This window comes from Arachis ipaensis, chromosome B6 (assembly GCF_059453495.1).
Source record: "Arachis ipaensis isolate K30076 ecotype BB chromosome B6, ASM5945349v1, whole genome shotgun sequence".
Lineage (NCBI taxonomy): Eukaryota > Viridiplantae > Streptophyta > Magnoliopsida > Fabales > Fabaceae > Arachis > Arachis ipaensis.
In genome coordinates, this window is record NC_142441.1 from 26,054,656 (window position 1) to 26,126,744 (window position 72,089).

Below are 72,089 nucleotides of genomic sequence, written 5' to 3' on the forward strand. Positions count from 1 at the left end.
AAACCTCCTCAATCCTAGTAGAACACACAATTAATACAATGAAAGTAAAACACAAGTATAAGCATATATGTCAAGTAATTCAAATAGGCAATTAGGCAAGTTATACAATTAGGCAAACAATACAAGTCGGCAAAACAAGCAAATAGATAAAAGATGTACATGATGAATGCCTGTCCTATTGGCTGTGATATCACATTGTCAGTTCAACTGCCAACCCGACACATCTCCATGGAGATGTTGCCCTTCGGTCTCATAATGAGAACCCCCGAGATATGGTGCCCGGAACACCGTCCAGGATGTCAGTTCCTGCACACTCTAGTGATTCCGAAGGGAGGCGAGCGGGATACTCTTGCCATAGACCTCACATTTCAGCGTAAGCGGGATAAACCTACCGTCTTTACGCTGCCGCCGCGACCTCGACAGGTGGGATTAACCTACCGTCCGTGCCTGGTGCATAACATCTCAACAATTCTCAGTATATAATAGCAATCCAGTGGTTTTCAAAAAATCATTTTTCAGTATATCAATAATTCATCATTGCATTCCCAGTCCCAGACTCATCTCAACCACTGTCAATTCATAATTTCCATTCCGAACCCATTAGTTCACAACTTTCACAATTCATTCAGAACTCTTCAGTTCACCACTTTCACAATTCATTATCAATAATCACCAATACCATACGCCGCCTTTTCACTCAACTAAAATCATCCTTAGTACTCCAGAAACCTAAGCCTCCGTTTTCTAAATTTTTACCAGAAATACCGAGTTAGATCGCCTAGAACCTTTTCTACATTTTGACATCCAAAAACAAGCCAAAGAGTCTTATATAAGTGTCATGGAAGTTTACAAGCTTGCCGGAAAGGTGAAACTATTGAAAACAATGTTTTTATTGAAAACAGGGCAGTGTGCGTACGCATAGGGTTGTGCGTATGCATAGGGTTGTGCGTACGCACGCCCAGAAAGATTTTTAAGAAGTGTGCGTACGTACAGGAAGTAAAAATTTCCATTCAGCTCATACGCACGATGCGTGCGAATGTCCTCAACAGAATGCACCTTCCATCGTGTGCGTACGCACAAGGCTGTACGTGCGCACAGCTTGTAAAACTTCATTGGTTGTGTGTGTGCACAGAGCATGCTAGCACTCCCAACAGCAGCCATATCCCCGTGTGTGCGTGCGCATGTGTTCAAAAATACACGGGGTGTGCGTGCGCACACAAACCAAAAAACACAAATTTTGCAACATTCACAGAATTCAGATTTCAGACACCAACTTGCAACGATCATATCTTTCTCTACAAAATTTATATTTCTGCAAAATTGATACCATTTTAAAGCTCTTTAAATTATCTTGAATTTGATATAAAATTCATTCCATTTTACAAACTGTAGCTAAAGATATGATCCGTTGAAGTTCATCAAAAATCTATTTTTTCAAAAGTTCACCAATTTCTCAATTTACCAAAATTTTCAACCAAAACCACTCCAAACTCCAACATACCTCATAACTCATAACGTACCTTTTTTTTGTGCCACAAATCACCATTTACACCAATTTCTATTCACATTATACATTCCTCAGCCTTAATTTATCAATTATTTCACACTAAAATATTTTTCACCCAACACAATCACCCATCATCATTATATCACCACTAATAATGAGAAATCAAATTCAATTTCAACATCCAACACCATTTATCAACATCAATACCAACTTCTATCAAAATAACCCAAAGTCATCAAATCATCATACATCATTATTCAACAAATTCAACAACCAATTTAATCCAATCCTATCCTATGGGTCACTAGCCTAAGTGTCCAGAAATATTATATATTACATAGAGAAAATCGAACATACATTGGATGATTCTCAATATGCACTAAATCACCAAATAGAGTCCAACTCAAGCCTTCAATCACCAACAATCAATCCAAAGCTCCAAATAAGTGCCAACAATCACAACATCAAGCTATATACACATAATTCATAACCAATCAATCTATGGTTCATCTTAATCATAATTTCACAAGGGTTCAAGACACTCTTACCTTACCCAATAGTTTTGGAAATAAAACCCAATAGACTCCTCAAGTTAGATTGATCCTAGATACATCAAAACATGAAAATCTCAAAAACCCCAAACACTTGATTTTCGAATTTTTTAAGGAAAGGATGAGAAGGGATTTGTGATTTTCTTACCAGTTCCTTGGATGAGTTTTATTTGTAGAGCTCTTCATGATGATCGCGTGGCCGCAAACGGTGCGACGATTGGAGCTCCGTAGCTCAAGTTATGAGCTTGGGAAGTTGATGATGAATAGTGAAAATGGAAACCCTCACTCTCCTCTCACTTGCAGCTGCGTTGTTGTGTTTATGAGGGTGAAGTGGCTGAATGGGGGTTCATTAATTGGGTTATATGTGTTGGGCATGGGCCCAACTTGGGCCCGGTCTAACCCGTTAGTGTTTTTGGCCCGTTTGGCCCAATTTCGGGCCAAATCTTTAAAATTAACGTCCGGTTTTTTACTTTAAATATTTTCCTAAGGTTTTCTACTGTTTTTAATTATTCGCACAGTACCGGATAGACTTAAACCGGTTCTGCCAGTTCAACTTTTTATGCGGTTTTTTGCAGAAAATTACATTTTCTGACTTAGAAAAATCTACTGAGTTCAAAAATCATTTAAATTTTCTAATTCACATTCTAAATTTTCGGATCCTATTTTGGGCAATATTAATTATTTAATTAAATGGTTAATTAGCCGTGATTCTTACAGTTTAGGTAGAATTAAAACTGGCGCTGAAGTCAACTTTTGTTTCAAAGTCTGAAAATTGCCCTCACACTCCGATGTCCACACAAACGGTACCTCCTTCCGGGTTAACTTAGTCATCGGTAGTGTAATTTGAGAAAATCCCTCGATGAATCGTCGGTAATATCCGGCCAAACCCAAGAAACTCCTAACCTCAGTTACCGTAGTCGGTCTCTCCCATTCCATCACTGCCTCCACTTTCGAAGGATCCACCACTATTCTGTCCTTACTCACCACGTGACCCAAGAACTTCACTTCTTCTTTCCAAAACTCATACTTTGACAACTTGGCATACAATTTCCGCTCCTTTAGGATTCACGACACAATCCTCAGGTGCTCTTCATGTTCTTCTGCCGTCTTTGAGTAAACTAAAATGTTGTCTATGAAAACCACCACGAATTTATCCAAGAAGGGACGAAATACTCTATTCATGTAATCCATGAACACAGCAGGTGCATTCGTCAACCCAAAGAACATCACCGCAAACTCGTAGTGTCCATAGCGCGTCCTAAACGCAGTTTTTGGAATGTCATCCTCCTTCACCCTTATTTGATGGTAACCGGATCTTAAATCAATCTTTGAAAACACCCAACTCCTTGCAGTTGATCCATTAAGTCGTCGATTCTAGGCAACGGATACTTGTTCTTCATGATCACTTTGTTTAACTGTCGGTAATCTACGCAAAGTCGCATTCCTCCATCTTTCTTCTTTGATAATAAACTGGCGCTCCCCAAAGAAATACACTCGGTCGGATGAATCTCTTGTTTAAAAGCTCTTCTAACTGAGTCTTAAGTTCAGCCAGCTCTACCGGAGCCATTCGATACGGTGCAATCGACACTGGTCCGGCTCACAGCACCAAGTCAATCACAAATTCAATTTTCCTTTGAGGTGAGAATTCATATATATCTTCCGGGAACACTTCTGGAAAGTCTCTAACTATCAAAATTTGATCTAGCCTCTGATCATCACCTAACGCATTTGCAGCCAACAATATATAATACTGGCACTCTTCTCCACTATAGTTCACCATTGTAGAGTTCAGGTAATAACCCTCAACTATCATTGCTCCTTCTTCACCTTCCGGCATGAACCAAATAGATCACTCAAAGCAATCCAACAAAACCCGATTCTTGGACATCTAATTAAACCTCAAAATCATTTTCAACCCAACCATTGGCAAACAAATTAAGTCATGGACAAATTTCCTATCCTCAAGCTTGAAAGATACTTGCCTACAACCTAACTTTGTCACAAACCGTCTGATACGGAGTATGCACATGCAAATTGAAAGCTAATTCTGACATTTTCAACCCTAGTTCCTCAACCCTATCAAATGCAATGAAAGAATGCGAAGCCCCAGTATCATACAATGCAACCAATATTTTATCACCAAATAAACAGTTACCTCTCATCAAAGGATCCGCCTTAGTAGCATCATTGGCGTTCACAGCAAATACTCGCCCTTGGTGCTGATTCCGACCCGTATTCAGGTTCCTCCCATGAGTACAATCCTTCGCCATGTGACTAGGCAAACTGCAATTGAAGCAACCACCTATATCCAACTTTCACGAGTCATTCAGATGAAAACGTCCACAACGATCACAAGTTAAATCCGGAAAAGCCTTACTCTGATTACCTCTCCCTCTCGCCGGGTGGTACTGACCATGGTTGCCCTTCCTAAATCCCCTTGACCTTGAGGTGCATGTCCTCCTCTCTTGAAGTTTTGAGCTTTTGGTTAGAAGTATTTTCCTTGCCCACGGTTGTTGTTTTCCCCACGAGTATCTCTTGAGGAAGCCATTTTCTTCGCATACTCCTCCACAACTCTTGCCTTGTTCACAAGCTCGGAAAAGATCCGAATCTCGAAAGGAGCTACAGCAGTCATAATGTTGTCCCTCAAGTCCCCTTGGTACTTAATACATTTCCAACTCTAATAGGACTCCGAGGCACTTTGACATACCCTAGAGAACCACCAGAATTCCCTCGCTTCCCTTACAAATTCAGAAAAATATTTCTTGTAGAAAGTCATCTGGAATACATCCCAAAGAATGTCGGCATTTTGAAGCTGTAGTAATCGACATTCTCCTTGCCACCAATGTTGCGCCTCTCCTAACAATTGATAGGCTGCGAACTCTACATATTGGTTAGCCGGGACATGCTGAGCTTGTAGTGCGTGCTTCAGAGCTTGGAACCAATTGTCCGCCTCAGTTGAGTTGTTTGAGCCTCTAAAAGTCAATGGGTGAACTTTCAAAAATGAAGCCAAAGTCATCGGAGCACCTCCCAAGTCATTACCGTTTTCGTCTCCATTTCCATTTCCATCCCCATTTTTGTTTCCTACTGGTTGACCCAATCTCTGTATAGCTTGCAAAGTCGTAGCAGCATTCGCCTCCATGGTGTTAGCCAAGTTGGCCATTGCTGCCATAAACTCGGCATGGTTATCGGCCGGTCGGTCATTCTCATTTTCTCCCCGTGTACGAGTACGACCTCATCCGCGAGTAGCCATTAGGGTTCCTGTCTACACCAAACAGTTGATATCAAGGTGATCAGTCTCAATATCAAAAGCCTAGTGCTTCAATTATCCCAAAAAGGCACTCACAAACAAGCATGCTATGCAATATCAAGCAGATAACCTAAATAGCATCAAAGAAAAAGACACAGAGTATGCAATGAAGCACAATCAATCCATCCCTCAGGTTCAGGAAGACGAACCGCTCTGATACCACAAAATATAAGACCCTAATTACCGTAAGCCTTACCTCATGCCGTAAAGTAAAGGTTAATCAGAGGTCACGATAATTCTAAATCTTATACATAAATATATATAAAAAGAAGTAATTATTCTAGAAGCCCGATGAAGAAATAAGCTCAAAAATAGAGTTTCAAAAAGCGCAACCGTTCACACAAAGCTAAAGGCATAAGATACCAGGTATAGATACAAGAGAATATAACATATATAGATATAAGAGTATAATAGTCATAAGGAACTAGCCGCAGCCCGCAGAGTTTAAGCCGACTAGTATATACAGACATATAGAGTTTTGAAAGTAAAACAGCTTATACAACATCTCTCTCAAAGCAAGCCACTAGGGAAAATATAAATACAAAAGTGAGAGAACAATTCAAAATAACCAAAATGAAAACAAAATGGAATAAGGTCCTTTGCTCTATTACCATCCAGCAACTCACCGAGGTGGATTGCGACCTGCATCTGAAAAACAACAACAAAGTATGGATGAGAATCGGAGGTTCTCAGTATGGTAACAGTGCCCAGTAATATAAGATATAAGACCCCGGGACGCCAGAGGCAATCCTTGAGCTTCATATCAATCATAAGATTCAACTTAAAGCATATCTAAAATTAAAACCATAACTTTAACACCTTTATGAAATGGGATAAACTATCATAAGAAATTTCTAACTATCAATTCACTGCTGTCCCACAGCCTTCACCAGCCTAACCGCCATGCGATCCCATCGCCACCACCTTCCGAACCTCCTCAATCCCAGTAGAAAACACAAATAATAACAATGCAAGTAAAGCACAAATATAGCATGTATATCAAGAAATTCAAGAAGTAATTAATAATGTTATTCAATTAGACAAGCAATTCAAGTTGGAAAAGCAAACAAACAGATAAAAGATGCACATGATGAATGCCTGTCCTATTTGGCTGTGATATCTCATCGTCGGTTCAACTGCCAACCCGACACATTCCCATGGAAACGTCGCCTTTCGATCTCAAAATGGAAAACCCCAAAATATCGTGCCCGGAACACGGTCCAGGATATAGTGCCTGCACACTCTTGTGATTTTGAAAGGATGCAAGCAGAATACTCTTGCCACGGACCTCACATCTCAACGTAAGTAGGATAAACCAACCGTCCTTACGCTGTCGCCGCGACCTCGACAAGCGGGATTAACCAACCGTCCTTTCCAGGCGCATAGCGTCTCAACAATCTTATTATAAAATAATACCTCAATGGTTTTAGAAATCATTTTTCAGTACTCAGAATTCCACAATTTCCACAACTCATGTCATTAATAATCAATATAGTACTTCGCCATCTCACTCAACTAATCCGTCCTCAGTACTCCAGAAACCTATAGCTCCGTCTTTTAAATTCATGTAAAATTTACCTATTTAAGTCACTAATTCTCCTCTATTAGTCTTTAGGCCTAACTACAAGATATTACTCTTAGACTGCAATTTAAGGAAGTTTGGAAAGTAGAAGAACCCTTGGAAACGAAAAAAATCACTTTTCAGTAAAATAGGGGTCTCGCGTACACATGCTATTGAAAACAAGGGGTGGTCACGTATGCAACCCCCTACTCGCGTACGCGAGATACCCAACCCAAATGAGTTGCTCGCGTCGCGTCTAAAAGTTTGCGTACGCAAGGGTTCATTTTTGAATAGCTCGCGTACGCAAGCGGTGTCCGCGTACACGAGATGCCCAACCCGAATGGTTTGGTCGCCTCGCGTGCACTGTGTCGCGTACGAAAGGGTTGAAAGTCTGCTAGCTCGCGTACACATATAGTGCCTCGTGTATGCGAGATGCCCAACCCGAATGGATTGGTTGCGTTGTGTGCACCATGTTGCATACGCAACTCTCACCAGACTCAGAAAAATTTCAAAGTTACAGAATTCAGTTTTTGGTACCAAAATTTAAATAGTCATAACTTCCTCTACAAAAATCCATTTTGATCAAAATTTATATCAATGTAAAGATCAATGAACTTTTATTTAAGATAAATTTCAACAAATTTTGAAAACTAAGGCTCAAGTTATGATCTGTCAAAGTTCACCAAAAACGGGTTTTACCAAAAGTTAACAAGGTTCTCAACTTCCAAAATTCACAACCAAAACCAAATATCCTACACCTAAAACAGTTCTAATAGGCCTAAATGATGTCTATATACCTTTTAATTTATTCCACAACCTATTGACATGAAATTCTACCAATTTCATCCAAAAATTTCCACTTACCTTCCTCAAATTCTCAATGATTACCCTCAAAGCATCATTCCTTCATTTCCAACATTTATCAATATCAATAAGCTCATGATTCATTATCAACACTCAAAATCATCATTTTCTACCTCTATTTCAATATTCAACAACAACATTAAAGTTCAACATCATAAGTCATCAAAACCAACAATGGCATCATACATTATCAAATTCAATAATTTCCAACAATCAATTCAATTCTATCCTAAAGTCCACTAGCCTATGTGTCCAGAAATATTATATATTACATAGAGAAAACTGAAACCATATCTTGACCGATTCTAAATATGCACAATACCCAAATTGAATCCACACCAAGCTTCCACAAGCTTTCCAAACTCAAACAAGCCACCAATCAACTCCAACAAGTATCAACAACCAATTTTTCCAAGCTATACACATTAATTACCACAAATCAATACCTAAGGTTCCTAAATACACAAATGCACAAGAAATAACAGCAAGCTTACCTTACCCAATAGTTTTGGGAGCAAAACCCAATAGCAACCAAGTGCTAGAGTGTACCTAAACACCCAAAACACAAAAATTCACTCAAAACCCAAGCCTAAAATTTCGAATTTCTTGGGGCAGAGGAAAGGAGAGGAAATTTCGAGTTCTTACCTACACAAGTTAGATAGAAATATCGAACTTGACGAGAACTTCACGTAGCCACAAACGGCACGCGAATCGGAGCACTGTAGCTCGAGTTATGGCCACCGGAAGTGGAGGATGAATAATGTTTTCTCTTCTCCTCTCTTCTTACTTACAGCTGCTGTTGGATTTATGTTGAGGTAAGAAGTGGCTGAAATGAGTTCATTTATGTGTATTTATATGTTGGGCTTGGGCCCAACTTGGGCCGGTCCAACTCGTTAGCGTTTTTTGCCCAATTATCGGCCAAATCTTTGAAATTAGGGCCCGATTTTCAATTCTAAAAGTTTTCTTCAGTTTTTCTACTATTTTTATTATTCTCACATAGTACCGGATAAATTTAAGCCGGTACTGCCGATTAATTTACTGGTTCGTATTTTTACGCAAATTTTCTGAAGAAAATTATATTTTCCAACTCAGAAAAATTTACTGAGTCCAATTATCATATTTAAATTTTCTAATTAACATTCTAAAGTTTTGGAACCTATTTTGGGCAAATTAATTATTTAATTAACCGATTAATTAATCACGGTTCTTACAAGCCACTGTGGTTCAGGGGTGGCAACAGGGTGGGTAGGGGTGTGTTTTTGCTCTACCCGACCCCGCCCCGCCCTACAATAACCCGCATAGAACCCGCCCCGATCCTACCTGCGGGTAGTAAAAAGTTGAACCCTAACCCGTCCCGCCCCTACCAGCCCTTATAATTATTAAAATTCAATAAATAAAATTAAATTTTAAAATTTATATAATCATTATCACATACATAACATAAATTAAAGTAAAATTTAAATATCATACAATATAATTAATCATTTTACTAACTATTTTAATTTTACATATATTACACATATTATACATTAAAATTATATATACTAGGACGGGTATTACCTAAACCCGACCCCGCCACGTCCCGCCCCGCTGATAAACCACTATTTTATGGTTTATTTTATCTTGAATTGAGTGGATTTTATCTATTATTCTCACACTTATTCATATAATTTGCATGTTTTACATTTTCTTTCCTAATTTTGTGCTATGATTGAAAGCATGCTTCTTTGGCCTTAAATTCGCTAATCTTAATCTTCTCTTATTACCATTCGATGCCGTGATATGTTTGCTAAGTGTTTTCAGGGTTTATAGGGTAAGAATGGCTTAGAGGATGAAAATGAAGCATTATTTCAGAAACTGGTAGCGACGCACACGCATAGACGACGCGTACGCGTGACTTGTGCATTCTCCAAATGATGCGCACGCGTGGCTGACGCCTATGCGTGGCCAGTGAAAAGTCCATCGATGCGTACGCATGGCAGATGCGTATGCGTGACAGAGCGTCACATGCTGCATTAAACAGAAGACGCTGGGGGCAATTTCTGGGCTGCTTTTGGCCTAGTTTCAAGCCCCAAAGTGAAGATTAGAGGCTGCAGAGTGGAGCTAGAAGGGGGGAATCATTCACTTCTCATTCATTCACAATTTTAGGTTTTAGATGTAGTTTTCTAGAGAGAGTGGCTCTCTGATAAACCACTATTTCATGGTTTATCTTGTGCTCAATTGAGTGGTTTTTATCAACTCTTTACCCACTTATTCATACTATTTGCATGTTTTACATTTGCCTTCCTAATTATGTGCTTTGATTGAAAACATGCTTCTTTGGCCTTAAGTTCCCTATGTTTAATCCTCTCTTATTTCCATTAGATGCCTTGATATGTGTGTTAAGTGATTTCAGAGATTACAGGGCAGGAATGGTTCAGAGGATGGAAAGGAAGCATGCAAAAGTGGAAGGAATACAAGAAGTTGGAGAAATTGCTAAGTTGTCCAGCCTGACCTCTTCGCACTCAAACGGCTATAACTTTAGCTACAGAGGTCCAAACGACGCGGTTCCAGTTGCATTGGAAAGCTAACATCCGTGGCTTCGATTTGATATATAATATCCCATAGTTTCCCTGACGCTAAGTGATGCGGTCGCGTGATCCACGCGGACGCATCGCAGTGGCGAAAAACCAGCGTGGCAGATTTCTTCTCCAGCGATTTCTGGGCTGTTTCTGACCCAGTTTGCGGCCCAGAAAACACAGATTAGAGGCTATAAAGTGGAAGAATGCATCCATTCATAAACAAGCTCACAATTCATAATTTTAGGATTTAGATATAGTTTTTAGAGAGAGAGGTTCTCTCCTCTCTCTTAGGATTAGGATTTAGGATTTTTCTTAGTTTTAGGAGTGACTCTCAATCCCAGGTTCAATGTTCTTTTTATTTATTTTCTTAATTTAATTTATGAATATCCATGTCAGGTTTAAGTTCTTTTGTGAATGCAATTCGAGATATTTTCAGATTTAATTTTGCTTTGCTTTATTTATATGAATGCTTTTAATTTAATTTAGATATTTCCACTTTGGCTTTGGTTAAATCATTGGAGACACTTGAGTTATCAAACTCATTGTTGATTGAAAATTGGAATTCTTCAAGAATTAATTTGAGTTCCAATAACTCTAACTTTTCTCAAGGAAAGGCTAGGATCTGAGGAATAAAAATTAATTCATCCACTTAACTTACCTTCATAGTTAAAGCTTAACGAAGTGGGAGAAAAATCCAATTCTCATCACAATTGATAAGGATAACCGGGATAGGACTTCCAGTACTTCATACCTTGCCAATAAATTTTATTATTGTTAATTTATTTTACTTGTCATTTAAATATACCTGTGCCCATTGCCCAAACTCCAAAACCCCAATTTACAAACTCATAATCAATAATAAGAACATACCTCCCTGCAATTCCTTGAGAAGACGACCCGATGTTTAAATACTCGGTTATCAATTTTAAAGGGGTTTGTTACTTGTGACAACCAAAACGTTTGTATGAAAGGACTTTTGAAGGTTTAGAAACTATACTTGCAACGATGATTTATCTGTAAATTTCTAGACCACGCAAAAGTTCTCTCATCACTCTCTCCTCTCTCTAGGTTTAGGGTTTCTTCTTTCAAATTCTCTTTAGGTTCAGGTTCAATCTTCCTTTAATTTAGTTTTTGTCTTACTTTTATTTGTTTAAGCACTTTAGTTCATCTTCATCTCTTGTTAATTTTCTTTTTTCGTCATTTTTATGTTTATGAGCTCTTGTTACATTTGATTTCTTTTAATGTAATTTATGTTTTCCATGTTTATTGTTACTCTCTTTAATTGTTAGTCATTGATGCTTGCAATTGGTTGTTTAGATTTAATATTCCTTGTTAATTTTTCATGCTTTTATTTTGTGCCTACCAAGTGTTTGATAAAATGCTTGGTAGGATTTTAAATTAGATTTTTGTATTCTTAGCTTGGATTGAGTAATTTGGAGACTCTTGAATTGTCAAAGTTTCTTGTTGGTTGGTGATTGAAAGTTGCTAGTTGGCTTGAGCGTCACTAACTCTAGTCTTTGATTAGGACTTGTGAACTCAAGTTGATTTGCTCACTTGACTTACCTTCAATTTTTAGAAGTTAACTAAGTGAGAGCAGTTTGCAATTCCCATCACAATTGACAATGGTAATGAGGATAGGAATTCCGCTTCTCATCCCTTGCTAGGACTTTTCTTAGTTATTAATTTATTTTCTCGCCATTTTACTTGCTTGTTTCTTTTTTTTTTTTTTTACCAAAGATAGGAGACTCAAACCCGCAACCTCTTAATTGAGTATGGAGGGATTATGCCATTTGAGCTATTACTCATTGGCTGCTTGTTTCTTATTACAAAACCCAAAAAGATACAATTTCATAACCAATAATAAATACACTTCCCTGCAATTCCTTGAGAGACGACCCGATGTTTAATACTTCGGTTAATTTTATTAGGTTTGCTTAAGTGACAAACAATTTAAACATTGATTGAGGTTTAATTGTCGGTTTAGAACTATACTTGCAACGCGATAATTTTTGTGAAAATCTTTACCGACATTTTTCCTCCGTCAAGTTTTTGGTGTCGTTGCCAGGGAATCGCAAATTTGTGCCTTATTATTGGTTATTGTGAGTATTGTGAATATGTTTGCCTTTTGTTTCTTTGTTAGTTGTTTCTAGTTTTAGGAGTTTATTTTCATTAATTCTTATTATTTTTTTTCTCTTGTTACTATGAATTCTCACCCCTTTGGCTATGAGTTTGGTTCAAATTATATTGTAGGAAATGGAAGCTACAATGAGAACATGCATCAAGGATGGGACAATCAAAGGTGGGAGGAGCCTCAAGCTTATGGACAACCCTCTTGGCAACAATCTCTACCAACATACTATGAGGAACAACCATTCCATGATGTATACCAAGACAATGATTTTGGTGGACCTTTTCGTGACAATCAACAACCACCACCATATACCTATGAACCCCCTCTTCAACATAGCTTTGAACCACCATACTCACAAGCCCTCTACAATCAAACACTTTCATATGATCCTAACCCTTATCCACCATACCAACCACCATATGAATAATACATAGAGCCACCCCAATTTCAACCCAATTACTCCCAAGAACCACCACCTCAATATACACCACCTCTAATGTGTGCGAGCTTTCAACCACAATATGATCCTAATTATGTTAGCCAAGCAGAACAAGAGCCACAGGATCATTTTAAGGAAGCAATGGATCGACTTCAAGCAACTATCCATCAAATAGAGCGAGAGAAAAGCCGAAAAGCACACGAAGATCTCATGCCTAACAAATCTCAACTTGAGAACAAGGGACTGGAGTGTGTTGTACAACAAGTGGAAAAGATAAAAAGTGTTGAACCGCCACATCCATATCATGATGAACTACCCTCCTATCATGAACCCTTCCTCCCAAGTAATGAACCCTCATATCCACTCCAATCTCCAATGGATGACACTCTTGGTGTTCTTCTTTAAGAGCAAAGAGAGATGCAGCAGGCGACACTAGAGTTCATAGCTACCTTGACCGAGGTAGTAGATAATTTAGCTTCACTGCACTTCAGCACTCAAAGTACCCCCATGGGCGCATGTGGAGAATCAATAGAAGAGTGTAGCATGAAGGAGAGACTAGAAACTCCGGTGAAAAGTGAGAAATGTGGCTTTGTATTAGAACAATTGGAGGAAGCCGTAATTGATGAAGAGGAAGAAGTGGTTGAAGACTTAGGAGATGCTGAACCTCCATGGGAATCTAGAGTTGCAGAGTATTCCTCCAAGAAGCTTGAAATTGATATTGAGGAGGGTAGTGCACAACCTCCAAAGCATATTCCTTATGAAGAATTGGATGGAATAGATAAAGAAACAAGTTCCCTTGGTGGTGATGATCATGAATTAAGCCATCCTAGTAATAAAGTTGCATCCACAAGTGAAATCCGTGAGTTTGAAGAACCTTCTCCCGATGAAATTGAAAGCAACGTTAAGGTAGATTTCTCTCAACCTCATATTTATGACTTGAGTGACAGAGAAGAGTTGGATGAACTCGGTGAGAAAGAGCTTGAAAGTGAAGAATCTTTTCAAAAGGTGGAAGTCCTTCGAAAAAGTTGGACGGGAGTTGAATATCCTTTGTCAAGATCATTTGAGACTTCTCTACCTAGGCTGCTGTCTACTCCTTCATTTGAGTGGGTAAAACTTATCTCTATTAGCTTTACTTTTCCACTTGAGTATGGCATTCTTGAAACAGATGGCCAACTTAGGAGGCTTTGTGAAATGAAGCGTAAGAGAATGATGTTTAGTGGTTGGAGTTGCAAAGCAAGATTCATCAAGGTTGAGACTTCAAGAGCTAAATGCAAGGGTTGGACTATTGATCAATTGATTGGATCTAAGAGAAGAGTTTGGTACTTCATTGAGAATTCGGATTACTTGCCACCCGGTTGGAACAATGATGATCAACTTAAAGACGGGTGTAGAAACAAGATTTGGGATCCCGGCATACAAGAGGATCAACTTTGGGAGCTCAAAGCTTGTGCAGAACTTCATCAAGGCTTGGTGAATTCACTTGGGAATGTTGGAGTTTATTGGAAGTCTAAATGTGGCGGAATTTCAAGATGAGTTAAAGCACAAGCCACCATGACAAGGAGCTCACCAAATGTCCAACTTAAGGACTTTAACTAAAAGTGCTACATGGAAGACACCCCACCATGGTAAATTCTTCCTATTTTATCTTTTATTTATATTGGTAATAAGTTGCATTTTTATTTTTAGTTAGGATTATTTTGTTTAAGCTATGGTTTCACTTATTTAATAATGTTTGACATTACTTTGGTAGCCTGTTAATTTAAAAAAAAAAGGGCTGTCATGCGTGCGCGTGACCGACGCGTACGCGTCGACGCCCAAACTTGGTTCGTGCCCAAACCATGCTAGAACGACGTGACAGCGCGGTCTAGACAGAGAGTTGTGCCAGGACCACACTAGTGGGGTGCTAGATGCATAGCCAACCCCACGCGTGCGCGTCACTGACGCGTACGCGTCATTTGCGTTTTTTACCATCCACGCGTGCGCGTCGACTCAAAATTTTGATTGTCCAATACTACAAACAGAGAGTTGGGCTGAAACTGTGCGGGTGTTGTGCGCGGAGCACAATTCACTTCCACGCGTACGCATGACTGACGCGTACGCGTCACTTCCTTATCCTGCAACCCACGCGTACGCGTGGGCGACACTTACGCATCGTGTCCTGTTTTCCATTCTTCCTCTTTCTTCTCTCCTTTCTTATTCTTTCCTCTTTCCTTTCTTCTTCCTTTTCTTCTTCCCTTCTTACTTTATTCTTCTTCATTTCTTTAACTTCTCATCCTTATTCTCTTTTATTCTATTTTGTTTATTGTATTTGCATACTTTCATTCATTGCATTTTAATTTTGTACTTGTTTTCATGTCTTTTTCTAAATTTCCTATTTTTCCATTGGTGTTGAATTTTCTTACTTAATTCTTGACTATTTCTTGCATTGTTTTGGGTGCTTCTTGACTTGTCTGCTATTTACTTAAAATGCCCTTCGCTTCTATTGTTTCCCCACTCACATGTTGTAGCTACCATGTAGTTGAGAACCTCATTATTACTACGCATTAGCACACCCATATTTTATCTGTTTGCGTATCTTTGTTTGTGAGTTATTCTTCTTCCCTTTTCTCTTCTTTCAGGATGGCCACCAAGAAGGAAAAGGAAGAGCTTCTAAATGGGGCAACAAATAAGTCCATCTACACAATCTGTTGAAGAAACTCATCAGTTGTAGCGACTCGTCCACCTGCACATCTTTGCATGCACCGAGGACGGTGCAATATTTAAGTGTGGGGAGGTCGATACCGACTTCCGTAGGTTAGTTACTTTCTTTTCAACACCAATTCTTAATTTTCTTTGTTAGTTAATTGTTGCATTGTATAATAGATTGCATGTGTAGTTAATTGCGTGCATTTATGTACTACTTGATTGAAGTAATGATTTTCTTTTCAAGAAACTATTTTATAGCATTTCACTAATTTGAATTAAAATTTTTGTTGAACTTGCTTGAAGAAATTTATTTTGGAACATGGTTTAGAGCTCGAACACACAAAATCAGTGAGATTTTGAACCTATTTAATTGTTTGCATTTTATCAACTAATACTTTGTTTTGGTGTGTATTGTTCTCTCTAAAATTGTGATCTTTGTCTTGCTTGATTCTATATTTCCATTGTTTGATGTATGCATGCACTTATGTGATTGAGGCATTTGTTTCACTATAGTTTACATACCCATGTGGCCTTAACCTTTTCATTATCCTTTGCAAACCAATGTTGAGCCATTTTACTCCGTTTATTCTTTATTTTAGCACATCATTAACTCTAAGCGAAAAATAATGAATGACCTTAATTTGAATCATTGGTTAGCTTAGACTAGTGAAAGTACTCATGATTTAAGTGTGGAAAAGTTGGGTTTGGCAATATTTGGTTTGGAAATTGAGTATGTTAGACCCTTTTGTGAAAATGTGAAAAGAATGTTGAGGACATGTTCATGCATTCAATACCTTAATCGTATGCATTGAGAAAAACAAAAAAAAAACCAAAAAGAAAAAGAAAAAAAAGAGAGAAAAAGAGAAGAAAAAAGAGCAAATAAATAAAAGGGGACAAAATGCCCCAAAGTAAGTGGTGACAGCAATGCATATGAGTTGTATTCAAATTTGGGATGCATGAAAATGTGGCAAAATATAGTTAATGGGTAGTTAGATTTTATATTCTGATTACATGGATTGTCTTAAGTTAGGTAGAGAGTTTAGGTTAATCAAGGATTCAGATTTTAGTCCACTTAACCAAATACATTCCTACCTTGGCCCTAATCCCATTACAATCCTTAAAAGACCTCTTAATATGTGTATTTGTACATTAAATTTTTGTTGATTGGTAGAAGAAGAGCAAGCCTTAGAAAGCAAGGTTAGTAGAGAAGTGAGATAATTGAACCTTAAACACTTAAGTGATTAGAGTGTATACACTTCCGGTGAGGGTTCGATGCTCGATTCTTTGTTCCCGACTTTTACAAGCTTTCTTCTTGCAAGTCTATGTGTACTTCATTTTATGATTTGAATTAGTGGAATCCAGTTCATATTTGTTCTTGGAGAAATTGATTTACTTTTAACCAAGTAGAAAAAATAATTTTTCATTTAGTTGCATTCATATAGATAGGTTGCATTTCATAAATTTCACCATTCCTCTTCACCTCCTTTATAGCTTCTCTTGAGCTTAGCATGAGGACATGCTAATGTTTAAGTGTGGGGAGATTGATAAACCACTATTTTATGGTTTATTTTGTCTTGAATTGAGTGGATTTTATCTATTATTCTCACACTTATTCATATAATTCGCATGTTTTTTATTTTCCTTCCTAATTTTGTGCTATGATTGAAAACATGTTTCTTTGGCCTTAAATTCGCTAATCCTAATCTTCTCTTATTACCATTCGATGCCGTGATATGTTTGCTAAGTGTTTTCAGGGTTTATAGGGTAGGAATGACTTAGAGGATGAAAAGAAAGCATGCAAAAGTGGAAGGAACACAAGAAATGAATTATTTTAGAAACTGGTAGCGACGTGCACGCATGGACGACGCGTACGCGTGACTTGTGCATTCTTCAGATGACGCGCACGCGTGGCTAGTGAAAAGTCCATCAACGCATATGTGTGGCTGACGCGTACGCATGACAGAGCGTCACGTGCTGCATTAAACAGAAGACGTTGGAGACCATTTCTGGGCTGCTTTTGGCCCAGTTTCAAGCCCGAAAGTGAAGATTAGAGGCTGCAAAGTGGAGCTGGAAGGGGGGAATTATTCACTTCTCATTCATTCACAATTTTAGGTTTTAGATGTAGTTTTCTAGGTTTATGGTTTCTTCTTTCAAATTCTCTTTAGGTTCAGGTTCAATCTTCCTTTAATTTAGTTTTTGTCTTACTTTTATTTGTTTAAGCACTTTAGTTCATCTTCTTCTCTTGTTAATTTTTCTTTTTCGTCATTTTTATGTTTATGAGCTCTTGTTACATTTGATTTCTTTTAATACAATTTATGTTTTTCATGTTTATTGTTACTCTCTTTAATTGTTAGTCATTGATGCTTGCAATTGGTTGTTTAGATTTAATATTCTTTGTTAATTTTTCATGCTTTTATTTTGTGCCTACCAAGTGTTTGATAAAATATTTGGTAGGATTTTAAATTAGATTTTTGTATTCTTAGTTTGGATTGAGTAATTTGGAGACTCTTGAATTGTCAGTCTCTTGTTGGTTGGTAATTGAAAGTTGCTAGTTGGCTTGAGTTTCACTAACTTTAGTCTTTGATTAGGACTTGTGAACTCAAGTTGATTTGCTCACTTGACTTACCTTCAATTGTTAGAGGTTAACTAAGTGAGAGCAATTTGCAATTCCCATCACAATTCACAATGGAAATGAGGATAGGAATTCCGCTTCTCAACCATTGTTAGGACTTTTCTTAGTTATTAATTTATTTTCTCGCCATTTTATTTGCTTGTTTCTTATTACAAAACCCAAAAAGATACAATTTCATAACCAATAATAAATACAATTCTCTACAATTCCTTGAAAGACGACCCGAGGTTTAATACTTTGGTTAATTTTATTGGGTTTGCTTAAGTGACAAACAATTTAAACATTGATTGAGGTTTAATTGTCGGTTTAGAACTATACTTGCAACGCGATAGTTTTTGTGAAAATCTTTACCGATATTTTTCCTCCGTCACCCGTCCCGACTAAGAACCTGCCCCGGTGCGGGCGGGTAATTACCCACCCTGAGCGGAGTAAGGGCGGGGTGGGTACCAACGGGTTCGGGCGGTGTTGCCACCCCTACTGTGGTTATGCCCAAGTTGTTTGCCATTGGACCTTTGCTGCAAGCTGTTAAGCTTGATTCTTGAGACCTTGGCTTTTGATACCAATTGAAGATTCATTAAGGCTTAGAGAAGGAGGGTTGAATCTATGAACTTCTTTTACTTTGATTAAATAAGACTTAAACCCAAAAATAAAACTTAGCTTCTGTTTAGTCTGCGCAGCGGATTATGCAAAAGACAATTTTTTTTTTGTCTCATAAAACCAGAAAAATAAAACTAAAGCAAAGAGGAAGAAGATAACACCACCATATATCCTGGTTCATTTACCATGTGCAATGCAACCTACATCCAGTCTCCACCACGTTGGTGGAATTTTCACTATCCTTTTTAAGTATTACAAACACCAATTTTCTAGGACTCAATGTAATCCTATCTAAGACACATCAAGCTTCAACATAAACTTGATTTGGTAATGTAAGTACCTAAACTAGACACACTAAGTGCTTATTCAAATTAGCAAGGGATACCTCACAGGTACTTGATACCACACAGAAAATACAACCAAAAAAAACTGAAACTAAGTCTTGGCTCTTCTCAAGTGTTTCACTTAGCCTTTTTTACTCTATTGCTTTACCAATGCCTCTCTTTCATGTCTTTTTCCTCTCAAACAAAACAAAGAAAGATATACATTGAAACAAAAACACAATCAGTAAACAATGAAGGAGACGATGATTCACAGCCTTTGTGCTATAAGTTAAATCGGATTCAGCTATCTCTGATGAAGCTCTCCATCTTGGCAGAATATTTCTTTGATGTAGAAATACTATCCAAAACATTGAACTCTCTTAGGAAAGCTCTCAAACAAACTCATATTTTGGTTCTCTCTCCTTGACTCAATTTTAGAATTAATTTTCTTTTTGTATGTTGTTCACTATCACGGCTGGGTTCTTCTAAAGTCAAACCCTTGATTCTTGAACCACATGTCATTATCTACTTTATCTTCAATCAACCCCAAAATTAGGAATTTTGATTCTGATTTTTGGCTTAACCGAGAAAGGCGGAGCAGTAAGATTTTTGTTCTTACAGTGACAATCCCAAATCCAAACCCTTGAAAATGTGTTTTGGCTCCAAATAACAACTTTAGCCGTTGATTCACAATAGAGATAATCAACCACTATTTTCTTCATTTTTTTCTTTAAGTGGTGTTGCAGAGAGTAGGAGAAGAAGTGAAGAAATCAACTTACATGCAAAAGAAAATTATTTACCTTTAACCTCTAACTTAGTATAACGTGCTTTTGATTTGTTTGACTAGACTCTTACTTTCTTGATGAACTTTCTCTTTCTTTCTTCTCTGGTGTATTTGAGCTTAAAGGTGAAGCACTCTCTCTCTCTCTCTCTCTCAAGTGTTTACCTTATTTGAAGAATGCTAAAACTTAGTTTTATTGAAAGTTTTTCTTTGTTTCAATTTGCATTGGGCTTGGTTATGGATTTAATATCCATTCAACACATTTGATTGTTTTGTTTTATTGGTTTGGACTGCTACTCAATTATTTCGGCCTCCATCACTTAAATAAAACAGTCAAATCTAATTGGGTATTTAATCCAATAAATTAATATTTGTCATCATTATTAAATTAATTTGCATTCTTAACTCAACAGTTATTATTATGTACTTATTCTCATTAATTACAAAGTTATAATTTTTTCGTATATTATTAATTTTTTATAGTGAATTTTTTTAAAAATTTATAAATTTTAATAATATTATTGCAAAAACAATAATTCAATAATTAGATTAATTTATTTTATTTTAGTTTATTAAATAAATAAAATTATAATGAAAATCAAAATTTGTCTCTTCTATTAGAGATCAGAAAAAAGAGATTCGTTTAGTTTTTATTTACTGTTTATAATACAAAAATTTATATAGAGTTATTTTATTTATCATAAAAAAGATTGAATAAAGTTCCACATTAAAAATATTCTTAAGAGTTAAGACACATGATAGACAAAATCTTTTATTATTAATGACGATTACCATTAATACACTACTACTAATACTAAAAAAAAAAGTCACCAAAAAATATCTAACCATCACAATCTGACTTCCATTGAATTTGTTAGCGTCGTTGGAAGTTAAACATCTTAATGGCAATGGCAAAGACCAATGCAAAAGTAACTGCAAACCCTATAATTACAACTCCAACCACTCCTAAAAAATCGTGCTTGAAACCAAAATAATTTCTCAAGAAGTCTTCTACTGTTGTAGGTTTGCCATTGAACGCTATCGTGTCTTGCATGTCTCCAAATTGCGATGCCACCAATCCATACAAAGTCCAAGCTACTGGATTTCCCCAATAATACCATCTCCACCACACAGGAATTCTCTGTTACCAAAAGCCAAAAGCCAAAATAAATTAAAAAAAAAACTACTAATAATGTAGTGCATTTGTATGCCTAGGAAAAGAATCATCAATTAATATGCACCACACATCTAACTAAATCATGACTAAGAAATAATTCAATACTTGACATTAGTATGCATTGTGTTTTCTTCGATAACAAATGGTATTGTAGTAAATTAGTAGTGAGTTATCTTTTAGGAATAAAATAACAAACATGTTAAAATCATGATATATACGCAAAAAAAAATTAATTATCAAATTATTTATTTATATAAAATATATGTTAGAATATATGAAACAACTCATGTAAATATATAATTGATTTAGTTGTTGATTTTTATGTGTACATAATATTTTTTAAAATTAATTATTCTTTTCTAAAATTCAATTTTGTTCAAAAAATTTGTTAATTCAAAAAAATTAGGTAGCATTAGTTAACTTTTTCTTTTAGTAACTCTATTAAATGAAAGAGAGAATAAGCAGATTGAAAAAGTATACAAATAAAATAACTAGTCAATATAATTCTCACTTAAATTGATCTAAAATTAAATTATTTTAATCATTTTCATAACTAATATGCATAATTATTTCAGACTGAAAGGATCAAAGGAGTATACAATTAAAATGTCATTCGATAAATTTGTAAAGCATAATCCAGTTTTGTGCTCTATAACCGGTTAATAATGAGTTATGTTTATGTTCAAGGTTTTGCTAACAAGTAGGACATTTGTTAAAAGTGCAAAAAATAGAAAGATTGGATAGAAAATATATAAACCTTTGAAGTTTTCAATGATATTAAGGCCAGTTTGGATAACCAACTTAATTAAGCTCCTTTTAATAAAATAACTTAAACAATAAATGACTCTGTTAAAAGTAACTTATAAATAAGTTATTTTGTATTTGGATTTTTAGGATCCATTTGGAAAACTCTAGAATTAGCTTTTTTTTACTTTTGACTTATGAAAAGTAATAGTATTAATGTCTGGTGCAATTTTCAAAATCAAATTGCAACTTTCTAAGAAGCTATTTTGGAGCTTATAGAGAAGTTAAAAAAAATAACTTCTCTCATAATACTTCTACTTTTCATTACATTTCTATAAAATAAGCACTTTTAGAAATATACAAAAAATCAACTTTTTTATAAAGTTTTTTTTTTTGGTTTTTATATTCTTAAAGATACTTGTGAACAGAACCGTTATATTTATATATGTACATATTCAATAATTAGTTAATGGTCAAATTTGTTCTTGAAAATTATTTTTTCTTCGGAAAGATTTTTTTTAATCAAATTCGTCTATCTTAAATTAATCACATTAGTCATTCCGTCATTTTCATTGCTCATGGTGTCAAAGTTTGGCATGTTAAGTGACGTCACAATGGATCTGACAGACCTAATTTTATGCTAACATGATAAATTTATGAAATTAGATCAAATCAATTTCAAATTGAGAAATTTTAATACCTCAAAGTCCCTCAATTTAGGGTTGCTTTTATCTAATTGCAAAAACTTATTATGTTAACAGTCAACTCTAACTGTCAAAGGTGGACTGTAATTAGTGTGGTGTCACTTAACATGTTACATCACGCCGTTAATAATGGAAGTGATAGAAGAACTAACATGACTAACTTAAAATCTTTGAAAGATAAATTTGATTAAAAAAGTTTTTTAGGTACCAATTTAAAAAATGAGTGATCTTTCACGACGAATTTGACCATTTATAACTAGACACAATATTTTACACTATATATATCACCAACATTTTTCCTCCATAATTATCCTAATAACTTACTGGTCGTGGAATTGCGAATCCTGAGAAAAGATTCCACACTTGATAGAATCCAGATGAAAGTATAACAGCAATTGGTGGAGTTGGGGTCATTGCTGCAGCCATCATGCCATAATAGGTGAAGTACAAGAAAGTGAAGTACATAAAGAATAAGTACCAGAAAATCTTAGTGACTGTCCACTCAAAACCAATCATTGCATAAACTATAATGCCATACACCACAGCTTGTAAAAGGACATAAGGGAGTTCAATCACAACCTGTAAGAAAATATTAACAGCTAATTAAATTATATATTAACACAAGCAAAATAAACACCTTTTTCATACATACTACTCGAATTATAGGAAGTTAAAATTACAAATTTAAATTAGGGTAAAAAACGGCATTAAGCCATTAGAGAAACATTTCACGCAAATCAACCAAAATCAATTTTGATACGCCATTCAACCAAAGCAAAATTTTATATAATTCGAATCTATACGTTTCGAATTATACTTGTATGTAGTTCGAATTGATTAAACTCGAATTACATGCATGCATGAAGTCCAAGTAGTTCGAAACAACTTGTCTCAAATTACTAACAAACAATATTCGAATGTAGTTCGAATCAATTTGCTTCGAATTTCATATGCATGGTTCGAATTATATTAATTCGAATTACTTAGAGCACGTGGCGCAGGGGAGTTCGAATCCAATTGATTCGAATTACGTGTATTGTGGCTGGGCTTGGTAATTCGAATCGAGTTGATTCGAATTACAAGGGTTTCGACTATATAAAGAGTTCGAACCAAGTTCATTCGAATCACTTATTCACTCTCTTACCCCACCAAATCCCAGAGAAAACGACCAAGAGTCGGACCGACAAAGACCGGAGTGGCATATTCAGGCGATGGGGGATGATCCGGGGAGGCCTTATCGTTTGGATGGTGTTGCTCATATCGCCGGGGTGATCAACGACGAGGTTAGTGGTTTTTGATATTGCGCTGTTGATAGTGTTTGTTGTTAGTGGTTAATGGTAGTGGTTGATGATAGCGGTTTATGATAGTGGTATTTGTTAGTGCTTTAGGATAGTGGTTTTTGTCGGCGGTTTAGGATAGTAGTCTAGCCTAGTGGTTTCTGTTAATGATTTTTGATAGTGGTTTATGTTATTGTTAGTGGTTTAGGATAGTGGTTTAGGGTAGTGGTTTCTGTTAATGGTTTTTGGGAGTAGTTTATGTTATTGTAAGTGGTTTAGGATAGTGGTCTAGGGTAGTGATTTTTGTTAATGGTTTTTGATAGTGGTTTATGTTATTGTAAGTGGTTTAGGATAGTGGTTTAGGATAGTGGTATAGGCTAGTGGTTTCTGATAATGTTTTTTGATAGTGGTTTATGTTAGTGTTAGCGGTTTTTGTTAATGGTTTTTGCATGTGGATTATGTTAGCGGTTTTGCTTTTCTATGTGGTTTGTATAATCGGTGTATGTCTGCGGTTTATGTATTAAATTGTTGATCGCTGCTTTAATATATCTTCTATTGCATGATTACTTTTTTGGTTCTTTATGACGTCAATTGTATATGTTAGTTGTATTTTAATATGTTCTAATTATGCGGTTCATCTACTGCGCAGCCCCGGTGTTGCATATCTAGCGTGTGGCAGCAGCAGGGGATGCGTCTTGATGAGAGGTACGTTCCGTACTTGCAGATGGCCGGATTATACCATCTTGCGAGACTGAACGACAGATGGTTCCGAATAGACGAGCCCCTTGTAAGTGCATTCGTCGAGAGGTGGCGGCCTGAGACGCACACCTTCCACATGCCGTTCGGAGAGTGCACCATCACGCTTCAGGACGTCGCGTACCAGCTAGGGTTGCCAGTGGACGGACATTACGTTAGTGGTTGCCTGACAGACTTCCACCTATACATTGAGGGTGGCCGGCCAGCTTGGTAGTGGTTCCATGATTTGCTCGGTGTTTTATCTCCTGAAAACCAAATTCAAAAATTCGCAGTGAACTGCACCTGGTTCCAGGAGACTTTTGGAGAGTGCTCCGATGGGGCCGATGAGGAGACAGTTAGGCGCTTTGCCCGTGCCTATATCATGATGTTGCTGGGCACCCAGCTGTTTGCCGACAAGTCCGGCAATCGTATACACATCAGATGGCTACCCTTCGTTACTAGGCTTGAGGAGATGGGTGGCTACAGTTGGGGATCGGCGGCACTAGCATGGTTGTACCGGTGCATGTGCCGAGTGGCCAACAGACATGTCGTGAAGTTAGCTGGGCCGCTTCAGTTACTTCAGTCTTGGATCTTTTGGCGGTTTCCTGGTTTTAGGCCTCCTGAGTATGATGCGTTTAGCTGGCCCCTTACCTCGAGGTACCACTATTGTTTTGTCCTATGTATCCTTAATGTATTTATTTTCAATTTTGCAAGCAATTACATGGCTTTTAGATTCATTCATGAATGTAGTTCCATGTTTAACTTCTGACGCAGGTGGGCAGGTTACAATCCTGGGATTAGCAACAAGGAACCTCGGGTGCAGAATGCTCGACTTAGGATCGACTTGTTACAGCCTTGGGATGTAAGTACGCTAAGCTCATATGTATATTTACTGGTTGGTTCAGTTTATATGGTTTAACAACTTCGTCAAATGGATTTTATTTGCTTTTTTCAGTTTATATGGATGCCCTATAGCGCACTGGATGTCATTCAGGTTGTCCATCCGGAGGTCTTGGAGCCTAGGCATACGATGTTATGGCGGTGTGTGACGTCGCTGATTTATTTTGCGGTGGTTGAGTGGCATCAGGTTGATAGAGTGTTACCGCAGTTCGGCGGCGTACAGCCCCCACCGCATCCCGCCCTGAACATCGACTTCTTGATGTCGAAGGACGGGAGAGGAGGTGACTGTTGGTTCCCGTCCCACTTGCAGTACTGGCATCTTCACTGGGAGACTCGTGCGGAGCACATTTTACAGTTTGACATCGTGGCCGACCCGGGTCCCTCGCATGAGTTCTTGGGATGGTGGCATCAGCACAGAAAGAGGTTCCTGTCACCAGAGATGTACTTGGGGATCCTAGAGGTATTCCTATTCCGGATGAGGCGACGCAGAGGGGTGCCGGCCGAGTTCCTGATATGGATCGAGTCGACGACGTCCCTGACAGGCGTCGGGTTGAGAGGAGAGCTCGAGTCGGGACACGTCGTAGCCAGCGTGAGTGGCAGTGGCTGGATCATGCTATGGAGGAGGGTGATGAGGCAGGTAAGGGGGCGGGAGACGACGTGGGCGTGGAGGCAGGAGGAGGGAGGCTGCTGCTAGAGACGATGTCCCTGATCGTGGTCGGGGTGCTACCGGAGGAGGTGCTGCAGTTGGGGTTGCTAGGCCCGATCAGGGAGGGCATGATGGTGAGTGGTATGGATCTGGTATGGGAGATCCCTCGAGTCACACTGACGCTGAGCTTGGGGGAGGACCGCTCAGAGATTACTTTGTCGGTGTTCCCGGTGACGATCACACACTTCAGGAGAGTACGCCATGGGTGAGTCCGGGATCCATGTTTCCAGACTTCCTTGCCGGTGATGGGATTGTCGCCGAGTTCGGTGGACCACATTTCCTTGATGATATACGGACCATCATGCAGGAGGATGACGCTGCCCGAGGACGGGGTCAGACGACAGGGACACAGGCACCGTTAGATGTAGATTTGAACGAGCCTCCCACGGTGCCTCCTGTGCAGACTTTTGCCCTGGGTGGGACACCAGCATCCGCACATACTCTTGGATCACATTCAGTTGCTGGGCCGTCATCATCCAGGCCCGTGCATGTCCCGCCCAGGACACCCACACATCCTGCTCCGGATGACGACAAGGACGAGATTGAGGATGAGGAGCCGCTTATACGGAGAGGTCACAGGACACGGGTTCCACGCCGTTGTTTCACTGGCTCGCACCTCTTTAGATGATTGGGGGATCGTGGTGTATGTCGTCGTCTTATGTTTCTATTATTTTTTTTCTGTCATCGGTGTTATGTCTGATTTCATTAGGTCATTACTTCATGGAGCAGTTACTTTGATGTTATTGTATTTTGTATTAGTCACTTCGACAGAATGTGTATTTTGCCAATGTAACTTAATTCCTTACTTAGAAAGACATTCAACATACATATGTGGTACGAAATACAACTTTCATCACTAAAAAATAACAACTGAACATACCAATAACATCGCTTTCTAACAAAAGTAAAATACAACTGACGAAAGTAAATCATCTGACGAAACTAATACAAATACAAACACACAACAACACGTTCCTATTCATTCCCCCCTGTGTGGGTGGCCCGTCCGCCCTGCGGACAACTCCGACGAGTGTGTCCTGGTTGCTTGCAGAAGCCACATCTCTTTGGTCGGTTCGGATCTGCCTAATCTATGTTGGTACGTATGCGGGTGGACCTCGGACGACCCTCCCTCGCACGCCTCATGTTCGGATCCGGTATAACGGTAGGCCCGTTATATGGTGGCCAGAAACCTTCCGGAATGGGAGGTGTAAATCCCATCCGATAGACACCGAAAACGGAACTAAGGCGATAGACCTCGTGGACGTATGGCTGCCAAGTTACACGTGAGTAGGCACAGCATGTCAGTGCGTGCGGACACGGGAAATGAAGTGCTTGGAAGTATCCACAATCACAAGTCTGAGAACCTAGTGAGACCCTGTAGCTACCCAGTGAGAACGAACCAGTCGGAGTCGTTTCTGCCACGGTGTACTCCGAGTTATCCCTGTCGTAAACAGTCACCGTGAAGCACCTAGCCGTCTTCAGGTTGGCCTCGATACACTTTACTAGGTATTGAATGAATTGTTGTCCGGTGCCCAGCTGCGCCTCGGCCTCCCTCCCCTTACGGACAAATAGCTCCGCCAACCTTCCGTATGTGGCCTTCACCAGTGAGCACACAGGGAGGTTCCTTACCCCTTTCAGGATTGAATTCACACACTCAGAGGTATTGGTCGTCATGTGCCCGAATCTCCGACCCTCATCACAATACTGTGTCCACAACGAATACTCAATCCGGTTTGCCCAGTCACACATTTCCGGATTCTCAGAACGCAGAATGTCAAACCAGTAGTCGAACTCCACTTCGGTCTTCGCATATGCGGCGTTCACAAGAAGCCTCCGGGCGGCTTTGCCCTTGAAGGTGAGAGCGAAATTCGCTGCTACGTGTCGAATGCAGAATGCCCGGTATGCAGTCGGAGGTAGCCATCCCCCATCAGGAGCCTCGAGCGCTGCCTTGATGCCGTTATGCCTATCTGAAATAACTAACAGACCTAGCTGATGTGTCACGTGCTGACGGAGGTGGGAGAGAAAAAAAGACCATGACTCAGCATTCTCACCCTCAACTAGTGCAAATGCCACGGGAAGTATGTTGGAGTTCCCGTCCTGTGCAATCGCGACAAGCAACGTTCCCCCATACTTGCCATATAGATGGGTGCCGTCAATACTCACCAATGGCTTGCAATGACGAAATGCCTCGATACAAAGGGGGAACGTCCAGAACAACCTCTGAAAATAAGCCTGAGACTCATCCACATGTCCCCCAACTCGAACAGGGCAAGTCCTGAGGACTGCTACAGTACCAGGCATCGTCAACTGAACTCCTAACACCCACCTAGGGAGCTTGTTGTACGACTCATCCCAGTCCCTATAGACGACGGCGACGGCCTTCTGCTTCGCCATCCAGACCCTCCTATACGTGGGCCTGAACCCAAAGTGTGCGGCTGTGGCATTTAGAAGCACCTTGATATTGACGGATGCATCAGCCCTCACCATTGGCATAATGAACGTCGCTATCACATGGTAGTCCAAACTCCTATGGTCGCTGGAGATGGAGGTGGCGAGACAGGTATGCGGTCCGTTGTACCGTTTGACTTCCCAGATGCCCTTGCGCTGCCGGAGACTCAACCGAATCAACCATGTGCACCCATTCCCAAACTCAGAACACTTTCACACATACCTGCGATAGTCAGACTCAACTACCTTGTACTGTACCCCTCGGCGAATGCTGTAAGTCTTCACACTCAACAGCGCCTCGTCTTTATCCTGAAATTGTTGACCAACCTGGAACTCTGTCATACCGGCAGATCCTTCCGTATCTCTGGCGCCAAATCCAGCAACCTGTCCAGGATATTCATCCTGCCTCATGGCATCCAGGTCCAACGATGAAAAATGGGGTGGGTACTGCTGTGTGCCAGAACTAGATCCACCTGTAGCCCCTCTCGGATCACTCGCTCCAAGATCATCGCCACTGTCGTCAGCGATCATATCCGGCTCGACATCATCATCATCTGGATCATCAAACAACCCTTCTCCAACACCGGCCGGTGTAGGACACTGTACTTCGGTCGGAAGATGTACCCCATGTCGAACCTCATCGCCAACATTGCTGCTGAGATCAACAGCGAACGAAGGGGAGGCGACACGCTGGATCGGTGGCTCATACACAGGGACGAAGGATGAAGCAATCGCAGGTCTCGAGCTTGAACTGGCCACCGTCGCTATAGTGTTGGTATTCCGATTCGAACCACCCGAGCTGGATACCACGTCAACCAACTTTGCCAACAGCTCTGGTGTCCTCACCTCGGGAAACTGCCTGCGACAATGAAACATGACCTGCAAGTCCTCATCACTCCCGATCGTGAAACAATCATACTTCACGGTATCATAGAGCACCGTGGTTGAAATGCGATAGAAAAACTTCTTAACCCTTTTCACTCCTTCCAGACCAAGCTTCACCAGCACAGAGCTAACGAGGGCATCGTAGCTCGTCGTAGGCCTCACGATAATACATAGAGGATCCTTATCGGTAAACTTCACACCGGACCAAGTTTTTCTCTTAATCGATCCTCTGTGGTGTACCAGCACTAGAAAACTATCCTCACTAGCCATCTCACCTCTCTGTTGAGAGCAACTCACGTTTACAGCATATATATAGAGCTCTGCTTCATAGTAATTCGAATCAACTTGATTCGCACTATATATATATAATTGGAATCAACTAATTTCGAATTATCAAACCTTAGTAATTCGAATTAATATGATTCGAACTACATGTAACGTCACTCTTTCTTAGTAATTCGAATTGATTTGATTCGAATTTTTCTTGTGTAATTCGAGACAAGTTGTTTCGAACTACTTGGACTTCATGCATGCATGTAATTCGAGTTTAATCAATTCGAACTACATACAAGTATAATTCGAAACGTATAGATTCGAATTATATAAAATTTTGCTTTGGTTGAATGGCGTATCAAAATTGATTTTGGCTGAATTGTGTAAAATGTTTCCTCCAATGGCTTAATGCCGTTTTTTACCCTTTAAATTACTTACCTGAGAAAAAGCATATGCAAAAGCTGAGTACATGCCAGCAGCTTTTTCCCTATAGAACACTGTTCTTTCCACGAACACCAATGGTTGTGCTGAACTAGAATTCCTAATACCAAGAAGAAGAACAGCAGCATACATGGATCCCATAGCATTGAAAAGATCTTGTCGTTTTTCACTGCAATATAATGATTATGGAATATAATGTTATACATGAACATGAAAACAAATATATAAAGAGCTTTATAAATTAGATTTTGTTAGTTTTCCAATTTTGTCTGTCTTACATTTTGGAGCCAAGGTTCCAAAAGACGGTTCCAAACAACAGGGCAACAGCGATGGTGTAGAGAAATCTTATAGCAGTGTATGGAGGATTGCGCCAATAAGACCAATGTTGCTTCCATAAGCAAGCCATGCATTGTGTGAAAAAGGACCTCGAATACTTGGAAGGAAAATAAAGGTCCTTAGAACCTTGAACTGGGATACTTAATTCATTAATAAGTTCTTTGTTTCTCCTGAAACAAATGACATGGGCCAGTTTAGATAAATAACCATTTGAATATTTATACAAAAGAGAAAAATACCTATATAGCGATGAATTTTTGTACTCCTGAGCAAAATCAATTCCCAATTCCATTTCTTTTGCTAAAGAAGTTACTTCCAACATCCATGTAGCTGGATTATAACCATCTTTAATCTTGCTGACACCTTGTATTTCCTTTAAGAGAAGAAGTGTTAACATGAGTGAATACTTTAGCAAGATAAAACTACAACGTTCCTAAATTTTTAAGTGCTACCTCAAAGTAATTGATTAAATGAGAACAATGGTATCCAAGTGGCCCCACATATATTTCTTGTCCTCCTACTTTCATTAGGAAAAGCTGCACTTGTGAAAATTAAATATTAGAAACAAATTAATGAAAGAGAACAAAAATTAAATTTGCTAGTTCCCACAACATTTTACTCTGTCTACTGGACCTCATCAAAAGATTCAAATATATCACTGCAAGGTTGATGAATGGTGCAAACTACTGTTCTTCCGGTATCTGCTATGTTCCTAACTGCTCTCATAACAATGATAGCAGCCCTTGCATCAAGCCCAGAAATTGGTTCATCCATGAATATTATAGAAGGATTAGCCACCAACTCAACTGCAATAGTCAACCTTTTGCGCTGCTCCATTGAGAGACCGTTAACACCTGGCAATCCAACTATTGCATTCCTTATTAGATTCAGCTCCACAAGTTCCATGACTTCTTCAATGAACATCTGCAAGAATTAGTCATTTCCAAACTTAGTAAAGTGATAAACGAGATCAACTTTTTTTTTTTGTCTCTTTTGCATGGAGTCGAGATTTGTGGTTAACCTTCCTGGTTTCAGCATTGATTTCGGCAGACAATCTAAGCCATGCTGAGTAGACCAATGATTCATATACAGTGACGTTTGGCGAGTGGATATCATTTTGTTCACAGTATCCAGAAATTCTTGCAAAGGTTTCTTGATTCTTTGGATAACCAGAAACCGTGATGCTTCCGCCGATATATCCACCAGTTTTTCTACCAGAGAGTACATCCATCAAAGTTGTTTTGCCAGCACCAGTAACACCCATTAGAGCAGTAAGAACCCCGGGCCGAAAAGTGCCGTTGATACCCTTTAAAAGGCATAATCTGTCCTCAAGAACACCATGGATCCTCATTTCCTATAATTCAGTGCAAGAATTCAGTAAAATTATAGTTTCAAAATAACTAAGAACTATGATCAAAGTGCTTTTCCACACCTGTGGCATATCAACAGAATAAGTTATTTCATCAAATGTAACGGCACATGGTTCAAAAGGAAGAATAATTCCTGTCTTTCTGTTATGATTGTTCTCCACTCCACCTTCTTTTTGAGCATTGTTACCTCCATGATTCTGCTCATTGCTTTTCGATTGCTCTGACTTAACACCATGTTGTTGCACAATTGCTGCATGATCAATTTGTAACATTAGTCCACCTACTATATAAGAGCTTGATTGCTGTGAAAAATGGTGCGAAGGAACTCACGACTCAAGAAAGCAAGAGCAAGGATGTAACCAATGTTGAACACTATTGTATATCCAATCAATGCCCCAACACCTATCCAATACCAATTTGACTGTGTGAAGAATCCGCGGGACTTCAAAACTTCAATTCCTAGTGGTTTTGTGGAGTTAGGCAGAACCTTGCATCAGAAAATATATCCAAATATTATATGGTTTGTATCATTTTGTGAAAACACAATTTCATTGGTGAAGAGATGGAATGACTTGATCTAAATTAGACTTACGTGTCTCCATTTCTTGCCTAGAAACTCATTATTTACAATGGCATTCTGTCCATACATCATAGGCGATGCCCAAAATCCCCATAACCACCATTTTTTCATATTATCTGTGTTCATCAAGTAAAGAAAATAAGCAAACAAAATTAAGTTAATGTAGAACAATAAGATATTTGGTTATGGAGATATAGACAAAAATAGGGACAGAAAATTCTTGAAATCGTTTGTAACTTTGTATCTCTATCTCTAGATCTTGGCATTTTTCTCTTATAAACAAAATCTAAAGGTAAGCAATAAGTGAAGAAAGAAACATTGATGTTTCTCAAATAAAAATAACTTTTGGTATGTATTATACCTTTTGACAAGATGAAACCACTCACTATAACAAGGATGCTCAATGTAAATGAGCCAATTGTGAAAGCCACTTTACTACCAAGTGCTGCAATAAATCGGAATACGGCAGTAGCCATCTGGTTAACAAGTACAAGAAGAAGGAATTGCCTAAAGAATCTGCACAAAGTAGAGAAATATATGCAACCATGTAAGCAACTTAGAATTGAAATTGGGTATTGCATGTAAAGATTTGAAAATAGAGCTGTTTTACCTTCCAACATCTGGATCAAAACCAATTACATAGTAAGTAAGAAATACCCAAATTCCCACTTCTGTGAAAGTTATGGGAAGCTTTAGGATCCACTCAGGGAGAACATATACCCATGAAGGGAAGAAGAGAAGGTTTCTTTGCTTGTAAAACATAGGAAGCTTAGAAATTGTCACAGTAAGATCAGCAAATCCATTTAGCACAATCAGAAGAATGCAATAGTACATTGCACCAACATATATACCACCATCAACCACAGAATCTCGATGCATATTAGTACGGAAGAAAATCGTCATTACAATGAAGGCCACTACAACAATCTAAAGCATGTTGTATAAAGTTAGGAATGGACTAACTGAAAAAGAACATGATCTTGCAATGGCAAAACAAAACTTACTTGGCAAAGCTTGAAGATGTGAATGAATGAATTGCGCTTCATTAGTAAGTATTCTCTAGAGAAGCATGCTTTTAAGAGTTCCCATTTTCCTATGCCATAAAGTTTGGTTGCCAAAGCAGCTGGGTGGCTTTTAGACTTGTCAAAGTGTGTAGCAAGTTCATTATCAATGCTTATCCCAACATGGAATGAATGCAGTGCTTCAGCAAACTCTTTTGGTGTCACAAATTCATAAGGTTGATCTTTGTGTACCCAATATTGTTCCTGATCTTTCCTTGATGTCACCTATTATAACATATCATAATAAATTTGTGTAGATCAAATTAAATAATGCAGATTATGGATACAGAAACACATTATTCAAATTTATTACTTCTTGCAAAAAGTCTGCAACTCCTTTCCTCTCAGGACATTTAAAGCCCATGAAGGCGAAAAATTCGAGAACATGTTCACGGGGACCTTGATATACAATGTGGCCATCAGAGAGTAGAATAATGTCATCAAAAAGATTGTAAGTCTCTGGTGCTGGTTGAAGGAGTGAGACAACGGCAGTTCCTTTAAGAGAGTGGATGAGATGCTTCACTGAGTTCACAACTCGAAAAGTTGTTGAGCTATCTAAACCAGTAGATATTTCATCCATGAAAAGAGCTCTAGCTGATCCAACCAGCACCTCTCCTATATTTGTATATATACACTTTTTTCTAAAATTAGATTCATGTTTATGATAATTAGACATTAATGATTGAAATCTAGCTTGTTCTTGTTTTACCTGTTGTAAGAAGTTTTCTTTGCCCACCAGAAATACCTCTTAGCATTGCATTTCCTACAATAGTATCAGCACATACTTCTAGTCCCAAAACCTGAAAACATGAATTAAAACAATCAAAAAATAAACACAAAATGACTTCATGATTACCAGAGAAAACTTTACAGTGAAATAGCTTTTACCTTTAGAATAAAATCTGTAATCAAATTTGTCTTCTGGCCTTCTGTTGCTACAGCCTGATCATAATAAATCAAAAGTTTAACTAGTTGATCAACCTCAATATCATAAAAATATAACTGCAAAAATTCTTACAAATAACACATCTCAAAATATAAACCAGTGTAACGAAACTTCGTTGTCTTCTTATAGCTAAAATATAAGAATTGTCGAATTTCAACAAGTATGTTGTACAATAGCTAACATTATCTTCAACAAAATTTAAGAAAAGACTAAGGGATGCAATGAAAACAAGTATACCTTCATATAGACATCAACATCTCGATCAGGAGTAATATTTTTTTCTTTTTCTCTTCTAGACACCTCTTGTAGCAAGTCTATACATATATAAATGCCAAACATATTTTAGCACTTTATTCAATTTTGCATTAGATAGAACTCTTCTTGACAAAGAAACAAAATCATGTATGTGTTGTGTACTAACCATAACGAATTCCGACTCCTTGTACTCTTGCTGCGAAGGCTAGTGTTTCTCTAACAGTCATTTCTCCAATATGAAGATCATGCTGACTGACATATGCAGCTGTTCTTTGAGGTATAAATTCATTCATCTCATGACCGTTATAAGTAACCTTACCATTGAACTGATCAACAATAAGTCACATCTTCATAATTAGATTCATCTCATGTGCTCCAAGAACTTGTACAATCACTTAGTTTCATTTATAATATTTTAAAATTCATCCGAAGTAGACATTAAAATTTAACCTTTAGTTTTGAATCAAGTTTTCCTGCCAAAGCCAAGAGGAGTGTAGTCTTCCCAGAGCCAGGGGCCCCCAAAAGCAATGTTGTTCTGTAGATGAACAAGTGGAATTGTTACATGTCAAGTAAGTTATCAGTGTTAATGTCAATATCATTAATTGGAACAATAATTTCTATACTTTTATTACCTGGCTGGCCTTATAATTCCACTGACATCTTGGAGAATAGTTATCTGTTGCTTTCTGGTGGGAATTACATGAAGGGTTCTTAGTAAACCCTATTCATAAACAGAAAATGTGTATTAGAATTCCTTCATATGAAATAAAATATTTTCACTTAAAAAGTATATAATAAAATATCACACTTGATAAAACAATTGAATGAAAAAAAAAAAATCTATTTCCATGCATATCTTACTTGCACTATATTGAGTATGAAGTTAGCGAAGGTAGGCAAAGCTCGAGTTCCTAGATGAACTTCTGCTTCCACCTTCAAATGCTCAAATCGGACCTCTATTGTTGGAAGAGTAATACCAACCCTGAAGTAAGAAGAAAAAGATAGAGATCATCCATGAAATCCAATAACAAAACAGTAATGATACATCACTATCAAAATTTATCATTTTTTAACTAATATTTAGTTAACAAAAATATTTGTATACTAAATTTTAAACTTTAAATCTTAAATTACAATAGTATAAAAATAAAATATTAATTTAAAATATTGATTAATATTAATAAAAAGTATTAAATCCTAACATTTTTCACGACAAAAGACGTCTTTATTAAATTTAATTAATAATAATTTACTCTATAATCTTATAGTAAACTATTTTCTCTGACAAAAAGATGAATGATAATATTTTAACTATGGAAAATATAAACTAATACGATAGCTCTTCCATCACACAGGATAATTTTTGGAAAAAAAAAAATCTATTTTAGTGAATATTGAGTTAATTTACATTTTAGATGTTTAAAATTATCCATGCTCATATTTTTCATGGCATCGACTAAAAAACTATTAGTTTTGAAAATAAATAATAAAATAATTATGTTAGATGTATACTAAAATTAACTATTAAAATTAATTATTAATATAAAATACATATTAAAATAAAAATATATATTAAAAATAAGTTAAATAATATATATACACAAATAACATTTTTCATAATCAAAATATTGAAAGAAATACTTTCTTAATTATTACCTTTCAATACGATCCTGGAGTTTGAGGAAGAACTTCTCTGTATCCTCTTGACCAGCAACTCTAACCAATCTCTCAAGCAAAGCTCTTCTTTCTTGCAACCTAAGTTTTGGTATGCACACCTCGTCGGCCACCCCTTCGGGGGTGGCCAGCAATCCTCTCCTCATCCGCGCAACCGTAGGTAGTTTCTGAATGGCAGCCCATTTGAGAGCTTCCTCATCATCTTCCTCATCTTCTTGGTGAAAAGAGAAGTTGTTGGGAAACATCTCCACGCCGGTGGTATCGTTACTCCAAAGTGATGAAGAACTTTCTATGAACATGTTCTTGAAACTCTCTCTAAAAGTAGTACTACTGATCCTACGAATTCCCGCTCTGGAACTACCTCCTTCATCCATTATGATTATTATTGTACTTCAGAGTAGAAACTAAACCAAATGTTTCGGATTATATTTCAAGAGAAAAACAACATAAAAACAATGTAATAGTTTTGGTGAAGAAGACAAGAAGTTTAAGTATATGTAATATTGTGGACTTGTAGTAGTTCCTTGATTCTAGTGTTTGGCTATATATATGTAAACATGATTTAATACCATCACTGTTAATAATACTCCATAAACTTGTATTAATCTCTCTTTTAAGAAAAACACAAGCTTTATTTTCATTATTATTATTGAAGTCTCTTGTTTGGTCAATACCACCTTTCTTTCTTCTTTGTCCTAGATGTAATGGACGGATGTGCTATTTTTCATTAATGAAATTTAAAATATCTTTGGGGAAAAAAAAGAGTGACCAATTACTATGGATACATTCACATGGGCTGCTACTTATGAGAGGTATCACTAGTGACGAGTGCCAGCATTATATATTTATATTAGTGACAATGATTCCTGTAACTTGGCATTTGTCTTTTTCAAAAGGGTCAACTCAACACTATATTGGAAATTTTCGGTTACTTATTCTCTTATGTTTCATTGGAGGAATATCGATAAAAAGCAAGATTGTGCTAATAATCAATCTAATGTCATGTTATCAACTTATCATATGGACAAACCATTAAACATATTGAATTGGATGATATCATTGATTATGTCATGTGAACCATACTAGCTAGGACTTTGATTAATGATATTAAAATTAAACCTATATTAAAATTAACAAAAATACTATTCATATACTAAAATTAACTACTAAAATTAGTTACGAATATATTTGTATATAAATATTAGGTAATGTTATATGTACACTAAAATTAGCCATTAAAATCAGCCACTAGTATAAAATATGTGTTAGGAATATAAATACATATTAAAAATAAATTAAATCATATATATATTTATACACAAATACATTGATAGCTAATTTTGATATATAAATAATATTTTTAATAAATATATATATATATATATATATATGATTTAATTTATTTTTAATATATATTTATATTCCAACATATATTTTATACTATAACTGATTTTAGTGCACACCTAATATAATAATAAAATTAAGAGGTTGTGGTTTCGAGTCTTTTATCTTTGGTAAAATATATATATATATATATATATATATATATATATATATAATAATAAAATTAACGATGGTGGCACAATCTCTTTCCACCAACTAATTGAGTACAACCCCACTATTAACGACTGTGATTCTGCGAATTAAATAAAATAGCCGTGGCAAGTGGCAACTTCTTTATCTCTTTTCACTCACTCATAGTTAAAACATAAGTTAATTTTATTTTATTTTTTTATTATAATATTTCTATAGAATTATTTAACTACATTATATACAAAGAAGTCCAAGGTTTTTCCCTCTTTTTTGTTGTCCACAGTCCACCTGATATTAGGATTTTATTCTAACACATTCAGATTTGATCCAAGTTGCGCATGAGCAGGTGAATTTTGCCGGTTAGAAATAAGTTTAAAATGTTATGTAACATACTAACATGTGGGATTTGAATTTTTAACCATTAAAAATATAAGAAAATTGTAACTACTGCACTACTTATTTTTATTATTTTACTTATATTTTTTTTTCTTGTTACTTTTAATTATTTATTGGTGCATAGCTTTATTATAAATTTATTTTTTGCTTTTTAGACTTTTCTTTTTTTTTTTTATTTCAAACCTTCTAATACTCTTTAAGCTAATTATATTAAACAAGACTTAACAAAATGTGAAACTTAATATTTGTGAAAGAGTCTATAATAAATGGTAATAGTAATGGCAATGGTATTTAAAAAGTAGTGTTTAATTTGTCAAAAAATAAAAAATTTGTTATAAAAAATAAATTAAATAAAAATTAGAAACTAAATTTATAAACATTATAGAATTAGTCATAATAAATTGTAGGACGGTTGATGATACAATTACAAGTTTGACCTCTTAAAAATAAAGTCCAACTTGTTTTTATCCGTAGCTGTCAAAATCTTTCTAGGAGTAATAATTAACAGTTTTAATTCATTTTCAAAATTATATTTTAAATATTAAAATAAATAATATATATTAATTTTTCAAATATTATAAAGATAAAATAAATTAAAAAAATTTTAAATAGGAAATGGTTTAACAAAGGGGCAAAAAGCCTAAATTAAAAAATTAATTTAAAAAATAAATTAAAACTCTTAGACCATCTCCAGTAGGAAACTTATTCCAGTTCCTATTTATGGCTCACCTGTCATAAAAAGTAACTCCACATCAGCTTTTGCATCATAAACAATAAATAGGAACTCAAAGAATCTCTCTCTTCTCCATTAGAAGGAACTAACTTTAATCTCTATTGTGGTCCCACTTAATTAATTAATTAAAATAATTAAAATTAATATAATTATTATTTTTTATAATAATATTATTTAAATTTATAAATTCAAAATAATTCAATATTATAAAATATTAAAATAAATAACTTAAATTTGATTAGCATTTTAAATTTTATAAATAAAAATAAATAATCCAACTAAAAATATTTTATAATATGTAAAAATTAAATTTATTTTTTATGTAAAATAAATTTAATTAATTATGATTTAATATAACAATATAAATAATTAATATAAATAATTAATTAAATAGATATATAAGTATTTAATATATTTTTATTTTTATTTTATTAACTTACCACATGATATGATTTTATTAGTTGTTGCAAGTTCCTGTTTAGAGGGACTCTCAACCTTGATCCACGTGAAGAGCCCTCCTTCCCTTTTCACTCCAATGGTAATTGAGTCCCCATATGTCAGAAGATGAACTCTATTTCTTAGCATTGGAGTTGCTCTTAAGATCCGGTTTTAACTTTAAACAATTTTGGTCAATGGATTTATTGTTTTTTGACCAAAATTCTGAAAATCGAATTGGATTGAATCTATTGGTTCGATTAGGTTAACCGAAATTAGTTCTTTAACCGATTCGATCATTCTCAAAAATCATCTTACAAAAAACTGGTAAAAAAATAACTAAATCGGTAATTAACTGGTAAATTGGATAAACCGGACCGATTTTTTAAGGCCTAATTCGCTATTTAACATAAATGTTGTCGTTTTGAACAAAAAAAAAGAAAAAAAAAAAACAGAAAGCCCAAAAAGACGCAACACCCCCTCGCCCTTTCTTTCCTCATAAACGAATTAAACCAAATCTTAAATAGCGCAACCTTAGTAGCCACTTCACACTCACCATTAGCAACCCTTGTAACCACCTTCTCTATTATCATCGCTAAACTCCTCTCCTCGGCTAGAGGGTACCGTCATACAGAGCGCGCTGTCGTTGTCGCGAAGGTCTCTGGACTTTGTTCTCGTTCCCGTTGTGGACGTTTGCTTTGCCTTGTTCTCGTCGCCGTTGCGGACGTCTCTACCCGACTTCTCTCTCTTTAAGCGCTCTCTCTATGATCTCACTCCGTCTCACGCAAAACGCGAACTTCTCTACTCGCTTGTTTTCATCACCGTCACCTTCGTTTAACTGCTCGGCTGTCACTTTCTTACGGACATGTCTGTTGTTCAGTTGTCTTTTCTTTTCTAGTGAGTACTCCTCCATTGCTTCTTTAGTCGTAAATTTTTTTTTGAAATTAATTATAGTTAATTTATACTTATGAGTTAATTATTTTTGTTAATTTTTTTTATTTTTATAATATTTTTTAAGTTAATTTTTTTAAAATAATTTTATTGATTGATGATGGTAATTGTTAATTTTGACATCTAAATTTAAATTTTGTATATAATTATTAATTTTGTATTTTAAAACTGTATGTAACATTGGATTGTTAATGTGAATAGAAATTTTATATAATTTATATTGAATAATTAATACTTAGTTATTGACTATATATAATTTGTGTAAGTTTGAGTTCAATAATTAAAAATTTGTATAAGTAGTGTTTAAAACTAATTTATTTTTTTAGTGTTAGAATAATAAAATATAATGCGTTTGTTAATGATGTGTGTTTTGATTTTTTTTAATCATTAATTTTAATGTTTAAATTTATAAATTTTTATTGATAAAGTATAGATAAATTATTATAAAAAAATTTTAATTTAAATATTTAAAATTTTATATTAAATTTTTAATAATTTTATTTTATATTTAATTAAATCGATTTAATCACTATTCAATTCCAATTGAAGTATTAAACTATCGAACCAGTTACGGTATCGGCCCAATGACCGATACAGTTCTCGAAATCTTGTTTCTGACCGTTTCTTGAATAGTTGGGCAATGTGGTAAGAAAAAGTTAACAGGGCTGACAAGCGGCAAAGATGGAGGCCCATAAACCCAAAATACCCCAAAAAAAATTCGCTGTGTGTATGCAGTGCGTCTTTGATGGCGGTTGAGCACACCAATAAACGAGACATCAGTTGGGCAAATCAAAGTTAAAATGGAGGACGAAGCTGACATATACGACGGCGTTAGGGCTCAGTTTCCTCTCAGCTTCGGCAAGCAATCCAAGTCTCAGACCCCTCTCGAAGCCATCCACAACGCCACGCGTCGATCTAATACCAATCCTCCTCCTTCTTCTTCTTCTTCTTCGAAGCTTGCAACCGCAAGCGCTCTTCCTTCTCTCTCTTCTTCTTCTAAGGAATGGCTCAATTCCCTACGCTCCTCTAAAAACCCTACCCCTACACTTGCTGATCGTGGTGGCGGTTCTGAGATTGGCCCGCCGCCACCTCCGCCTCCGACAGCAGAGGATGATAACGACGATGGCGCCATGGTGGGGCCGCCTCCTCCTCCACCTACCGGGGTGGGTTCGGGGGCGGATGAGGACGAAGACGACGATATGATTGGACCGCCCCCGCCGCCGTCTGGTAACAATTTGAACTCCGACGACGACGATGATTCCAATGGAGATGAGTTGGGGAACCGGTTCCGTATTCCACTTAGCAACGAGATTGTCCTCAAGGGCCACACCAAGGTATTCTCTCTCTTAACGTGTGTTTGTGGGTTTAATTTGGGAATTAGCGTAACAAATTGTGAATGGAGAAGAAATGGTTTAATTTGATTATTTGCTTTTGTGTGCTTTGTATCCCTTGATTATGCATTTAAAGTGTTTCCTAAAAAAATTTTATAATCTAGGAAGCATGATTTGATGCTAGCTGTGGCAGTAGCTTAAGTCTATAATAATATACTGCAGAGAAAAGAAAGTGTTAGGGTTCTATTGCAAGCCGAATAATCCAGAGAGGTTTCACAATTACTACGAGTAACTTAAACTTCAGTAGTATAGAAGTTTAGAGTAAAATCCATTAGAAGGCAGACACCGTGAATGAGTATGTTACTTTATTTTGAATTATAAGAATGTGAAGGGAATCAACAGCTGTTTTGTAGTGAAATGTAAAGAAATATATTAATGATAACATTGGGAAAACTGTTAACAGGTTGTGTCAGCTCTTGCTGTAGATCACACTGGATCTAGAGTGCTTTCTGGAAGTTATGATTACTCAGTGCGGATGTACGATTTTCAAGGAATGAATGCTCGTTTGCAATCGTTTCGACAACTGGAGCCCGCTGAAGGTCATCAAGTTCGCAACTTAAGCTGGAGTCCAACAGCAGATCGGTTTTTGTGTGTGACTGGATCAGCTCAAGCAAAGGTAAGCACGTTACATCATATCTGTTGACTTAAATGATGCTTTAGTGCTTTTCATTTGACTGATTGTATATATTTCTTCTGTTGCAGATTTATGATCGCGATGGGCTTACTTTGGGAGAGTTTATGAAGGGAGACATGTATATTCGTGATCTAAAGAATACCAAGGGCCACATATCTGGATTGACATGTGGAGAGTGGCATCCAAAAACTAAAGAGACAATCTTAACATCATCAGAGGATGGATCACTGCGAATATGGGATGTAAATGACTTCAAAAGTCAGAAGCAGGTTTGGACAAGTTCTGCTTCCTCGTCATCTTCAATGACAAATTGTATGCATGGTCAATATCATATCTCATAATTTTTTTCAAAACGCATTTACTACCATATATCTTTTCGATAGATTTTTGAAATAAAAATTGAAGCTCTCTAAACAAATGAGGCCAAAAGCATCTGCTTCTTTATATATTTCTTGTAGAATTATTGACTGATATTTCACCTATTGTTATGAAAAGGTTATTGGCATTGTCTATTTGTTGCTCTGTTTAAGTACTTAATGCAGAGGGAAATTTTATGCTTCAATTTTTTACCAAGTAGGCAAGTACTTACTTTTGATGAGATTGCCCTTTTCTTAATTATTATTATTTTTTGTGGTTTTTGTGAGACTCAGGATTTTCAGCTAATGTATTTCCAGTTCTTTACCCAATTATACTGGATATAATGCATGAGACATCTTATGTATGTGTGAATGGAGTTGTGATCATTTGTGTTTTACAACATAATAATTTACATTTCATTCACGTTGTTGAACTCACACTGCTAAGTTTCAAAGGATAGGTAATTAAACCAAAGCTTGCAAGGCCTGGAAGAGTTCCTGTAACCACATGTGCATGGGACCATGATGGTAAACGCATTGCTGGTGGTATAGGAGATGGTTCTATACAGGTAAAAAGATTTTCACTTATAATAAAGTCAATATACATTCGCTCTTTTAGCTTTTTAAGCTAGAAAAAACATTGGTTTTCTCCTTATATTCCTTGGAATTCCCATTGATTTTCACAGGTTTGGAGCATTAAGCCTGGGTGGGGGAGTAGGCCAGATATACATATTGAAAAAAGTCATTCAGATGATATTACTGGTCTGAAATTTTCTAGTGATGGGAATATCCTATTGTCAAGAAGCTTTGATGGTTCACTGAAGGTATGTGAACCATTATATCTCACAAAAATCTTATCTTCATTTGTTTCTGTTTTCTTGCTTTATAAGGAATCCATCTGTTGTTAACTAATCTTCTCAACTTCTCACCAACCAATGAAATATGTCTCAGGTTTGGGATATGCGTAAAACAAAGGAAGCATTGAAGGTATTTGAGGATCTTCCAAATAATTACGGACAAACAAATATTGCATTCAGTCCTGGTGAGAATCTATTTTTTACTGGAACATCTGTTGAAAGAGAGAGCACAGTTGGGGGTTTATTGTGCTTCTTTGATAGAGCAAACCTTGAACTTGTTTCAAGAGTCGGCATATCCCCCTCTTGTAGTGTTGTTCGGTGTTGTTGGCATCCTAAACTGAATCAGGTAACATTTTGCAGTTTTCTTCCAACTTCCCATAAATTACATTCTTGTGTTGCTTTATTTTTACTTTAAGGAGGACATTTTTGGTGTTTATACTTAGTAATTTTATTGAACTGCTTTTCTTTTCTGAAGATCTTTGCAACGGTTGGTGATAAAAACCAAGGAGGGACTCACATACTATATGATCCCACCATCAGTGAAAGAGGAGCCCTTGTTTGTGTTGCACGTGCACCAAGGAAAAAATCAATCGACGATTTTGAGGCAAAGCCTGTCATTCACAATCCCCATGCCTTACCACTGTTTAGAGATCAGCCAAGCCGTAAGCGTCAACGGGAGAAAGTATTAAAGGATCCATTGAAGTCCCACAAGCCTGAACTTCCCATAACAGGACCTGGCTTTGGTGGACGGGTCGGTGCAAGTCAAGGAAGCTTACTAACCCAGTATCTTATGAAGGTATTTGTCGACATGTGTTTCTCATAATTTTTCTTAGACTTAAACGGGTTCATGCTTCAGAATATGAAAATGCAAGGTACTTATATTTTCATGCAATTGCAGCAAGGAGGTATGATCAAGGAGACATGGATGGAGGAGGATCCAAGGGAAGCCATCTTGAAATATGCTGACGCAGCAGCAAAGGATCCAAAATTCATTGCTCCAGCATATGCAGATACTCAACCTGAGCCAGTGTTCGCAAAGTCGGATTCCGAGGAAGAAGAAAAATGATTGGATTATGAAGTCACCACTTGCAATCTCTATCACTAGATGGTAACTGCCGAGGGGAAGACAAATAAAAGAGTGACCAAGTAAGAGGTACTTGACCCCAAGCATTCTTGGGGCTAATGCCAACCTTTCCGGCAGAATATCATGTGCACTAGGAATGATGAAATTGTTAGCTCCTCAAATTTTTCTATGGATCTTCCATGTGGATGAGTAGTATTGTATTGTACATTTTTTACGTGTAATTTTACAAAACTTACAGAAATTTAAATATGTACTAATTGTATCGAAGATTTACCGGTTATCAATTGTGTCTGATAGAGCTGAACCGTTAGCATCAGGAACAATCGATATTCTTTTGCAACTTAAAGGAAAATTTGGTTGTTTTACACACAAAAATGTTTCAATTACCATAGTAAAACGGATTTTTGACCAACGCTTGCTCTCTATTTTTGTCTACACAGGAAACCATCATTATTGTAGTTCTATAAGTAATAATTAGACTGGCAATTGCATTGGTCATTTTCTATTCAACCCACAAAAAACTCAAAAGGTAGGGAGTGGTCTCTTGCATCAATTACGAGTTCTGGTAATCACATGATATTATCAAGAATTGAACGCAGCTTAGCCATGTTCAAAGGTTTGACTAGATAATCATCAAGCCCTGCTTCCATAAATTCTTGTATTTGCTTTTCCTCTGAGTGAGATGACACCCCAACAATTTTGCTACAAATGCCCATTGAACGAAGTTCCTTTGTTGCCTATATATGAAGAATGTGCAAGAATTATGTCTCAATGTAATTGGCCATGCATATTATTTTGATAGGTTAAGTATTGAATAAATCAGATGATTAATTTATTATTACTACCTCAATGCCATTCATCAAAGGCATTTCCTTGTCCATGAGAATGAGGTCAAATCCTTGACCAGAGCAATGAATTTGTACGGCTTCTTTTCCATTCTCCGCTGCCTGATTCTTCACTCCAACTTTGTTCAGCATCCACTGATGAATCATCCTTACTTGTCTATCATCATCCACAACAAGTGCTGTTAATTTTGTTGCTGAGTCTTCATTAGGTGCCATTAAGCCTTAACCTTTGTTTTGGTCAAAATTATTTGGAAATAAAAGATGTTTTTCTCTCTTTATCTGAACAAGAAACACATATAATCATTAAAATATGTATGAACAATGAAATTGGACATAATGTAGCAGTAGCACTAACACTGAATAATATCATTAGAGAAAACATTTAAAGAGAATGTTTCAGATAGATAGCGGTAGTACGAACCTTGATGATGGAGGGAACAAATGATGAATGGATATTTAGCTAGCTGGTTATAGTGCTATAAATATAGATGATGTGATCCTTCCCAATTTGCTAAGTAATCCATGAAACGAGATTGAAAAGATAAAAAAGAAAGCAAGCTAGGTTGAAACTGTCTCTTGTCTTGGTTCATCACAATCTAAAAATATTATCTTTTCCTAAAATGGAGTGATTTATTTCATATATTATATATCTATATTGGATTCTGATGGCATTTCTTTTTCCTATTTTGTATAGGAACATGTAAAAAGCAATATTCAAAATAGTAAAATACACAACAAAATTTTAATTGAAGAGTATAAAATCAATTCCTGATTTTTTATAATATTTTCTGGCTTATGAGCCCACAATGTCAAAATGGGTCAGTAAAATGTATCGAATTTAAAGGGAAGTGTGTAACTTTTGTTTACCTTTGTTATGATCCAATTAGATCCACTTGCCTCATTTGGTTAACTTGGATTCTGCAAAGGACACTTTTTTGCATTATATTTGGCTCTTATTAAATTGTTGATCCGTCAAATCCAGATTTCTTCAATTTCATTTTTCTTTTTCTTTTTCTTTTTATCACAAACATCTTTTACTAGAAACAATTTTATTACTTTATTAGAAATTTCGCAAAACGGCAAAAAGCGTAACTCTTTCGAGTTTCGATACACATTTATGGAGCAGGAACACTTCAATAAATTATCGTGTGCGTGCATTTGATACATGTTAGACGTTACATATATAACGACGCGCATATTTTTTTTAGAGAAAATGACGAATAGGTTTATGATCTTTTGTTTTGTGGATATTTTTGTTTCTGAATATTTAAAAATATTTTTAAATATTCGATTTTTATAAATTTTGGACGGATAAGTCCTTCCGTCCAATTGCCTCCGTCAGACTTAACAAAAAAGTCTGATGTGACTCCATTCTGATAATGTGGCATGATGGATTGATACGTAGACTGCTGACTAGAATGATACTTTCAAAAATTGGACAAATAAGTCCCTGTACCTAAAAACTACGTCGTTTTACTTTGGACCTAATTCTTAAATTGATTGCGTTTCTTTCTGGAAACTAATAGTGAAGAGCTCTACCTGCATTAACCATGGCTGCTAATGGAGCATCATCAACGTCAAGTCAGGCCAGGAATGACAAGGTGCTCCACCTGGCCCATGTCAAGGCAGCTTGAAAACAACATGTCCATCCTTAGTTTTAGGAACAATTAAGCCCATCTCCTCCGGAGAATAGTAACCAGGGAGTGTGATATGTACACCACTACTAGGAGCAATTATTTCTTGTGCCTTTTCGTTGGCCATTTTCCTTACACAGTCACAAAATGGGCCAGCCGCATTCACAACAACTTTTGCATATGTATCAAACTCTTCCTCTGAAGCATTAAGAATTTAACATATAAATATCAAACTATAAGTGACAATTTGATTATGATTTTCAAAAATAACTCACCAGACACCAGCAATATACATAATCGCCACATGACATTGAGTAATAGCTTGGTAAATGAACCAACTTTATGCATAAAAATAACATCATAAGAAGATTCAAATGAAATGTACCAAATTAGATTTAACAAATCACCAACCGGCAGCTACTGTGTTTATTGTTTATGGGAGTGAAGATGTAGGGGAGGTTCACTCTGAATATGCCGTTTAATCTAAATATTCATTAGAAATGAATTTGAATAGTCTTGTTGTTGCTGTACTTGATGTTGCCAATGTCTCCTTGGTAGTTGCTGTACTTGGTCCTGGCCTAACTTGAGATGGTTGTGGGTCAAGTGGAGCACCTTGTCATTCATGCATGGTTGATGATGCTCCATTAGCAATCATGATTGATGCAGGTAGAGCTCCTCACCATTAGCCTCCAAAAAGAAACGCAATCAATTTAAGGTTTAGGGCCAAAACAAAATGACGCAGTTTTTAGGTACAGGGACTTAGTTGTCCAATTTTTGAAAGTACCCTTCCAGTCAGCAGTCCACGTGTTAATCCGTCATGTCACGTCATCAGAATGGAGCCACGTCAGACTTTTTCGTTGGGTCTGACGGAGGCAATTGGACGGAAGAACTCATCTGTCCAAAATTTGTGAAGGTCGGGAATTTAAGTCTGCGAGACAAAAAGTCAAAGAACCTATTTGTAATTTTTTCTTTTTTTTTATTAATTTAGTTGACTCGGCTAAATACAATATGTCGTTGTGTCTAACTTTGTTCTCAACCTATATTTTATTAAATAAATTCAAAAATAATGTTATTAATTATTGTAAAATACTTTATAAATTTTTAAAAATTTAAATAACAAGTATCACAAAAAGTTTTAAATTTTATAAAAATACATGAATAAATAATTATTTTTAACTATCAAAGATTTGACGGCCGATAAAATTAACTAAAAAAATTAAATTGACGTTATACATAAAAAATTTATATCTGACAAAAATATCCACTTATTAAATTTAAAATTGACTCTGTTACAAAATTTATAAAATTCTTAGATACTTTTTGTTTTATCATCTTCTCCATCTACGCTACTTTTCAACCACTTTTGAGAACAAAATCCAAAATTCACCCTAATAATTCGGCCCTTCACCCTCGCTTCCATAAATCTTCCTCACTCATTTGAATCAACTCAAACATACACTCATAGAGCAGCTCACCACTTCGCCAAACCAAAGCCTGCAACTTTCCATATTCCCCTCTCGATCAAAAAGTAAATATCCATGGATTTTGTCAAAAAATAAAAACTAGAAAATTGGAAAAAAATAAATAAATGATGAACTCATCTTAGCATCGGATAAACTCAGCACAAGTTGAAAACGTAACTGCTAAGTTCTAAGGATTAAAAACAGTGAAGAAAGAGGGAAAAATAACTCTCAATGAACAGGACCAACGCTCAATATATCATATTCACATCTTTATTCCCACTTTAACATGAAACCAATTCAAAATACTAAATTCAGAACGGAAAAACACACAGCAGTCAGGCATTGATGGTGACGATGAAACAATCACCGGCGAGAAAAAGCAAGGAGGCGAGAAGGAACAGTCGGCAGCGAGACAGTCAACGACAAGATGAGATGGAGCCGAAAAAGAGCAATCAACGACGAGACTGGCAGTGAGAAGCTGTCGGTGGTGCAAAACAGTAGGCAACTTAGTGGTCACAACGCAAGGACAATGCTGGCAAGAAGGAGTAGATCTGGCAGGGATGATGCTAGCGTAGGCGATTTGGGAGCGTTGGAGGTGGCTGAGCCAACTAAAAGTAGAGTGCGAGGGAGGACGAGGGAGCTGATTCAGGTGAGTGAGATCACCACTGTGATTGAGTAAGTGAGACTGAGCCAGCAAGAGTAACAATTGAGAGGTTAAGCGGCTGAGAGTTATGAATAAGAAAGAATAAAGGAGATGAAGTGAAGAGCTAAAGATTGTTATTGGGGTTGTATGATAGATTCAATTAGGTTAAAAGATTGGGATGAGGAAAGTGATAAAAAAAAAAAGGTATTTTGGAAACATTATAAAAATTTTAACAGAGTCAATTTTAAATTTAAAGATCGGATATTTTTGTCAAATAATACTAATTTTTTATGGGTACATTAATTTAATTTTATTTTATGGTTAGTTTTGTCAGTAATCAAATTTTTTATAGTTAAAAATGATTATTTACTCAAAATACATTATGTTATGTATAAGTCTGTCTTCTAGAATCATTAAGGCTACATTTACAAGTACTAGACATTGAGACAAGGATGCAGAAATATAAAATTATGTTTGACAGATGAGACATTGGTACGAATATTGTGTCATAAAATACTGAATTAGTATATTTTATGTGCCTTCTTAAAAAGAAAGACACAGAAACGCTAATGAGAGATACAAATTATTTTTTTTATTTTTTCTTTCATTATTTCTATAAATTTTTTATAATTATATCTTTTTATTATTATGTTTTTTTTTTTCTAAATTTTTTGCGTGAAAGAAAATGAGAGTAAATTAAACTTTCTGTTGAGTTTAGTAAATAATAACAATGTTTGGTGAGGACAAATATGTTGGTGGTTGGATTAAAAGTTCATTAGATTTAATCTTTATATTTAGTGTTGCAGGCCCATGTTTCATTGTGAAACCCAAACAAAGAAGATAAACAATCCAACTAAAAGAACCAAATGCAACCAAAGCTACCAAATAGAAATGAGTCAATAATCCAACTCATTGCCATTCAGAAAAAAAAAAAAAAAAAACCTCAGCTGGTGATCCTATGTTACTTCAGGTAAGGTACAAAGAAGAAAAAAAATTTCACTTTTTTACTAAGCATCAAAGAAGAAAATGGTGCTTCACTTTTTTATTAAGCACCAAATCAGAAGAAAGGAAAGCAAATTAAGGAAATTGGGTCAAATCAAAATCACCATACACAAATTAAGCATAAAAGAGAAAAGGTAATTTGTTTTCATTAACATGCAAGTCAATTACTTGCTGATTTCTCCTTCCATTTGAAAAACTATTTTGAGTAATATGAAGAAAGTGGTGGCTACTTTTTTCTACTGTGAATCAATGGCTAATATTGAAACTTGGAGCCAAAGCACAAGATTAATGGTTTTGATTTATCGAACTCACTGAGGATTTGTTACCAATGTAAGTGCAATGCTTTCAAGACTTCAAACTTTGATTTGTGAGGTTTCTCTCTTTTCTGATTTCGGATTCTTTCTCTTTGCTTTCAAAACTGAAGTGATTTTTCTGTTTGTATGGAGTTCTGTAGTCAGCGTTAGAATTTGTAAAACAAAGTCAACTTCTTGATTCTTGAGTTAGCTGATGACTTACTTTCTTTTTCTTCAATCAAACCCAAAAATTAGGGATTTGAAATTAGAGTTTAAGCAATGCAGCTTCATTGGTAACAGATCCTCAAGGAGTTTAATAAATCAGAACCATTAATCTTGTACTTTGGTCCCAAGTTTTAATATTAGCCATTGATTCATAGTAGAGAAAAGTAGCCACTACTTTCTTCATATTACTCGAAATGGTTGCTCAGAGGGAAGGAGAAATTAGCAAGTCATGACTTGCATGTTAATGGAAACAAATTATCTTTTCTCTTTTGATTATGCTTAAATTTGTGCATGTTGATTTTGATTTGGCCCAGATTTCTTAATTTTCTTTCCTTTCTTTTGATTTGGTGCTTAATGAGAAAGTGAAGCATCATTTTCTTCTTTGATGCTTAGTGAAAAAGTGAACATTTTCTTTCTTCTTTGTGCCTTATCCGAAGCAACATAGCACCACCAGTTGAGGATTGTTTTTCTTTTTCCTGAATGAAAATGAGTTGGATTTTGGACTCATTTTCATTTGGTAGCCTTGGTTGCATTTGGTTCTTTTAGTTGCATTGCTTGTCTTCCTTGTTTGGACTTCACAATGAAACATGGGCCTGCAACACTAACTACAAGGATTAAACTCAATTGGGCTTTTAACCCAACCACCAACATATTTGTCATCACCAACATATTATTATTATTTAATAAACTCAACAATCTTCCCATTGATGATAAACATCATTTAAAATGAAATAAAGAGAATAAAATACAAAAATTCATATTAAAAACTTCTCTTTGATGATGTCATTTTAAATGTAATCTACTCCTCATTTCTTTCATAAAAGATATTCTTCTTAATGTGAATTTTTTAACAAACACACAAGTTATGTTAGAACATGTAGAGAATGTCATTACTCATGAGCAAGTAACATGAGCAAACAGATCAGCAAACAATTAATTAGTAAGACATACAACAAATCATAGCAAAGCATCAACTAACTACTACCCTTCTTAACTACTACTCTACTACTCCTCTTTTTGTCATCATGGAAAAAAAATAAAACCAATCCAGACCTGCAAGAGATGGATTAGAAGTCAAAAATAGAATAATTAAATAAGTAGCATAGGTTTAATAAAGAGTTACAGTCATCCAGAAAATAATAAAAGCAGTAGCTAAAACCCAATAGTCTGATAAAATCTAAGTACAACATAATCAAAAGTCTTTAACATGAGACATTCCTAGGCATCCGAGCCTTCATCCTCAGTTTCTAAAGGCTCCTTGATCAGTAGCCATGATGTCATATTCATGAATGTTGTCCACATACTTTAGAAAAAATGTCACTCTATCCCTTGAATTGTGCAAAGCATTTTCATTTCGAGCAGCAAGCTTTCTCTCTTGTTGGCTTATGGAGATGAGATGATTGGACAAATTCATAAATTCCTCTAGAACATCCTTTACAATTCCGTACAAAATGTATTTGTGCCCTGTGGATGCGGATGTTCCAGTGGTGGATTGAGGAAGAATGTCATTTGTAACACCCTACCACACAGATTCTTATGCTTAAGACATAAAGCTGAGGTGGCAAGGTATTACGACCTCTAAAAGTAAAAATATATAAGTAATAATAGTTTAAAGGAAATTTAACTAGAAGCCTGTGAAGAAAAGTTAACCAAAGCATTAAACAGAAAATCGCATCACTCGCGTAATAGATAATTATGAGAGAAGAATTCCAAAGATACATATAGCAAGGCTTTTGGGTTATATATATATATATATATATATATATATATATATAACCCAAAAGAGTAACTCCAAATATATGACAAAATAAACACCTATTTCTCCAAGTCAACCACTAGGAGGGACAAAATACAAAATACAAGGGTGGAGAATCTATATACATATATACAAAGCATAAAATAAAATACAGTAATCCCAAGATAACCAACTTCGCTTGTAGAGGAAACTCCAGACGCTCACCGAGGTGCATCTCGACTTGTATCTGAAAAATAACAATATTGTATGGGGTGAGAACCGGGGGCTTCTCAGTATAGTTAAGGTGCCCACAAACGGAATAATCCACTACTACTGCTACTACCCAGGCGTCACAATCACTGACCTGGAGCAAGTGGGACAAACCACCATCCTTTCTACTGTCCATGTATCTCAAACATACATTCAAATAGTTTAAATCAAGCATCATCGTTATCAAATCTCAAACATTAACCTGGAGTAAGCGGAACAAACCACCATCCTTGCTATTACCCAGGTATCACAAATATACATTCATTCAAAACTCCATAATTAAATTCATTTCTCATAACTCTTCTTCCCTATCTCATACTCGGAGCAAGTGGACATTGTTACTGCCTACTACTCAGGGCCACAATCACTTTTACACACTTCTCGTTCATAATTCACACCTCTCAAACTTTCTTCATCTCCAAGTTACTACTCCTCCCTACCTTTTACTCACCACTTAACATACAACTGAGGTTTAGGGGCTAAAAGAGGGAAAATAGAGGTTTAGAGGTTCAAAATACATTTTAAAACAGAAAATGTTCATTTGCTGAAAAACAGGGCTATGCGTACGCATAGGTCTCTTTTGGCCCAAGATGCGTACGCATGTCAAGGTATGAGTACACATACCTGTCAAATAGAAACAACCCTTCGCGTACGAGGGGTATGCGTACACATGCAACCATGTTTTATCAAAATTTGGCTAAGTCTGCAGAATTTTAATTTTGGGCTCCAAACTTCCGACACGCATAACTTTTTCGTTTTAAAATATTTTTTATCCGTTCTTCGAACGGCGTAAACTTCATAAACCCAATTTTCATATGGAAGAAGTTTGAAATAATTTGAGGTTCTGGAAGCTAAGTTATGACTCATCGAAGTTTGGCCAAAATCTACTTTTTCACAAAAACCTCAAACCTTAATTTTCATCAAAAATCAAACTCAATCCACATTTTATGCTTACAAACAATCCACCAACACACCATATCATAGCCACACAGCCTCCACATCCTACCATAATCAACCATACCTCAATTTTACATAATTCTCATACATGGGCTTCACAATTATACCAACAACCATCAACATTCCATCATATATACATATTCATTATTGCCAACTTAACACTCATCATCAAACCATCAATCATCATTTCTAATTCTGTCATAATCAATAAACACCAACAAATTCTAAATCCATATCAACAAATCTTGTCAAAGATGCTAAACAATTAACATACTCATGTATTCATTCCTATCCTATGGTCATCTAGCCTAAGTTTTTACAAAACCTTACATATTAAATACGAGAAACCAAAATCATACCTTGGCCGATTCCTCGTTAATCTCAGAACGTCACATTTGACCACCGTTCCACAAAACCCAAGGCTCCAAACCTCTTCAAACATAAAATTCAGCTACCAAATCCAAAGTTCAAGCTTCCAACTCCATAAATTTGCCACCAATACATATAATTCAATCTAATATCATATAAACACCGCTAAATCAATATAGAACTTTCTATATATACAATTTTACAAGGGTTAAAGATCCCACACCTTACCAATGGGAAATTGGGACAAGGCTTAGTGATTTTGCACTACTTAAGCATACCTAACATCATTAAATCACAAAATCTCAAAGCCCAAGAATATAATATTTTTGAATTTAAGGAGAGAGATACTGGGAGAGAAATAGCTTATTCTTTACCGAATTGTTGGGTGGGTGCTGACGAACGCGTGGCTGCTGACGGCTCATCAATCGGAGCTCCGAATCAAAAGTTATGTATGTGGATTAGAAATTTGAGTGAGGGTTTAGGTGTTTCCTTGTGTTCTTCCCCGTCTCCCTTGCTTTTCAGCGTGTTTCCCTGATTTGGGAAAGAAGAAGAGCTGAGTCTCTTCATATATAAAGGGTTGGATTGGGCCTTGGTCCCATTATAGTCCCAGTTTGCTTGGTTCGGCCTAATCTTAGGCCAAATTCTTTAAAATTAGTGTCAAAATTCTTATTTTAATTTTTTCTATTCTATTAAACTATAAAATTCTATCTTCTAATTTCTTGATTAATAATTATTTTATTAGCTAATTATTTACTAATTACTCAGAGTTTACATCATCAAGCTCTTCTTCTTCATCATCAAGGATCACTCTTTCAAATTTGATAGGTCATTTCTTTTATTTTTTCATTGCACCACCTCTTTTAGGTAAGAGTTTCTATTTTCAAGTATCTCATTTGTCAGTCAACACCGAAAAGTTCAAAGATACAGGTTAAAAATATGCCATAAGAAAGAGATACATTTTTGTCATTCTTTATGCAGTCATACATATGTCTCATCATTAAATAAGCAAAGAAAATTTTAATTTTCATAATGATAGCATACAACACCAGTGTGTCACAGAATGAAACCCTTTGATATGAACCGCTTTAAAGAAGGATAATGTGGTTTATAATGCGATGGAGTTGTGCACGGACAGGACCTAGAGTCTTATGGTTAGGGGTAAGACCATTAATGAGAGATATTTTTTCACAGACAGAAGCTAGAGCATCTTGGTATGAAATACCTAAACCTTCATCCCATTTTTTCAAAGTGTATGCATTAACACCAACATCAAAGTACGCTAGAGCTTCACTAATAGTTTCACTGTTTAGATTTAATTCATGTCCTTTGACATAAGATTGAACATTTTCATCGTGATAGGTCATGTTAGCATAGAATTCATAGACAAGGTCAGGGTAGACAAAATTTTTTATTTTAAAAGATGCTTCCAGTTCAAAAACACTGTTTTTCAGAAAATCAAATCCTTTCTTTTCTGAAGCAGGCAAATCAACAAGATAGGTAGGGCATAATGGACGGTGAATAACAACTCCCTTATAAGACTCAAAGTTCATAGCGGAAGAAAGACGATGAGGGTTGAAGTGAGAGTGAGAGTTTGCAAAGTGATATTTGAAAGCAAATGGGTCAATATTTGGAGGTTCTTTGACTGAACAAAGTGAGATACGAGGGTTACCTCTCTGAGAACATTGAGGAACAGACTTAGGTTTAGGTTTTGGAGGATCATGATGCTATTCTTCGGTCACTGGACGTTTTTCCTTTGAAGTATTTGGATGAGAAGGAGCACTTGATGATTTAGCTACCTGAGAAGAAGAGGGGCGACGTGCCATCATCTTGGTGCGAGCCGTGGGTCTAGAGTGAGGAGGAGATGGAGAAGGAGATGGAGTATGTGAATGAGTAGGAGCATGAGCGTGGGATGGAGCACGAGAACTTTAAGGAATTCTAGGACATTTATGAGTGAATGTACCTCTACGGGTAGCAATTTTCTTCCTCATCTTAATGACACAGGAGAGTTGCAGTTTTTCAAGAAAAAATTAAAATGATGAGAAATATGAAGCAATATGAAAGGTATATGAAGAGGTTTTCAATTGCTACAAGAAAAAAATTTCTTGGATAAATAGAAGTTCAGAACCCTATGACTACTTGATTTGAAAAAGATTTGACCTATGGTTAAAAAAGTTGTAATTCAAAATAATGCAGAAAAGACAAAAAGATTTTGAAAATTTTTTTAATGTATGACAAATCCAATAACGCCCATTTACATTCTAACCAACTCACATTGGGCCCAAGAGGAGTTATGTTTAAGAAAACACATTGGACCACTTGAAATCTATAAAGAAGATTGGGCCCACTTGAAATTATTTTAAAATTAGAGTGCAGAGTCAACGTTCCATGATGAAGGCTCTTCACTTGCCCAGAAATGTCTCATTTAGACCTATAAGACAACAACTTTAAACATCACATCAGCAAAGTTAAAACAAGAATTCATAATTGAGTATGCCTAAACTTGTTCTTAATTTACAGAACTTGTCTTTAGCCAAAGATTTAGTGAATATATCAGCTAGTTATTTCTCTAATTTAACAAATTAAATGTTTATATTCCCCTTTTGAATATGTTCCCTTATTAAGTAAAATCTCACTTCAATGTGTTTTATTCTTGAGTGTAAAACGAAATTTTTGAAAATATTAATATCACTCATGTTATCACAAAATAAGAAAATATTTTCTGCATTCAATTTGTAATTATCTAACTGAGTTTTTAACCATAACAATTGAGAACAACAAGATAAAGCAGCAATATATTTGGGTTCAACAATAGAGAGTGCCACTGTGGACTGTTTCTTACTTGACTAAACATTCAGGTAGCGTTTGGTAGAGAGACAGAGACGGAAAGACTGAGACTAAGAGACAGACTAAAAGACAGAGATTGAAATAAATCTCAGTATTCTGTTTGGTTCAAAGTGGGAGACAGAAATTGAAACAAGAATGAAATTCTAATTTAATTTGTACAAAGGGTTAGAATTAGAATTAATTAATTGAAATAAAGGTATTTTAGGTATAAAATGTTATTAAAGTTTCAGTCTCCATCTCTAAAAATTTTAGTCCTCTGTGTCCCCATTTTTTAGAGGTACTGAAATACTAAAATTTTGGGGACAGAGACAGAAATTTTAGCACCAGTCTATGAACCAACAAACATGATACTGAGTCTTAGTCTCCCAGTCTCTGTCTCAGTACCTCAAAACAAACGCTACCTCAGAGACCTGCCCAGGAAACAGCAAATACCAGAAGTGCTCCTATCCATTCTATTTCCAGCAAAATCTGCATCACAATAACCAACTGCAAAAAACTCATCAGACCTAGAATACTACAAACCAAAGTTGAATGTGCCATGAACATATCTAATGATTCTTTTAACTGCAAAATGATGTGACTCTTTTGGTTGTGATTGGAATTTTGAATAAACTCCAATACTTTGTACAATGTCAGGTCTAGATGATGTAAGATACATAAGGGAACCTATCATTTCTTTATTCCTAGTTTCATCAACATCTTTCTCCATTTCATCCTTTACTAACCATGAGTTTAGATGCATTGGAGTTTCCATGGGTTTGGCATTCTCCATTCCAAATTTCTTAACTAGTTCCTTAGCATATTTTTCTTGATGTATAAAGATTCTATTTGAAGTTTTTTTTATTTGAAGCCCAAGAAAAAATTTAAGTTCACCCATCATGCTCATGTCAAATTCATTAGTCATGAGTTTAAAAAAATCAGCACAAAGGGACTTATCGACTAAACCAAAAATTATATCATCAACATAAAATTGTACTAGATTGAAAGAATTATTAGATTTTTTTATGAAGATAGTAGTGTCAGTGGTGCCTCTTTAAAAATTATTTTTCAAAAGAAAAGAACGAAGTCTTTCATACCACACTCTTGGAACTTGTCTTAAACCATAAAGTGCTTTTGAAAGCTTGAAAACATGATTTAGAAATTTTTTATTTTCATAACCTGGAGGCTGCGCCACATACACTTCTCTATCATTGATGCCATTTAAAAAGGCACATTTCATATCCATTTGAAAAAGCTTAAAGCTACAATGGACAGCATATGCAAGGAGAAGCCTTATAGCTTCCATTTGGGTCATTGGTGCAAAAAATTCATCAAAATCTATTCCTTCCTCTTGATCATATCCTTGAACCACCAATCTTGCTTTGTTCCTTGCAATGCTTCCATCTTCGCCCAATTTGTTCCTAAAAATTCACTTAGTATCCATCACTTTCTTTCCAATTGGATTTAGAACAAGTGGCCACACTTGATTCTTCTCAAATTGTTGTAACTCTTCTTCTATGGCTTTGACCCGAGAAGGATCACCAAGAGCTTCATTAATATTTTGGGTCTTAATTTGAGGGGAAAAAAGCCAAATTATTTTCCTCCATTGCTCTTTTAGAGGAGAATCTTGTGGTGACACCTTGAGATGGATCCCCTATGATGAACTCTTATGAATAGTTCTTTAAAAATCTCTACTCACATGGTCTTGGAGATTTAGGAATAGATTCAGACAAGTTTGGTTCATTGGAATTGATATTCTCAGGAATTTCACTAGTTGCAGAAGATTAAATGATATTGTCTCCTGTAGAATTATCTGCAACAGCAGAATTAGGGACAAGATGCACCAATTTAGGTTTTTCTTGATCTTGTGCCTCACTCATGTTGCCTTCCACTTGATTGCCCGCATCACCATCTTCCAAAACATTTGGAACAATATTACAATCACAAAATGTAACATGTATGGACTCCTCAATAATTTTATCATCTTGATGATAAACTCTATACCTTGAGGCCTTGGCCTTGATGAGCTTAACACCTATTTTCCAACCACTACACAACTCGTTTTTACTTTTAATTCCACAAAGAGTTCTAAGTTGACCATCATTTTCAAGCAAACCATATTCAAGCGAGAAAGTAAAGCTTATGGATAAGAATTTTACCCACTTGAAAGTTGTATTGGATGGTAATTTGGGGAGAGAGGCTTCCCCACACTTAGACCATGCAATGTCTACTTCCTTGTGCTCTTCTTTGTGTATTTCCACCTCTTTGCGAGCCTCCTTGGTTTCAACCTTTCCCCTTTTATCACATAGCTTGGTGTTGTCTTCAAGAACTTTGATTTCTTGCCTAATGGGAGGTGGTTCAATTTTGGATAGAAATTCATTGATGAATAAATCCATTTCTTGGTCAACCTCTTCATATTCTTCAATTTCGATATACACCATGCCAACGTTTTCCTCTTGGTAGCTCTCTTTCTCATTGCTCACCAAGGGTATGGGAGGTTGTGCACACTCTTTTATACTTTCAACTCCATGTCCAATGGGAGAGGATTCCATTGTAGAGAGAAATTCATCCATGATTGAATCCATCTCTTGATAAGCCTCTTCCAAGTCTCCAACGATGATATGCCTTGGGGGTTGCGCACCTTCTTCAACTTCAATATCAAGCTCCTTGGAAGAGTGCTCCATGAGACTACATTCCCTTGGACTTTCAACATCTCCTAAATCTTCAACCACTTCTTCCTTTTCTTCAATGATTATAGGTTCCTCTAGTTGCTCCAATACAAAATTTGACTCCTCCTTCTCCACCGAATTTTCCAATTTCACCTTCATACTTTGCTCTTCTTTTGACTTTTCACATGTGGTCACGGAAGTACCTTGAGTATTCAAGCATTGGTGGGCTAAAGTGTGCACCACCTTGGTCAAATTGGTCACAAACTCAAGTATGGTGGGCTAAAGTGTGCACCACCTTGGTCAAATTGGTCACAAACTCAAGTGTATCCCGCTTCATGGCTTCTTGTCCTTGGAGTAACAAAGTGAGAGGATCGTCTATTGGGGCTTGGGGTGAATAGGAAGGTTCATTATTTTGGAGGGAGGGTTCATGGTAGGAAGGCGGTTCTTCTTGGTAAAGGTATGGAGATGATAAGTATTGAGGTGGTTCTTGGGAGTAATCTTGATATGGTTGTGGTGATTCTAGAGGTTCTTGCTCATAATGGCCATAAAAATATGGTATGGATGATTGGTTATATGATGGATATGGATCATAGGGTGGTGCTTGGTGATGAAAGGCTTGTGAGAATGGTTGAGGTTCATGTTGAGGATGAGATTCATAGGCATATGATGGTGGTTGTTGAGTGTCACAGAAAGAATCATCATAGCCGCTAAGTTGGCATGCATTAGGATGGAAATTATACCTATAAGTATCCGGAGGTTGTTGCCAATAGGAGTGATCAATTCCTTGAGGCTCTTCCCATCTTTGTTGGTTCCATCCATGGTACATGTTGCCATTAAAGTCCACATTTCCTACAACACACTTAGAACCAAACTCAAAGCCAAAGTGGTGAGAATTCATAATGAGAGAACAAAATAAAACTAACAAAAATTAAGAAACAACAAAAGATAAACCTATTCACAATATTCACATATGTACAATAACCAATAACACAACACCATTGCAAATCCCCGGCAACGGCGCCATTTTGACGATTGGATTTTTGATGGTTTAGAATTTCACAAATGAAGTCTCGTTGCAAGTATAGTTTCTAAACCAATCACTAATCCTTTCATACAAAAAGTTGTTTGTCACTAAAACAAACCCCTAAAATTTATAAACCGAAGTATTCAAACCTCGGGTCGTCTCTCAAAGGACTTGCAGGGTAGTGTTCTTGTTATTGGTTATGGACTTGTTTATTTTGGGGTTTTGGATGAGGAATGTGAATAGTAAATGGTAGGAAAACTTTATTCACAAAATGGTCTTGGCAAGGTTTGGTTGTCAAGGGTCTTCATCATTATCACTAGCCACAAGTATGGTAGTTGCAAGGATTAATCCCACTTAGTCATCCTTAAATCGATTAACAAAGGAAAGTCAAGTGAGTTATATCAATCCTAGTCCATAAGTCCTAGCTTTCCACTAATTGGATTAATGAAGGCTAGAGTTAATGGCTATCAACTATCAATCAATTGGACACTAGTGACTCAATAAATCCTAAGTTACCTTCTCAAGCCAAGAACATAAAATTCTAGTCTAACATTCTTCCAAGCATTTAATCAAACACTTGGAAGGCACAAAAGAAAAGTATAGTCAATCACAACAAGAATGAATTCTAACTACAATTGAATGTAAAGAATTAACAACACAATCAAGGAAATCACAATTATCATGAATTACCTCAAATTGCATTATTGAAAGAAAATAAAGAGAACAAAAGTATCTCAATTACAAAACCTAGAAACAAAATAAGAGAAATTACAACAAGAGAATAGGGATAGAGAGAAGAACCAAAGTATAGCAATCATCAATTGAAGGTAGAAGTAGAAGGAGACTTGAATTAAACCTAGAACTATGAGATCCTAATCTAACCCTAATTCCTAATCCTAATTCTAGAGAGAAGAGAGAGCTTCTCTCTCTAGAACTCTAAACTAAAAGTGATTATATGTCAAAAAGTGATGATAATGATGCCTTCCCCTTAATCCTTCATCCTTTTATTCCTTTCCCTTAGCAATTTGGCGCCAAAAATGGGTTCAGAAACCCTCTCAAATCGCCAGGCACGTGTTGCATTAGTGAGGTCATGTGCCCTCATCGACGCGTGCGCGCACGGTACGCGTGCGCGTCCCTGGCTAGTTCTGCGATGTGCGCGCGAGCGCCTTGTGCGCGTGCGCGTGCATGGCTGACTTTGCTTCTTTGACTTTTTATGCTTCTCTCCACTTGTATGCTTCCTTCCTTGCTTCCTTTGATCCATGCCTAGCCTATTTCAATCCTGGAATTACTAGCAAACACCTCAAGGCATCTTATGGAATCAAAGAAGAACTAGAATTCATCAAAATAAGGCTTAAAAAGCATGTTTTTACACTTAAGCACAAATATGGGAGAGATAACAAAATCATGCTAATTCCTAGGCTAAATGTGACAAAAGGTTATCAAAATACTCTAAATTCAATGCAGAACAAACCGTTAAATTGGGGTTTGTCAGTATCCAAACTAATTTGGTTCCTTTGAAGTTGATCCATCTTAATTATCCAAGAGTATTGAAATTACAAACAACTTTGTATATTTTATTTTTCACTATTCTTTTATCAATAAAGCATTAAGAGGAAGAATGACCATGTTTATTGCAAGTAGAACAATGATTTCTGATTGCATGATGCTAAAAGTGATTAAAGGTTTTGAATTTTCTGGTATTTGAGGTAGATGCAACACTTTTGATAAACTGATCTTTATTAACAACATCCTCTTTAGCAACATAACCCAAACTAGAATTTTTTGCCATAGATTTGGTTCTTAAAGATGAAGCACTTTTATCAAAATGTGATTTTTCAAAAATATTATTGTTAGTAAAATAATCCATACTAGATTTTTCAAATAACGGTCTTTGATTAGCAAGTAATTTGTCCAAGTTGCTAGAACTATGTGCAAAATTTGCTAAGTCATTATTCAAACCTTTAATAATTTCATTTAGTCTTTCATCTTCAACAATGAGTTCTTGTGAAGCGTCAACTTGAGTACTTTCCTTTAAATTTTTAATTTTAAAATTTAAAAATATGTTTTCTTTAACAAGATCAATACCACATTTGATTTTCTTCACTTTTTCTTTCAAGAAATCATTTTTTCTTTCAAAATATTATTTTAGACTTGCATTTATTGTATTTATTTAGCAATTTTTTAGAATAATGAGTGAGATCATCAATAATAACATGTAAGTCTTTAATAGACAAGTCAAAATAATTTACCTCATCTAATTGATCATGCCCATCCATTAAACACATTTGTGCTTCATATTCAGAATCTTCATCTTCATTAGAATCGTTCTCTAGGTCCTTTCATGAGGGCATAAGCACTTTCTTCTTTTCTTTCTTTGTATTGTCCTCTCTTTTGAGCTTAAAATAGTTAAACTTGAAGTTTTTTGTCTCCTTATAGTGATGAGAGATGACTTTTCTTAGATCTCTCTTTTGCTCCCTTGAACTCGATCCCTTATTCTTGTCTTTATTCTTCATTAGCCTTCTCAATCTCCTAGTAAAAAAAAATACAATTTTATCATCTAAAAAACTATCATTAGAATCATCATCCAATTACTCAACTTTTGATTTTAGAACCACTCCTTTTCTCTTTATGTCTTGGCCAATGTGTGTGATTTCATATGCTAGAAGTTTCTCTCTCAACTCATCATAGGTTAATGGACTCAGGTTGTTGCTCTCGGCCACAACAATAGCTTTTGTTTTCCATTCTTTTGTAAGACTTCTAAGGACTTTCCTCACAAGAGTTTGTCAGTTTGGGTCATATCATCCAAATTTTTATGATAATTGAGAATCTCTCAAACATCTCATTAATGGTTTCTCCATCCTTCATGAAAAATATTTCATACTCTTTTCGCAGCATATCAATCCTTGTTTCTTTGATTTGTTTGATACCTTCGTATGTGACCTGGAGTTTATTCCAAATCTCTTTTGCCGTCTTGCATCTTGATACGTTTTGATATTCCTTGAAACTGATAGCACAGTGCATTAAGTTGATAGATTTGGTATTTAACTCCACCTTCTTCTTGTCTTCATCATTCCATTCGACTTCTTCCTTTGGAGACACCACTCCTTCAGCACTTGTCTTGGTAGGAACTTGAGGACCATTTACAATGATCTTCCATATATTGTAGTCAATGAATTAAATAAAGATCTGCATATTTTCCTTCCAGTAAGTATAGTTCTTTCCAGTAAGTATAGTTCTTCCCATTAAAGAAAGAAGACCTGATGTTTGACTGACCCACAGTTAGAGTGTAGGCTACAGTGTTTGCACCCAAGTTGTTAGCGATTGGACCTTTTCTCCAAGTTATGAAGCTTGATCCTTGAGGAATAAGCTCTGATACTAATTGAAAATTCTTGATGGCCTAGAGAAGGGAGTTGAATCTATAGCCTTCTTTTAATCTTGAATAATAAGTCTTGAAATCAGAAAATGAAATTTTGCTTCTGTTTTGACTGCGAGATTGATTATACAGGAGACAATTTTATTTTGTCTCATAAATCATAAAAAGCAGAATCAGAGTAGGGAAGGAGAAGATGACTCAGCCATGTATCCTGGTTCAGCTGCCTTGTGCAATACAATCTACATCCAGTCTCCACCATAACAATAGTGAAATTTTCACTATCCTTTCAAGTATTACATACACTAATTTTCAAGGATTCAACTTAATTCTATCAGAGACAAACCAAGCTTCAACATAAGCTTGACTTGGCTAGGTTACTTCCTAGACTCTCAACACACTAAAAGCTCACTCAACTTAACAAGGAATATAACTCAGATACAAGATACAAAACAAAAATACAATCAAAAGAGATATGACATTGATCTTGGCTTTTCTCTTCAAGTACCTCTAAAAGGGAGAATTTCACCAAGATGAATAGCTGTGTTTGAAAGTTCAGAAACTGGGTTAATCGTATAGAGTTTGAGCTGTTCAACATCATCTACTTCATGGTTTATTATTGAATATTCTATTTATATGTTGTATCTTTCTTTGTTTTTATTTAGTGGTAAAAGATACATAAATGAGGCATTTAGAAAAAAATCATTAAGAGAAAAGAAAAAGAGAGGTACTTGGAGAGAAAAGCCAAGATTTATGTCAGATATCTTTTGATTGTATTTTTGTTTTGTATCTTGTATCTAAGTTGTATCCCTTGCTAAGTTGAGTGAGCACTTAATATGTTGAGAGTCTAGGAAGTAGACAAGTCAAGCTTATGTTAAAGCTTGGTTTGTCCGTGATAGGATTAAATTAGATTCTTGAAAATTAGTGTATGTAATACTTAAAAAGATAGTGAAATTACAGTGATGGAGACTGGATGTAGGTTGCATTGCACAAGGCAACTGAACTAGGATACATGGTCGAGTCATCTTCTCCTTTCCTGCTCTAATTCTATTTTTTACGATTTATGAGATAAAATAAAATTGTTTCCTACATAATCAATCTCACAGTCTAAACAGAAGCAAAGTTTCATTTTTTAGTTTGAAAACTTATTATTCAAGATTAAAAAAATATCATAGATTCAACCTCCCTTTCTCTAGACCATCAAAAACCTTCACTTTCATAATTTGTTATTTCTTATATTTAGTTTATTACTAAACAAAATATAAAATATTAATTTTTGTGTGTTTGTTCCTTATATTTTGTTTTCATTATCTTATCTTTTCTGTTTTCAAAGCCAAACACATCCCTAAAACTATATGTTAATTAAGTCATGTTGTGTTATTCTCACAACAAAAAAATTTAAACTTTGTAAAAGTGCTCAAAAAAAGTTCTTACAATAAAAAGTTTAAAACTTTATTAAAATAATTATTATAACAACTATTAAAATTTTAGTTTTATTCGTTGTTTTAGTTGTACTTGTTGCAAGATATATGAGTACGACACAAATTTTAAAATTTATAAGTGCTAACAATACTTTTTAATTTTCATGTGGCACTAATAGTAGTATTTTTCATCATTATTGGAACTTTGTGTGTTATCTATGAGTGTGAAAGACGGCAGAAAATAAATCAGAGGGTCCGATTTACTTCACTACAAATTGGAGGGTCAGTATTACTATCAAATTGGACCCTCAGATGTGCATATGGCAGGACATGTGGGTGATAAACTCCGATCTTGTGGTTTATCTTGTGCTTAATTTGGGTGATTTTATCAATTTTTCTCATATTTATTCAATGAAATAGCATGGTTTTGTAATTCTCCCTAAATTTGTGCTTAAGTATGAAAATATGCTTTTTAGGCCTTAAAATAGCTAAATTTAACTCACTTTAATTCTATTCGATGCCTTGATATGTTTTTTGAGTGATTTCAGGTTCATAAGGCAAGTATTGGATGGAAGAAGTGAGGAGAAAAGCATGTAAAGTGGGAGAACTCATGAAGAAATGAAGGAACCGCAAAGCTGTCAAGCCTGACCTCTTTGCACTCAATCGACCATAACTTGAGCTACAGAGGTCCAAATGAGGCGGTTTCAGTTGCGTTGGAAAGTTGACATCTGGGGCTTTAAAATGATATAAAATTTGTCATAGTTTCTTTATGTTTATGTATGCGCACACGCACTGTACACGTGCGCACCGATGGAGCAGCGTGATTCACTAAAGTGAAATCGTGGCCAGCGATTTGCAGCTCATTTTGGGCCCAATCTAATTCATTTCTGATGCTATTGAACCCAAGGATTGAGGAGAGAATGAACCAAGTAGTCATAGTTTAGTTTTTATCATGTTTTAGGATAGAATTCTAGAGAGAGAGGCTCTCTCGTCTCTCTAGATTTAGGATAGCAATTAGGGTAAAGTTAGGTTAATCTCTCACAAATTCATCTTTCAATTCTTGTTTTGATTTTAATTCTCATTATATTTTAGTGTTCTATTGTCTTAATCTTCTTTGTTTCTCTTGTGATTTCTTATTTTGCTCTCTTTTATGTTGATGAACCATTGTTGGATCTTAATTTTCTTTAATGCAATTTTATGTTTCCATGTTTCTTTTATGTTGATCTTGATTGTTGTTGTTGATTTCTTGTTTATGTTGGTTATGGATTTCCTTTAATTCTTGCATTTTATGATGTTTATTTTTCTTGCACTCTAGGTGTTTGATGAAATGTTTCCTCTAGTTTTTGGGTAGTTTTCTTGACTCTTGGCCTAGGCTAAGGGAATTGAGTGATCTTGAGTCATTGGATCTCATTGAATTGGTAATTTGAGAACCCTTGGTGGTCAATTTGATAACCATTGCTACTAACCTACTATTAAGCTAATTAGTAGCTAGGTTATAACCTATAGATTGATGTTGATCAAGCCATTTGATATACTTCAAGTATAGAAGTAAACTTAATGAGCTTGGTTCCTCATAATTATCAATATTTGGTTTGTAGACAAGGATGGTGATCTCAATTACCTATGTCTAGCCAAGAGTATTTTTCCTTTATTTTATTAGTTAATTGTTCATTTACTTTTCTTGCCATTTATTTTCTTGCAAAAATACAAAACCAAACCCCTTACCCCCTTTATAGCCAATAATTGAGCACTTCATTGCAATTCCTTGGGAGACGACCCGGAGTTCCAATACTTCGGTTAATTTTTATTTGGGGTTTATTCTTGTGACAAATCAAATTTTTGATGTGGAAATTGTTTGTTGGTTTAGAACTATGCTTACAACGAAGTAATTCTTTCTATAAGAAGAAAATCTAGACCATCAAGCAAATCTCATCATCAAAATGGCTCCGTTGCCGGGGAGTTACAATGGTGTTATATTATTGGCTATTGTATATATGTTAATAGGCTTCTTTGTTAGTTTTGCTTGCTTTAGGAGTTAGTTTTTATTAGTTCTTATTAGTACTTGTTTTTATTCTCTTTTGCTATTATGAATTCTCATCCTCACTTTGACTATGAGTTTGGTTCAAATTATGTTGTAGGGAATAGAAGCTTCAATGGGGATGTGCATCAAGGATTTGGGAATCAAAGATGGGAGGAGTCTCAAGGAATTGATCAACCTTATTGGCAACAACCCTCTCCGGTTTCTTATGGGTATAATTCTAATCCTAATGCATATCAATCTAATAGATGTGGTGACCCTTATTGTGATTGTCAACAACCACCACCACACGCCTATGAACCACCCCCTCAACATGACTTTGAACCACCTTACTCACAAGCCCCCTACCCCCAAACACCTCATTATGACCCTAATCTTTATCCACCATACCAACCACCTTATGAACCATATGAACCATACATGGAACCACCACCATTCCAACACAATTACTCTCAAGAACCACCTCAATATACACCATCTCCATACCCTTGCCAAGATGAACTAACTTCCAATTATGAAACCTCCTTCCCAAACAATGAACCTTCTTTTTCCACACCACCTCCAATGGATGATCCTCTCTAAGAATGTGTTAGTTCTTACACTCGAAGGCAAGAAGAGAACCAAAAGGAGTTCAAGGAGTTAGAAGCCAAGATAGCTACCATAGCGGAAGCCGTTCGCAATATGGTCTCCTCCCGCCTAAGCCTATGCGATCAAGGAACTCCCATTGTTGAATGTGGAGTAGCAATCAAGGAGCATAGTGAGGGAGTGAGTTTAGAGCTTCAAGGTGTAGAAAAAGGGGTGAAACAAGGATTGTCACAAGGAGAGGAAGTTAAGACAATTGAGCCGGAAGGAGTGGTTGAAAACATAGGAGATGTTGGAAGTCCATGGGAATGTAGAATTACGGAGCCCTCTTTCAAGAAGCTTGATATTGATGTTGAGGAGGGCGTACAACCTCCAAAGCATATCATGGTGGAAAACTTCGAAGAGGTTGATCAAGAGATGGATTCAATCATTAATGAATTCTTATGTACAATTGAATCCTCTCCCATTGGGCTTGACATGGAGATCAAATGAGAAGACACCTCACCCCCTATACCCTTGGTAAGCAATGAAGAAGAAATTAAATTGGAAGTAAGCCACCAAGAAGAAGAGGTTGAAGTTGAAGAAAGTTGCAAGGAGGTGGATGTAATCAAAGAAGAGTACAAGGGAGTGGAGCTTGCAAGATCATTGGGACCACCCCTTCCTAAGTCACCATCCTACACAACATTCAAGTGGGTAAAATTCTTATCCCTAAGCTTCACTTCTCACTTGAATATGGTTTGATTGTAAATGATGGACAAATTAGAGCTCTTTGTGGAATTAAGGGTAAGAGAGATTTGTGTAGTGGTTGGAAACATCACTCTAGGTTCATGATGGTTGCATGCTTAAAGTTGAATAGCAATGGTTGGTGTAGAACCAAATTGCATGGGTCTAGGAGAATGTTTGGATGCTTAATTGAGAATTCTAAGGTCATGCCACCCAATTGAAATCATGATGATCAATTTGAAGATGGGTGTCTGATGAGCGGATAATTTATACGCTTTTTGGCATTGTTTTTACATAGTTTTCAGTATGATTTAGTTAGTTTTTAGTATATTTTTATTAATTTTTAAATAAAAATCACATTTCTGGACTTTACTATGAGTTTGTGTGTTTTTCTGTGATTTCATGTAATTTCTGGCTGAAATTGAGGGACTTGAGCAAAAATCAGATGCAGAGGTTGAAGAAGGACTGCAGATGTTGTTGGATTCTGACCTCCCTGCACTCAAAGTGGATTTTCTGGAGCTACAGAACTCCAAATGGCGCGCTCTCAATTGCGTTGGAAAGTAGACATCCAGGGCTTTACAGCAATATATAATAGTTTATACTTTGCCCGAGTTTAGATGATGCAAATTGGCGTTCAACGCCAGTTTCATGCTGCATTCTGGAGTTAAATGCCAGAAACAGGTTGCAAAGTGGAGTTAAACGCCAGAAACAGGTTACAAACTGGCGTTCAACTCCAAGAGAAGCCTCTACACGTGTAAAGCTCAATGCTCAGCCCAAGCACACACCAAGTGGGCCCCAGAAGTGGATTTCTGCATCATTTACTCATTTCTGTAAACCCTAGTAACTAGTTTAGTATAAATAGGACTTTTTACTATTGTATTTACATCTTTTTGATCATGTTTTGATGATTGGACCCTCCTTGGGAGGCTGGCCATTTGGCCATGCCTGGACCTTGTTCTTAACTTCTTATGTATTTTCAACGGTAGAGTTTCTACACACTATAAATTAAGGTGTGGAGCTCTGCTGTTCTTCATGAACTAATACAAAGTACTATTGTTTTTCTATTCAATTCAAGCTTATTCCGATTCTAAGATATTCATTCGTACCTCAATATGAATGTGATGATCGTGACAGTCATCATCATTCCTAACCTATGAACACGTGCCTGACAACCACTTCCGTTCTACCTTAGATTGAATGAGTATCTCTGGGATTCCTTAATCAGAGTCTTCGTGGCATAAGTTAGAATCCATGGACGACCATTCTTGAGATCCGGAAAGTCTAAACCTTGTCTGTGGTATTCCGAGTAGGATCTGGGAAGGGATGGCTGCGACGAGCTTCAAACTCGCGAGTGTTGGGTGTAGTGACAGACGCAAAAGGATCAATGGATCCTATTCCAGTATGATCGAGAACCGACAGATGATTAGCCATGCAGTGACAGCGCATTGGACCATTTTCACTGAGAGGACAGGATGTAGCCATTGACAATGGTGATGCCTAACATACAGCTTGCCATAGAAAGGAGTATGAATGATTGGATGAAGACAATAGGAAAGCAGAGGTTCAGGAGGAATGAACGCATCTCTATACGCTTATCTGAAATTCTCACCAATGAATTACATAAGTATCACTATCTTTATTTTACGTTTTATTTATATTTTAATTATCAATTCACCATAATCAATTAAATCTGCCTGACTGAGATTTACAAGATGACCATAGCTTGCTTCAAGCCGACAATCTCCGTGGGATCGACCCTTACTCACGTAAGGTTTATTACTTGGACGACCCAGTGCACTTGCTGGTTAGTTGTGCGAAGTTGTGACAAAGAACTAAGATTATGAACGTGCGTATTAAGTTTTCAGCGCCGTTACCAAGGAATGAACCGTCACAATTTCCACGCACCAGTGTCAAAACAAAGTGTGGGATCCCAGATCGCACAAGGAGAATCAAATTTGGGAGCCCATGGCTTGTGTGGAACTCCATCAAGGCTTGGAGTTATCATCTTTGAAGACTAAAGCTTATTGGAGGTTCAAGCATTAGTGGATATTCAATGATAGCTTCAAGCACAAGCCACCTTAAGAAGAGCTCCCCATAAGTCCAACTTAAGGACAATAAACAAAAGTGCTAGGTGGGAGACACCCCACCATGGTAAATTCTTTTCATCTTTTCCTTTTGTACATATTGGTAATTAGTTTAATTTCATGTTTTGTTGAGTTTGTTGAGTATAATTGGTATTTTAGTAGGTTAAATAAGGTTTTAGGGTGTTTTGGTAGCTGTTTGGAGGTTTAGAATACTTGGATTGGTGCAAAAACATAGAAAAATTTTGAAAAACAGAGCACCATCCACGCGTACGCGCACTGCACACGTACGCGTGCATTAAGCATTTTCACCCCTCCACGCGCACGCACCATGTGCGCGTACGTGTGGATTGAAAAATTTCACCCCTCCATACATTGACCCGAGAGTTATGCCTACACTGCGCCAGCACCATGCCTGAGGCACAACCCAACCCGCGCGTATGCGTCCTTGATGCTAATTGCGCAATGCGCGCGCACGCACGCTGTACGCGCGCGCGCCGATAGCGCCACCTACCCTCCTGGTACATATTCCAGAGAGTTGGGCCAACCTTGGGCTGACACTGTGCCCCGCGCATAATCTCACCCACGCGTGCGCGCACCTGGCACGTACGCGTCCTTTGGCCAAATTGTGCATCGGCGCGTGGGCGTGCATGACGCGTCTGCGTCGCAAAAAAAAAGAATTTTTTTTCTCATCTTCCATTTTCTTTTGTCCATTGCATTCGCATACTTTTATTCTTTGTATTTTCATTTTGTTTTTATAGCTTGTTTTTACCTTCTTTTTTTGAGCTTCTTATTTTAATAATGGTGTTGAATTCTCTTACTCAATTGTTGAGAATTTCTTGGTTAATCTTGGTGCTTCTAGACTTGTTTGATATTGATGGGTAATGAAATTTCTAATTCAATGCTTAACTTTTGATGATCCTTGTACCCTTTTGTGCATTGATACGAGCTTACGTGCCTTTCATGACCCAATCTTTCTTGTTTGAACTTGATGCTCGACATGTTCTTCATGTTATTCACTTATGCTTTGACTTTCCTCTTGCATCAAGTATTAATTGATTGCCCTTTGCCTATATTTCTCTCTCACTTACATGTGTAGCT

General features: G+C 36.3%; 4 protein-coding genes and 1 pseudogene across 6 annotated transcripts; 2 read left to right on the forward strand and 3 right to left on the reverse strand.

Moving 5' to 3' along the window:
- Positions 1-4,040: 4,040 nt before the first annotated feature.
- LOC148554937 (uncharacterized) lies at positions 4,041-5,218 on the reverse strand. The gene is made up of 2 exons (XM_088490557.1): positions 4,766-5,218; positions 4,041-4,370 (listed from the first exon to the last, which is right to left on the reverse strand). Exons 1-2 carry the CDS (start codon positions 5,216-5,218, stop codon positions 4,041-4,043), a joined length of 783 nt encoding a protein of 260 aa, XP_088346683.1.
- Positions 5,219-12,624: 7,406 nt separating this feature from the next.
- On the forward strand, positions 12,625-13,883 carry LOC148554938 (uncharacterized; annotated as a pseudogene).
- Positions 13,884-20,781: 6,898 nt separating this feature from the next.
- Positions 20,782-37,082, reverse strand: LOC107647852 (pleiotropic drug resistance protein 1). Of its 3 annotated transcripts, XM_088491684.1 has the most exons (24): positions 36,963-37,082; positions 36,434-36,841; positions 35,639-35,759; positions 35,410-35,498; positions 35,228-35,312; positions 34,944-35,103; positions 34,760-34,836; positions 34,465-34,518; positions 34,286-34,376; positions 33,890-34,191; positions 33,520-33,801; positions 33,126-33,442; positions 32,877-33,031; positions 32,528-32,631; positions 32,266-32,422; positions 31,998-32,185; positions 31,587-31,919; positions 31,199-31,489; positions 31,018-31,101; positions 30,805-30,938; positions 30,508-30,735; positions 30,227-30,398; positions 22,889-23,143; positions 20,782-21,080 (listed from the first exon to the last, which is right to left on the reverse strand). In XM_088491684.1, exons 2-24 carry the CDS (start codon positions 36,823-36,825, stop codon positions 20,814-20,816), a joined length of 4,338 nt encoding a protein of 1,445 aa, XP_088347810.1. In that variant the 5' UTR covers positions 36,826-36,841; positions 36,963-37,082; the 3' UTR covers positions 20,782-20,813. The 3 variants fall into 3 exon arrangements, with proteins under 3 accessions (XP_088347810.1, XP_088347811.1, XP_016207379.1); XM_088491685.1 differs by lacking the exon at positions 36,963-37,082 and having other exon boundaries at positions 33,890-33,975; positions 36,434-36,956; XM_016351893.3 differs by lacking the exon at positions 36,963-37,082 and having other exon boundaries at positions 36,434-36,956.
- A 3,995-nt stretch (positions 37,083-41,077) lies between these two features.
- On the forward strand, positions 41,078-45,196 carry LOC107647854 (Transducin/WD40 repeat-like superfamily protein). Its single transcript, XM_016351896.3, has 8 exons — positions 41,078-41,833; positions 42,294-42,506; positions 42,593-42,793; positions 43,342-43,449; positions 43,567-43,704; positions 43,832-44,083; positions 44,213-44,533; positions 44,636-45,196. The coding sequence occupies exons 1-8, from the start codon at positions 41,300-41,302 to the stop codon at positions 44,801-44,803; spliced, it is 1,935 nt and encodes a 644-aa protein (XP_016207382.1). The 5' UTR covers positions 41,078-41,299; the 3' UTR covers positions 44,804-45,196.
- A 194-nt stretch (positions 45,197-45,390) lies between these two features.
- On the reverse strand, positions 45,391-45,882 carry LOC107647855 (two-component response regulator 24-like). The gene is made up of 2 exons (XM_016351897.3): positions 45,667-45,882; positions 45,391-45,558 (listed from the first exon to the last, which is right to left on the reverse strand). Exons 1-2 carry the CDS (start codon positions 45,880-45,882, stop codon positions 45,391-45,393), a joined length of 384 nt encoding a protein of 127 aa, XP_016207383.1.
- Positions 45,883-72,089: the final 26,207 nt, after the last annotated feature.

Bases quoted from the DNA above. Each gene is read 5' to 3' on its own strand.
- LOC107647855 (XM_016351897.3), bottom strand. From the start codon at position 45,882: ATGGCACCTAATGAAGACTCAGCAACAAAATTAACAGCACTTGTTGTG. The intron at 45,559-45,666 runs GTAGTAATAATA...CTTCATATATAG, and splicing joins CTTTGATGAATGGCATTGAG to GCAACAAAGGAACTTCGTTC.
- LOC107647854 (XM_016351896.3), top strand. From the start codon at position 41,300: ATGGAGGACGAAGCTGACATATACGACGGCGTTAGGGCTCAGTTTCCT. The intron at 43,705-43,831 runs GTATGTGAACCA...AATATGTCTCAG, and splicing joins GCTTTGATGGTTCACTGAAG to GTTTGGGATATGCGTAAAAC. The intron at 44,534-44,635 runs GTATTTGTCGAC...ATGCAATTGCAG, and splicing joins TAACCCAGTATCTTATGAAG to CAAGGAGGTATGATCAAGGA.
- LOC148554937 (XM_088490557.1), bottom strand. From the start codon at position 5,218: ATGGCCAACTTGGCTAACACCATGGAGGCGAATGCTGCTACGACTTTG. The intron at 4,371-4,765 runs GTATGTCAAAGT...GACTCGTGAAAG, and splicing joins AATTCTGGTGGTTCTCTAGG to TTGGATATAGGTGGTTGCTT.
- LOC107647852 (XM_088491684.1), bottom strand. From the start codon at position 36,825: ATGGATGAAGGAGGTAGTTCCAGAGCGGGAATTCGTAGGATCAGTAGT. The intron at 35,313-35,409 runs GTAATAAAAGTA...GTTCATCTACAG, and splicing joins GGAATTATAAGGCCAGCCAG to AACAACATTGCTTTTGGGGG. The intron at 30,736-30,804 runs GTATTTTTCTCT...CATTTGTTTCAG, and splicing joins AAAAATTCATCGCTATATAG to GAGAAACAAAGAACTTATTA.